General features: G+C 40.7%; 1 protein-coding gene across 1 annotated transcript; it reads left to right on the top strand.

Moving 5' to 3' along the window:
- The first annotated feature begins 33,345 nt into the window (after positions 1-33,345).
- LOC102797186 (protein crumbs homolog 1-like) lies at positions 33,346-71,059 on the top strand. The gene is made up of 13 exons (XM_087848874.1): positions 33,346-33,537; positions 43,548-44,243; positions 46,227-46,422; positions 50,133-50,272; positions 51,876-52,061; positions 52,162-52,275; positions 56,599-57,534; positions 59,714-60,255; positions 61,580-61,745; positions 64,402-65,263; positions 68,318-68,434; positions 68,577-68,703; positions 68,925-71,059. The coding sequence occupies exons 1-13, from the start codon at positions 33,468-33,470 to the stop codon at positions 69,144-69,146; spliced, it is 4,374 nt and encodes a 1,457-aa protein (XP_087705000.1). The 5' UTR covers positions 33,346-33,467; the 3' UTR covers positions 69,147-71,059.
- The last annotated feature ends 1,030 nt before the right edge of the window (positions 71,060-72,089 follow it).

Genomic DNA, 72,089 nt, shown 5'->3' with positions numbered 1-72,089 from the left:
AGATATGTCTGGCTGCTCAGTCCCACCTCACATGAAATTGTTTGCAGTCAACATTAACTTTCCTTTTTGATGTGTTCTGTATTAGATATAATGTGTTAGCTGCTAAGCTGCTAAGGAGACTTCAGAAAAACTGGATCGGCTTAAATTAAAGTGATGCAAAGGTCATATTAAAAAGTGCATACTGTCTTTGACATGTGATAAGGAAGTTGTAATGCACAATTCCTTTTTGTAATCGAATAATCAGAATACTTGCATTAGCCCTTCTTCTGTTTCGCGCTGATTTTGCACACGTGTCAGATAAAACTTAGATGGTGAACATTAGGCTGGCAGCATCTGATAGTTATATATACAATTAGGGATGCAACGATACCAATTTTTTCAAACCGATATGATACCGATACTTGGATCTGAGTACTTGCCGATACAGAGTACAAAAAACGATACTTCTACCACACACACACACACACACACACACAAATGCAATGAATTGGAAGACAGGTTTTATTTTATTCTCTGCCGATAAAAAATAAAATCTTAATAAAAATGACCACAAAAAAATTTCAAGTGAAAAATAAGCACTTCTGTTAAATTATTGCAGAGTCTCCACATTGTAATTTTACAAAATATCACTGAACTATTGGCACTGTCTCGAGCTTTCAGAATAATAAATAAACACTTCTGTTTGGAATAAAATAAATACAAATTAGGTTTGAGAATAAAATAAACTTTTAAATTATTGCAGAGTGTCCATATTGTAAACAAACAAAATAATTATTATTATATAAATAATAAAATATAAAAAATTATAAAATAAATAATAAATAAAATAATTGGCCCCCTAGTGGCCAATCTAACAAACTACAACAGAAATGACAAGCCACCCTCTGACTAATGAAATAAGTTAGTATCGGTTCATGGTATCGGTTAACTTTTACGAGTATGAGTACACACACATTTTACAGTATCGGCCCCGATACCCGATACCAGTATCGGTATCGGTGCATCCCTATATACAATCTCTACATACACAAAATGCTTAACTCTAGTCATGTTTAAACGTGCCTAGTTTTAAATATAACTATCTGCACAAATGGATACTGCTAGATCACGTCTGACACTGTGGTCAGCAGCACAGGAGCACCACAGGGAACTGTGCTGTCCCCTCTTCTCTTCACCCTGTACACCTCTGACTTCAGCTACAACTCTGAATTATGCCACATTCAGAAGTTTGCAGACGACACAGCCATCATGGGGTGTATCTGGGATGACCAGGAAGAGGAGTACAGAAGTCTGGTGAGGAACTTTGTCGCATGGAGTCACACAAACCACCTGCAACTCAACACCTCAAAGACTAAGGAACTGGTTGTGGACTTTGGGAGGTCCAGAGCAGGTCCACTGCCGGTTCAGATAGAGGGGGAGGAGGTGGAGGTGGTCAACAAGTACAAGTACCTCGGGCTGTGGGTGGACAATAAACTGGACTGGTCATGCAACACAGAGCACCTGTACAAAAAAGCCCAAAGCCGACTGTACTTCCTCAGGAGGCTGAGGTCTTTTAACATCTGCAGGAAGCTCCTGAGGATGTTTTACCAGTCGGTGGTTGCTGGAGTACTGTTCTATGCTGTGGTGTGCTGGGGGAGCAGCACAGCAAAGAAGGACTCATCCAGGCTGGAAAAACTGATCAGGAAGGCTGGCTCTGTGGTCGGCATGAAGCTGGACACTCTGGTGTCAGTGGCAGAGAAAAGGACACTAAAGAAACTGCTGGACATTATGGACAATGCTGGGCATCCTCTGCACACGGCCATAAACAACCAGAAGAGTCTGTTCAGTGACAGGTTGCTTCTCCCAAAGACAAGAACCAACAGACTTAAAAACTCCTTTGTCCCACACGCCATCAGACTGTTTAACTCCTCTCTGGAGGGGAGAGGGAGGAGAAACAGGAGGACAAAGGAGGGGGGAACAACTAAGCTGAAGTGCCTCTCCACTTCACTGTGCAATTACCTTTTGTGCAATACTTTTGTTAATAATCAGCGGTGCAATAGACCTCAATACTTTAAATGTGCAATTCACTTGTATTTTTATTTTTATTTTTATTTTTATTCCTATTTATTCTATTTATCCCCTTTGTATATTTTATCTATATATGTCTTTGTATTTATATATGTGTGTGTATATATATATATATATAATATTCTTAACTCTGTAACTTCTGTCGGTGCTGTGCTTTTTGGAAAACAAATTTCCCAGAGGAACCCACCCGAGGGATTAATAAAGTTCTATCTTATCTTATCTTATCTTAGATGTATGTGAAACAATATCCTTTTGTTTCAAGCCAAGCCACATTCTGTTTCTAAACAATCAGGTTTAGTAAGAAACAAACATTCAGTGGAACTGCAGATGACTGGGTTGGCAAACACACAACATCACAAAGCCAACAGCCTGCATGATCTTATCTGTTTCAGCACTGCAATTATGCATCTGTAAGACAGTCTTTGTACCTGGGCCAGGTATGAAAACTAAAGTGACTAAAGACAACAAATAAATTGTGAGTGTGGGAATTTGAATGCACCAAACAATTTAAGTTCTGCATTTACGGGTGGATAATCAAACAAAAATAATCAAATAAAATGAAAGGGGATTACAGATATTGCTATAAAGAAACCTGGTTTCACACACAAGATCCTTTTACACATTAACACGTGATGAAGTTCACAGTGACAGTACAGAACTGGAGGTACTCACAGTAATAATTCTCTCGCCCTGTATTCCTCTTAGCAGCACTGCAACACCCAATACTACGGCGACACATTACCATGTTTTAGATTAATATGGTGTGCGTGTTTACACAGTTGTGGGCGCAGCTTCATTGGTCTGTTTTTTATTTTTCCTTATTTGATTTTTATCAATCAAGTCAATTCTAAAATGAAATTGACTAAATAAAAGTCAGTTCTCATATATGAAGGCAACACTTGTGGTATTCTCTGTATACTGGTGATAAGAAATGTGAAGAAAAGTAAGAGAATCTAGGAACTATGAATGTTTGCACATTGATCAGCTCACCTTCATCATCTGTATGATACTGTGGGATTGAACAAAAGTATTTTATCAGTACAATATGATCTGCAGTATAATCATTGCCTTAACAATGTAACAGATGGCTTTAAGATGGCCTTAAAATGTTTATGCATACTGTTATCATATTAGCCTTTATTACAGGTGCAGTTATAACCACTTTGAACTGTTGAGTTAAATCAATAATCTTAAATGCTTTTGAATGCTTGTTATAATCTTAAATGTGTATGTGCTGAGTCTGATAAAAGGAGGCCTAACTCTGAGTACACTCTGTGCAAAGTAGACAGGAAGTGCAGGCTTTTGCAGAGCGTGCTTGTGAAAGTTACTTTGAGGAGCTGTGGGGAGGATGCTATTTGAATAACCAGGTTATTCATTGTTATCTTTTATTCATTTATATCTTTTGATTAAGTTTTTAGTAGAGGTTCTTGATTAAAACATTTATTCAATATATTACACATAGTTTCAGTGGTGTACGTGCTGGCCTTCTGATTGGTGGAAAAGGTTACAAGGTTCAGCTGGTGAGGTGAAACTGAGTGCATTTCATGTTGACACACACACACACCCGTACACACCCACACACACACAGTAGATAGACTCATTTATAGGTGAGAAGTTAATCATGTTTGCTTGCAGCTGCAAAAATTGTCTCTGCAAAAAAGAACACTTTCTTGCAGAGCATGGCCTGAGGTTTTGGAGAAGCGAGGGTCAGAAGGTTGACAGGAAGCACCTGCCGTGGAGACGGAGACAATGTTCTTTTTAAACGGTGTTAAAAGTCATTGTGGTTTTGAAACCTATGTATGAACTGTATCTGTTTCACGTTGAAGGGGCGTCATTAAAGTTAAGCCCTGATGGTATAAAACATCTGCTTATGCTTTGTTAGTCGGGGATCAGTGCTGTCTGCGTACAGCGGTGGTCCCTCCACGCGTGCATTAAAATCATCGTTTGACTTCACCTGGCCAGATCAGTGTTGTTATTTTGAAAGTTGATTACCTCCTGTACCCCTCCTCAATATTTGAACTCAACATTTTGGGGGCTCATCCGGTTATTGAGGAGGGAGAGTGAGTTGGAGGCTTGGACGGAGAAATCCGGGGTCCGAGGTGGTCAGACGGGCAGGCATGAATATCAGTGGTCAAAGTGAGTGGGCATAAGCCGGCTTATCCAAAGGTAAGGCACTACCTGTTGAATTATTTCCAAAATGTGCCAAATTGGACATGAAAAAATTAAAGTCTACTCACTGAAATTACTGGTGAATGTCTGTTTTGATTTTGGTGAAAATTTCATGAGAAGTTAAAGCGGTTGGACTGCTAAAAAGGATTTAAAGCAGTTGGACTGCTAAAAAGGATTTAATGCGGTTGGACCGCTAATGAGGATTTAAAGCAGTTGGACTGCTAAGTGAATATAGTATAATAGGTAATTGGTGAACTGTGTGTGACAATAAAGTCTCAATTGAATATAAAGCCGGGCTTGGACATCAATAGAATTGCTTGTGTGATTTTATGGGGTGTTTTCAAAGTAATTAAAGTATCTTAGGACGGGAGCGGGGCTCCTAGGACTGCACCAAGTTCAGGGGTGGGAACCCCCTCCCTTTTCCAGACGTGGGAAAGGGTCCTCCGGCGTGAGGTTATCCCAGGTGGCACCTGCCAATGACTTGGGACCTTGGTTCAAAATAGCTACTGGTATCTACCAGTTTGTCGTCCGACATTGTGCAGTGTTTGGGCAGTAGAAACCGGGTTTCGGGGTGCGACTTTAACTTAAAACTTCGGGGAAGCCTTGGCTGTGGAAGGCCAAAAATAGAGCTTCAGGCAAAGTTTGGGTTGGTTGACGCTTTTAACTTGTGTTAGGGCTGTAGAAATCAGGCCACGGTCCGGGACCAAGACTGGTGAATTGAGTGCAAAAAAGTTGGACTTTATCCACTGGCCGGTTAATTTTAAATTTGTCGAAATTCGGTAGGTGTTAAAAGGCCTAAAATCTGTGCAGTTGTAATTATAAGACGTCTGTGTAATATAAAAGAGACTGTGTGTGTGTGTGAATGTGAAAAATGAAAATTAGTAAGCCGTGAACTGTTTAAACCACAGTTGGTTTTACAAATACTGCTGCAAACATTGTTGTTGTATTTATTCCCAATAGAACATGTCTTATTCTTATTGTTTTTCATGATGGGATGTGTGGGACTGCCTGGAGACTGATTGGGCTAAGATTAGGCTAATTTGAAATTATGAAAATATTTTGTAGTAAAACTAGAATGTTCTGAAAATGGACCACTGAAAGCTTGTCTTACAGAGTGCAAGTTCTTAGAGAAACTTTCTTTAGCATTTGGAGAATTTGAACTCATCTAGTTTTCCACTCCAAGCTACAGCTATCCTTTAGAGCATTGGTCTGTTCAAGTGTGTGATATGCGGTCACAAGAAGTTGGACCAGAGGTGTCAAAGTCAGTTAATGAGGGCCACAGTGGTAAATGAAAATAAGATCAAGGGCCACACATATGCACAAAATGTAACTATCAAAATAAAAAAAATTATATTAGCCTTTATTAGTCAAACAAGAGCAACAATTTAGTTGTTAGAAGTTTTATTTAAAAAACATCTTTGATCAAGTAGTTTACATACCATACACCCTGTCTTTTGGCACTACATATAAAACTCTGCATTACAGCTTCGTCTCTTCATCAAATCCCAAGAAAGTCAAGGTATCTGTGAGTACAGTCTTCTTCACCATCAAAAGGCTCAGAAACTGGTGCAAACTCTGACAGGAAGTCAGCGTCAACTGTCAAACATGGAGCAGGAAGTGTGATGGTCTGGGGCTGTTTGCTGGATCCAGGGTCAGTGACTTGTACAGAGTGAGAGGCTCCCTGAACCAAAACAGCTACCACAGCAATCCATGCAGGACCCTCTGGTATGCAGTTGGTCAGGGGTTCATCCTACAGCAGGATAATGACCCAAACATAAGACCGAGCTCTGTCAGAACTACCTCAGGAATGAGCTTGAAAACATGGAGTGTCCAGCACAATCTGCAGACTTAAACCTCATCGAGATGGTTTGGGATGAACTGGACAGAAGAGTGAAAGCAAAGCAGCTACAAGGTCCACATTTATGGGAACTTCTGCTACAGATATGGGAGAATATTTGATTTCTGTTGTAGAAAGAATGCCACAGGTGTGCTCAGCTGCTGTTTCTGCCAAAGGTGCTACTTTTTCTTTTGGTCTATAAATTGACTCCATTATTTCTTTTTCTTTCTTTCTTTCTTTTTTTAAAACTCCAACTGGTTATTTGTACAATGCTTTCATTTCAGAGTCCAGCGAGATATTAAAATGCAAACATTTGCCTACTGTTTCCACCTATATTTATTTAAGAATCTCACTGTTACATGTTACACCATAACATGTTATTCAATGTAGAATTAAACTTTACATTTTTCTGTTTTTATGTTGTTCAATCCACTTTTGAATAAAAGTGACTTAAAAAATTTCTTATCTGCTTGAAAATCTGTCAGTTGGTGTGTTTGGCACTTTAGACTCATGGAATGTTTTGTGTCAGGTTACAGTCACACAAAACTATGTTATCTAAACATTCAGAATGACCGATTCTTTAGAAAAGTCATTGAGTCCTTTGTGTGCCTTCCACAGAAGTGCTACCCCCAGAAATGAAAGCAGATAGAAGACATACCTGCACTTGACTAACCAATAGAAAACAAGAGAGAAAAATAAACACACAAAGACAAACAACAAGAACCGAAACTTCTTGCAATTTGAATGTGCCCTTTTCGTTGGAAAGAAGCTGATGGTTATTTGTTGAGCAAGTCCAAAATGATAATGATAACGTTTGCGTGTCAAGTGGCAGCTTGAGCTGCATTGAGATCATTCCAGGATAGAACAGAAAATAAAAGAGATGGCTCCCTGCAGATTGGAAAAACACAAAAAAGTGACACAACGGGGACTAAACTCTAAAATTTCATTGATTTAAGAGATAAATTGTTAAAAAAGAAAGCAAAAACTGAAATTAATATAAAGAAATGTACAGTATTTTTTTCATGGCATTGGGGTGGATGTGACACAGATTTTCAGAGCAGGCTCTCTACCAGTCAAAATGTCTGTGAACCTGTGAACAGGATAAACCAGAACATCCTGTCCATGTGCTGAAGTATAGTCAGCCCTAAATGGGGTCCTTACACACACCACATTGCAAGTGTCTCACGAAACACAATCTTTGTGGCACGTCGGCTGGTTGTGCACCTCTCAATTTTTGTAGCTGTAGACATCACAGCTGGGTTGAAGACAGGAGTGCACGACCAAGCCGGTTTTTTATCGCTATTTTAATGATGTTCTAGTACAGAATCTCAGAGATAGTTTGTAGAAAAAGCTTTACAACAAAAGTCTTTGCTTCTGGTTTTCACTTTTTCTCCTCCTGTATCAGCACTTGTGTTGCGATATTGTCTATTTAATATTGTTACTCTTCTAGATGAAGGTGTTAATTATTAAGGAGAAAAAATCCAAACCTACTGTGTGAAAAAGCGATTGCCCCTAAACCTAATAACTGGTTGGGCCACCTTTATCAGCAACAACTGCAATCAGGTGTTTGTGATAACTGTCAGTGAGTGTTTTACAGTTCTTTGGAGGAATCTTTGCAGAATTGTTGTAATTCAGCCACACTAGAGGTTTTTCAAGCATAACTTGGTTTTTTAAGGCATCTCATTCTGATTCAGATAAGGACTATGTCACTCCAAGTTCTCCAAACTTCATTTGGTTTTTATTGAGCCATTCAGAGGTGTGCTTCAGCTTGAGGTCACAAACCAGGGAAAACAAAACAGTGGACCTACTGTATGCAAATACTAAGGATGCATATACATCATCATCCCTCCCCCCACTGGGTCACTCTGCAAACTGCATGTTGAGTTTACTTGTGCAATATTTAACGTTGTTTGATGATATGAAACATACAAAAACATACAAAAAAAATAGGAAATCAGGAAAGGGGCAAACACTTTCTGCCTTGTCTCCACCAGAGGTTTCCACACCTGCTGGGCCTGCTTCCCCTCCGCCAGAGGGCTACACCAAGTGCCCCAAGCAACCTGCTGGTCCTGCTTTTTCTGCCAGCAAGAAGAGTATCATGGGCAACCACTGCTGGCCACCTACCAGATGGACTCTGGCACTGCTGCGGGCCACGAGGCTGCCCACTAGAACTGATTCTTCTTAGCTGCTGGCCATGTGGCCGCCAACTCGAACGGATTTATTATGGACCTAGTCAAAATGACTCAGTCAGTCTTTCCCATATTTTCTGTTCATCCAGTTATCAAAATAAACACCATCCACATCCAGGGACGGACTAGGACTAAAAAACAGCCCTGGACTTTGACTGGGCCCGTCCCAAAGTAATCAACGTGCGGAAACTCGGCAACAATAATGCTTGGCTTGAGTGTTACAACACTTTAATTGTGGCTTATGCTATCAAACCATCAAAATTATAGCAACAGTGCTGATGTTGACTAGATGTTGTATTAAAAGTATATTATTCTGGATTAACTTGAATACTCACATCTCAACATACTGCAGTCCCTCTGGCTGAACCAATACAAAACATTTATCTGAAACACACAACACATGATACTGTATGAGTTATTATAAATCACAAAGTAAAGAGGTTTTAGTATGCAGGTTAACTTGAATACTCACCTTACTCAATGTTGGGGGATAAGTATTTTCTTCAACAGGTCGCTTTTTTCTGCAACTCTGTCTATGACCAAGTCATTGTCAAGGGACATGAGGATGTCTTTCTTTGTAGTCATAAGCATGAATTCTTCGAGGTGTTCTTGTGAATGTGTGCTTCTTATTCTACTTTTTATGTGTTTGAGAACTTCTCTCACATGCTCCCTGTGTCACAGGCAGAGTAAGGAGGAGGTACCTGTATCCCCAGCCAAGAATATGATCTGTGAAGAGGTTGTATTGTAAATATGTTGGTTAGATTGTGACATTTAGAGGCTTCAGCATCTAATGCCTGCAATTTTTTTTCTCTTGCCTTCTCAGCCCGACCCTTTTCTTTCCCTTTTTTACTTGCAGCTGTGTTTTGCATTGTTTCTTTCCACCGTCTTTGCCTCCTACTCCACTTCTTCTTCTCCTTGCCTGGCGGCCACAGCCAATGCAGCTGGCATCCAACTTAGAGATGCAGTGCTGCCCTCTAGAGTACTGGAGTGTGAAAGAGATTAGTGGGGGGAAAAAACAGGTGTTGAAAGCATGCGTGGAGAGTAGGGATGGGTATCGTTTAGGTTTTATCCGATACCAGTGCCAAACCGGTACTTTTGAAATGGTGCCGGGGCTTAAACAGTGCTCAAACCGGTGCTTAAAGAATGGAGAACACAAAGTTGGTCCAAAAACCTCTCATGTTCAGCTGTTTTGTTTTTGTTTTTTTTGTAAAACGATAACAATGTTAGTCTTTTCTGCAGCTATGGGGCATATATGGTATCACTCTTGGCTGGAAGCAGCTTAAACAATGGAAAAAACACAAACTTTGTCCAAAAACCTCTCATTTTAGCCTTTTTGGCCAGGGTGAAGGGAGTATCTGCCATCAAACAAGAAGACAGCCACATGTAACTACGACGGTGTTTGCTAGTTCACCTTACATGCATTAATGTAATAACGTGGTTAGCCTACTCAACGTAAATTACACACGAACAACATTAAGCTACTCACGCAGAGAAGAACGGCTGCTGCTGCATCATCATCCTCATCATTTCTGCTACACTGGCAGGGCTAGGGACCAGGACTCTGCTCTTCGGGTTTTTGGGGGATGTTGCTAACTCCGGGTCCGATAACAGGCACCACACCCGCAGTAGATGTGCTCGGTGTGAGGTCTCGCAGCAAGCTATCAAATACGGCGCATTTCTCGGCTTTTAAAAAAAACGCTATGCGTCGCCAGGTGTTTCATCGGATTTGAGGTGTTACCTCCTTTGACAGTATCACAGTATCAGCTTAAAGCACTTGTTGCAGCTGCTGAGTTTGCATCTTTTGCTGTGAAGTACAGCCAGACTTTGACCGCTTCGCCTTGGGCATTTTAATCTGTAGCTCTGCTCTAAAAGAACGTACGTACCTGGGCCCGCCTACTATCCCCGGAAACGTAAAATGATTGGCTAGAATCTAAAGTGTATCATTCCATACCAGTTGGTGGCGGTAATGCACCTTTCAGTTATTTGCCAACCGCCAATACAAATGTAAGGAAGAAGAAAGTGTATCACAGCTCAGGAAAAAATAAAGCACCGAAATGTTTGCTGCTTTTCGGTCTGGTTACTACCGTTTATGTCAGAACCGGTGCCATCATGGCACCGGATATCGGTACCCATCCCTAGTGGAGAGTGGTCGGCCGTTCTGTGATTCTCCAGAATCCACAGATGCCCAGTCCGCCCCTGTCCACATCCATCACCAGCCTGCAAGTCCTGCATTTGGGTCCACTCTTCCTTCTCTACACACACCGTGATGCCTGACATCCAGAATGTATTCTTCCACCTGGACTGCACGATTATGCTGCCCATTCAGTTTGATTGTGAACATCAACCAGATAGGAACAGCAATTTTGGGAATTCTTATTCTATTCTGAATACAGTAAGTGATTAAGCACAGGGACTCCACAGGGATGTGTGCTTAGCCCTCTCCTATAGTCCTGTTCACACACGACTATGTCCCCAAAGATAAGTCTAACACCATTATCAAGTTTGCATATGACACAACCATCATTGGCCTTATCAGATGAGACAGCCTATAGAGAGGAGGTGAGGGCGCTGTATAATTGACAGTGTTGGGAAGGTTACTTTTAAAATGTATTCCATTACAGATTACAGAATACATGCCCCAAAATGTATTCTGTAACGTATTCCATTACGTTACTCGATGAGAGTAACGTATTTTGAATACTTTGGATTACTTAATATATTATCATGCTGTTTACAACTACATGAATGTACCATTGCTGTGATTTATTACTGTTACTGAAGGTCCGCGGCTCCGAACCGTAGTAAAGGGACCTCTGGCTAATACGGTGGGTTCTGTGTCGGCTCATAGCAGAAAACTAGCTTTACTTTGTTGTCTGGGTCAACTTTGCTAGCAGAGACAGAGAGAGGCGTTGAAAGGCTGCTCCAACAGAACTTATTGTTTCAGAGGAAAACACGAACACGGTGTACAGTCGAGTCTTAATAGCTTACTTACAGCTGGGCTCGTCAGGCTCTCTTCTTGGCTGCAGTGGTTATTATTATATTTACATGCTTCCAGCTCCCGTTTCTGCTCGATGACAGCTCGTACTTTTCCTTTTTCTCCCTCCCTCGCTCACAGACACATAACGTGTACGGCAGTCCATTCTCCCTGCAGCACGGACTACACTGCCCATGATGCTACATTCTTTAGAGCTATACCTGTAGCATTCTGCCTGTTAGCTTAGCACAATAACAGCAAAAAGGCCTCTCTCACCCAGGAAACACGCAGAGAGAGAGCGTCACCCTGTAACCATGGCAACCGTAACGCTGCCGCCTGGAACAACAGAACGTAGCTGTCAAACAAAACCCAAACAGTCCTGACCCGCCACAATATGAAACAGGGAAGTACCGCCGTGTAATCCATTTATTTCAACAAAGTAACTGTATTCTAAATACCACCTTTTTAAACGGTAACTGTAACGGAATACAGTTACTCATATTTTGTATTTTAAATACGTAACGGCGGTACATGTATTCCGTTACTCCCCAACACTGATAATTGATGCCTGGATAATAACCTGCCTCTCAATGTCAGCAAAACAAAAGAAATGATAGTGGACTGCCGGAGACGACCAGTCGGGGAACACCAGCCCATCCACATCAACGGTGTCAAGGTCGAAAGGGTCAGCAACTTCAAATTCCTGGGAGTTGACATCACTGAGGATCTCTCCTGGACCCTTCACTCAGACACTGCTATCAGGAAAGCTTTCCAGCGACTCTACTTCCTGAGGAGGCTGAGGAAGTTTGGCACGAAAGCCAACATCATCTCAAAGTTTTACAGGTGTGCGATCAAGATGGAAGATGATAAACGCACATTTGCACATTATGCACATTGTGCAAGAAGGAATTTTCTTTTCACTGAAGCACTTCCAGCTTAAAATATCACATTGACGCGAAGCATACGTTAGTCGGGGATGCTGCTAGCACTTTGGCTAACGTGTCACCCAGCTTGCGACAAACCGCTCACGGAGCATCGGGGGCTCAGTAAGTCGACCTCGGACATATTGACTGACACAGTTGCCAAGTGGATTGCAACAAACTGCAGACCTGTTAATATCGTTGAGAACATGCGCTTTACATAGCTTTGGTTCCTCGTTTCAAGGGCTTGAAGTGCCAAGAGTGACACAGAGAGAGTGGATACATGTTTACAGAGTTTTTGCTAGCATGAATGTTTTAAGATGTTAAATAAAAATATTAAGTGCGTATATTTTCCCTTTTTTCTGTTTCCTCATGCAAAATGAAATGCGATTAATATAGAATAAAAATGATGATATTTAATCGTGATTAATCAAAATGAATCCACAGTAACCCTGTGATGAATCTGATTAAACATTGTAATTGTTTGACAGCACTAATATATATTATACCTATTATCCATTAGTATATTTTTAAAAAGTTGTATTTCACAGGAGAGGACCTGTGCTAAAAGATAGAAAGATAGAAAACTATTTAAATTCTCTTTGAATTTATGCACATATTCTTTGTGTTTATTCTCCATTTACTTCATTATATTGCATAAATGTCTGTTACAAGCTTAAATTTAAAGTTGAAAAAGTGTAATTGCAGCCAGGCTATTGATCAAGTAATTGTGATTAATCGCGATTAATGACAGAAAATTGTGCGATTCATTAGTTAATTTTTTAAAATCTATACATAGTCTGTAATACTGTTTTTTATACTGGTGAGAAACTTGTGTTCTGCTCGTCAAACACTTTTCATTGCAATGCTGACCCTGTGCTAACTTGCATATGGCAAATAAAGCTGAAACTGAATTGAAATTGAACTGGTTAAAGAACTGGTGGGGGAGTTTTGCATTCGTCTTTACTAGAGTATTAAGTGTGCTAGAAAAATGGAGCAGACGACAGGCTCATTGACAGTGTTGGGACTAACGCGTTATTAAATAATGCGTTACAGTAACTACGTTATTATTGTGGTAACGAGCAGTAGCGGTTTTAGATACGGGCGACACGGGCGGTTGCCCGGGGCGGCATCGTGGTGGGGGGCGGCATCACCGGCATCGGCAAAAAAAAAAAATGCTCGTACTCATGCTGCCCCGACGTCAGCCAGCGCATATTGGGAATATCGGTCTTCTATCGCCCATTTGCTGGGAGTAAGGGCGCCCTTCGTTTGCTAGGTGCGCCTGCAGCACAGGGAGGAGAGGGCGGGGCGGCGGGGGATTTTCTGACCGGCTGGAGCAGCGTCTAATAACCAACTCGCAAAGTAAAACAAAATAAAAACAAACCAACAAACACGAAAACACCAGACATTACATTAATACAGACGTATAATTTGCACCGATGTTTTTTTCGAAATTCTGTACACGAAAAGTGAGCATGAGAGCCCTCGGTGCACCTGCTCGCTGCTGAAGTCAAAGTAAACTTTATTGTCATCTCCGCTACATACAGTCCAGTAGAGAGACGAGACGACGAGGCTCCAGTTACAGCAGTGCAAGTAAACAAATAATAAATATAAGAAGAGTAAGAAAATAAATATACACTTTAGGACTCGGGGTAAAGGGATCAATAACAATTTAAAATTTACAGTTTGATGATTTAAAGTTTCACACACAACCCGTCGAAAGGGGAGGGGGCCGGCTGCTTCCAAATAAAACACATTTCATTCATAATATTGTAAATCCAAGCCCATTATATATTCATGATTTGAATCCTGGGTTGTGTGAAATCTCAGAAATAAACCCTAGACAAAGTGAATCTGTGAACTAAGGTGTTGGTCTATTAGGGTTATGTTGTGGTGATCCTCAGGTTGAGGGATGGGTGTTCATACTGGAGTGCAAAATTAAAACCAATGGAAGATGGACAAGAAAAGTTCAAAGCCATCAGGTGCTCAGTTTAGAAAAAAGAGAAAAGAAGAGGAGGAGAAACGAGCAAAAGATGCAGGTAAGCAGATGTGTGATTGGATAATGGCAGGTCATCCTGAAACAATCAGAGTCAGAATACTTTATTAATCCCTAAGGAAATTATGTGGGTTACAGTTGCTCCAAGAAGAAATGATAAAAATAGCAACAGTAACAGACTAAACTCCAAACAATACATCATGTTACAGATTTTAATATTAATTAGTCATTGTTAATTGTTGATTTGTCCTGTTCTCACTGTATGACGAATTATGATGGCTGTTTGGTAGCTGTTTGCATACTATGCATATTCTCTCTCTCTTCATATGTGTGTGTACAACAGCTTTATGTTAATGTACAATCCTTAATATGTTTTTTTTGTGTGTGTGTGGGGGGGGGGGCGCGCCAGAGGGAGTGTTCGCCCAGGGCACCAAACAGGCTAGGACCGCCACTGGTAACGAGCACGGTAACTAGTTATTATGCCAAAATCAGGAACGCGTTAGTCGTTACTGGGATTTAGATTGGGTCGTTACTCGTTACTTCGTGTGGTGGCTATCGCGGAGCTTCCACAGATTCAGTAACATTAGCAAGTGGTGGAGGCAGCAGGTGGATGAGGGAAAGGGGACGCAGAAGGAAAAGAGACCCGAGGCGGCCGCCGGTCCAAGTGTGAACTGAACTTCAGGTAAGAAGTTATGACCTGCAGTCTATCTGGATATAAACCAGGTTTAGGTGGAGTTTATTTTCGTTATTCTGACTTTTTCCGTACTGCGTACTAGCTAGCATGACGGGGTTTCTATACAGCTGGGTGGGTGCTATGTTACTGATGTTGAACTTTATTTTGTTCATAAGTTATTAGAGTTGCCAACCGTCCCGTCTGGTATTCAGAGAAATTATTACGCGTTTCTTATTGAGGTGAAAAGGAACAGTTTGTCCCGTAATTCAGCTACAATGAAAAAGACACAAAGCTGGAGTTATTCTGTGTCTTTGCTGCACAGCTGCCTCTTCTTTCATTCTCCCCCCTCTCTCTCCTGTTTCTACTTCAATCATGAAAACTGATCAATGATCAGCTGATCGGCTGTTCTCTCTTGTTTGTTTATCACTTTGCGCCAGAAAGAGGAAACCAGCCGATGTTGCCTTAAACAACAGCAGCACGTTTAAGCTTGATCAGCTGTTATTTGAATTTATTTAATATTAATTTCTAGTATCAGCTGATGTTTGCTGGAGCCACAGCTGTGAAGCTGCTGGTCATGATGGTTTGGATATGTGGTGAGAGGGAAACATGAAGATGAAACCAGGAGACGTCCTTACTGAATCATCAGAGCTGAACAGGTGATGGAGAAACAGGTTTACCTTTTAGGTGACATGGATGAGTTGAAGTTATGAACTGTTTCTGAGAGACAGATAACACCAGGATCCTTTTCTAAGCAGCTGACAGCTGGTAACTGTGCAGGAGCGGGTCTAGCTAAGTGTTGCCAGGGGGGCAGGTAGGGCATTAACAGGGAGAGGGGGGCACAAAGAAATACTTTCTTATTCTCATTTAAAATGTCTAGCTTTTAAAAAAATAATTATCTGAATCTTACAACAAACGATTGATAGATTGATACATATATACCATCAAAACAGTGTACATCACTGTCACAACAGCGTTTGTTTTCATTCAAAGGCTTTATGATTTTTCCTATAATGGCGGCCGGTCTCTAGTCAAAATGCCCGGGACTATTTTTTGTCCCCGTCCAGCTCTGTATGCAGCTCATCTGCAGTCTGCTGTTACCTACATCTTCCTATTCAGAAGGCAGAATTTCAGAGTTCTAAGTACAATCAAAGCACCACGACTGCAGTTTTCGTGTTGGATGTAAAAGGCGCACATGATGCTGTGACGTAGGCTAGAATCATGGCGGCGGTCAACGACGGTCCAGTTGTGGGATTTCTCTCGTGGAAATATGCACATTATCTTTTCCTTTCTATTGGTAGGTGGCACAGTGCACTTGTGGCAAGTAAGCAAGTTAGAAGACTGGCAAAGTTATGGAAGCAACACATTAACAAGAGAATTCTGAGTAAAACCAAAGTTACTTTCCCTGGTAACTAGTTACTTTGAAAGTAACGAGTAACTTGAAGTAACTGAGTTACTTTTGATAGAAGTAACTAGTAATGTAACTAAGTTACTATTTTAAAGTAACTTACCCAACACTGCTCATTGACAGCTCCTGGTTTTTGCTCATGCTAACCCTTGCTTCCCTAGGAAGGTTTGTGCTAAAACTAACAATCTACTCAACTAATTATTGTCTAGGTTTTGTCTAAATTTTTACAATGGGGTTGTGGTGGGGCGTGGCCTGCGGTGCCGTGCAGGGAGGGCGGACGCACCTGCACGGCACCGCAGGCCACGCCCCACCACAGGGGTGTCTCAAGATAAATGTTGACACAGTAGCCTACTGTGTACCACTTGTGCTTCGCTTTAGCTACTTAGTCACTACTTCAGCTTGTCTGACTGATGCCCTGTTATTGGGCCGAACCTATGTTGCATTTTATTTTCTAAAGAGAGCCCACTTACCACATTTGCCCTACAGCAATGACATGCAGTGACTTGCATACAAAATGTAAGCACAAATGATAACCACTCCATTCCACTGCCACGCCCTTAAGGTTAAAAAATAAATGAAATGACAAAACAAAACAAAAACTTCCTTTATTGTTTAACACACCATCAAAATATACTTCAGATAAGTTTGTTGGCAGTGTGGATGCATAATTAACTACAGGAAGCTTCTGCCCTGCCCCTCCCAGTGTCATTTTGATAATATTGCAACACTTTCTGGAGTTCAGTCAAAGGAGCTTGCAAAGAAAAGCGTCTGGACTTCTTTAAGTTGCTTGAAGACGTTTCACCTCTAATCCGAGAAGCTTCTTCAGTTCTAAGGTCAAATGGTGGAGAGTCCCAGATTTAAACCTAGTGGGAGTTTCCCCCCACAGAGGGACAAAAGGACCCCCTGATGATCCTCTAATCACATGAGCCAAGGTGTGAAACTGGGTGTGGGTCCCAATCAGCCAGAGTTTCGGGTGAGCTCATTGTGAAACCTGGCCCCACCTTATAATGCGAATTCCTGAGGTCAGATGTCCCAGGATGTGAGTGGCGTTAAGGCGTCTGGGGAGGGAACTCAAAACTGGATTATAGATGGCAGACGGTTGGTGTAAACAACCGCCTCTGTTCAAAGATGGTCGCTCACAGTGAACATAGATGGCTTCTTTCTGGAGTTCAATTTTACATTACATTACCAATAAGTCTGATGTGTCACATGACCCTCTTCCTATTGAAAAAACAAAAGTTGTATCCAAGATGGCCGACTTCTAAATGGCCACCATGGTCACCACCCATCTTGAGGAGTTTGCCCCCTCACATATACTAATGTGCCACAAACAGGACTTTAATATCACCAACCATTCCCATGTTATTACGGTGTATCCATATAAATGGCCCACCCTGTAGATCATTGGTTAAATGATCACCAAGCAATATTTGTTTATGCAGACCTGCCATAACTGTGGGGGCTAGTCCAACCGGAATAGTATGGTGGGGGGAGTTTTGTTCTTCCGGTACTGCCATTATGTTTTGTCGTGTGCTGGAGTACGCATTAAAGTGTTACAGTGGACTAACATCCACAGTGATCATTGGCTTGCCGCATCATACGAGAGTGCTACAGTTACTAACAAGAAAATGCGGTCGCGTTACTATTTTTCAACAGACAGACGGCTCACGCTGTCTTCAGCTTACCGCATCTTATATCAGTTGCACAGAAGTAGCTGTCTACATAAGTAATCTGGGCGCTACAGCTTTAAGCAGCTGCGCGCTCCCACGGATGGCAATCACTTTCTGCCCAACAATCACATTCTGGTAAAACACCTGGAGCTAAGGGGGCAAAACAATCACATGCTGCTGTTTGACTGAGGAAGAATAAAGTAGTCGTGGTAAGCCTATCACATGACCACTTCAAGATGACAAAGCAACAAGGTGATATATACCACTTTATAAATTGTGTTGATAGTCCATGTAAAACCAGAGTCATAATAAACAATATATATGCAGCGTTTTTCCTGAATAGTTTCGTCACGTTTACTGTCTAAGGACAGCACAGCGAGCACTCTCTGCTTATGAGCAAAAAAATAAAAAAACAAAACAAAAAACAGCCCGTTCCTGTTGGTGGAAAAATGCACCATGTCAACCAATCAAAAAATGACATGGCAACATGACATTTGGTTGTTTAGGAAGAGGGGGAGGTTTTAGGAGCAACGGTGAGAGAGAGAGAGACAGCAGAAAAAGAGAGAGCGAGTTTTGAGATGTGAGAGATCTGTGACGTTTAGCGTGTTTCGAGTGTGTAGTTAGTGTGTTGTCTTGTGTAGTTAGTGTGTAGTGTTGTGTAGTTAGTGTGTAGTGTTGTGGATAGTTTTGAGTTGTGTGTCAGAACAATTAGGTGACTGCAGTCTCCAGGTAGAGAGCAGGAGTGATACACCTGCTGCTGTCAGGCCTGCAGGTATCAGGCTGTGATGTTCTCCTTTATAGTGGACAGAAATATTTGGAGCAGCACAAATAATTTGTGTGGCATCTTATTGAATGCAGAACAGCTGATGGTTCTGTAAATAGTTTGAAATGGTTAAAAAAAGGGTAAAAGGTAAAAGGCTGCAAATAACTTTGTTGTTTGCAAAACTTGTACATAAGATTTTAAAACTGACAATTTATATTTGCATTTAAAGTTATGAAATATGATTCAATAAACATGTTTGTGGTTGTTACAGTAAAAAATATAACTTTTTCTACTTGGGTTTTATGTTTTTGTCTGATTTTAGATCAATTCTGTTAATACAGTATATCAAAATGGAAACATAACTGTAAATTCAGACACGTGAGGTTGTGCTGAAAAGAATGATACCAAACAAGGCAAATAAACAGTTTTTAAAGGTGAAATATAGAAGAAACATAGTGGTTAAAATCGTCAATTATACTCTGGTCCCCAGAGGGTTAAACATTTTTTAATAATAATAATTTAATAATAAGTAATGCAATAGTTACTTTTCAAGTAATTAATTACTTTTAGAATCTAGTGACTCAATTACTAACTCAGTTACTTTTTTGAAGAAGTAACAAGTAACTATAATGAATTACTTTTTCACAGTAACTTGCCCAACACTGGTGATGTCAGTTGAGAAAGAGATGTTTGAGAGAGTTGATCACCAAAAAGTGACGGACAGATTTGTCAACTTCAAGGTGAAGCGACACAGGTTAAAATAAAGGAAAAAAACCTGCAGAGCCACAGTAGCATCTGAGTAAAGATCTTTTCATACATTGTACCACAGGCAAAGTTGCCTCCATGTTTATAATTTTTTTTACATTATAAGGACTCTCCTATTTTTGGAGTGTATTTTTTATGCATCTGTATTATATTAAACATACACATTAAAAGTGAATCTCTGTCCAAAAAATGCACTCAGTTTACTTTTTACTCACTATGACCATCATTCATTATTCTCCCCAGTAATGAAGGTTAGGATATGTATCTTTTTTTTATTCCAATCCATTCTTCTTTTGCAGCATTTAAATAACCTTTATCAGATTTGATGGTTTTGTTACAGACTTTTCAAAAAAAAAGTGCTTTTCTTTCACAAATGTGGAATTAAATTGTGTTAAAATGTACAAAACAATGATGTCATGTTTTGTGATGAGGACCCAGGCACAGAGAGACTTGATGAATTTAAGAATCTTATGATTTAATAAAGAAACGTCCAGATTTGCACAGAGAGGGTAAAGTTATGATGACTGATAACAGAGACGAAGACAACAGACAACAAGGACAGGGAGGAACAGGTTTAAATGCACCAAGGAGACAGTCACAGGGAACTCGGGACAACTGGAGACATTTAGGGATGCAGGGACTGACAGAGACAGGGAAGACGTCTCATCGTGACGAGCAAAGTTTATGTTGCCTGGCTGGGCAGCTCTCAGTGCTCAGCACCCCCAAAGCTCTGGTCCTAGAATCGCCCCAGGTTTGTACCACTGTGTCTATAATTTCAATGACATCTTTTTCTACAATAATTTTTTCTATGTCCAACAAACATGGTGACAAGATGAAACAGTTTTGCTTTCTGTTTTCATAAAATTTGAGTTTAACCTATAAATAAAATGCCAGTAATTTGTTTTTAGCATTTAAAGCTATTTAACCTTTAAGAACTATTGAGCTATTGAAAAATTACTCCTAATTTCCTTTCAACTAACTGCCAAAGCACACATTTACCTCCCACCGGTCACTAAAATCACTAGAACTGCATGTAAATACTTCCTTTCTTTAGCTTTCATGAATCTATGATAAGCGGCTGATTTAATTATAATGTTTTTACTGCCATGGTACTGACCCAAATTACTGTCAATAAATGGGCCAGAACTTCTCAAGTGCGTATTTATTAAACATGGTATATTACTGTGACTGTCTTACAGTATCTCTTTGATTTGGATGATTTTTGATGGATGGAATTTTTAACACTCTTTCCTTAGATGAATCGTCGCCTGCAAAAGTGTCAAAGTGTGTGTATCTTAGGGTTGCTTTTGGAATTTTGGTCACTCCCAATAAAAATCTTGACACCTCCAGCTCAGCCTCCTGTTTTTTTTTGTAAGCACTATCATCTCATCTGTAGATCCATAATGACAACGTGCAATTCTTTCTGACCTTTTCGGTACTTCCCCCTTAACTCTCAAAGAAACATCTCATCTGTAGTAATCATACTGCTGCTCACAGTTGCCTGTTTTCGTCACATAACTTCAACAGCTCTTTTGCATAGCTTCAGTTCGGCCACACGGCTGAACAACGAAACACAACTGGGAACTGACCAGTAAAATCTCAAACATTGGTCGTATCTTTTAACAGAACAGAGGAATTCAGCGTCTTTACTCACACTATTGGTGGTGACTAGAATAAACACTCACTGCTGTTGCCGATGTTTTTGCCATCAAATTAGACTGAATTGCAGCTCTGCTGCCCCAGTTTTACTGAATCATGTCACTGAATCAACTACAGGTGAGACTGGATGACTATAAGGCTCTTACTAAAGACCTGGAGGACCATGTATTTTTCAAAAGTCAGTAATTTCTTTAATAAAATCTTTACTTTCAAATGTGTGCAGCTTCAAATCCTTCACACGTGACTCTGTGTTCTCTGTGTCCAGCTAAACATCAGTTTGTGTGAAGCAGATGTTCGGTTGCTGTAGAGAAAACCAGAGTGCATGACAGAAATGAAACCGAAGTAGAAGCAGTGCATCAGCAACACCCAGTGGTTAGCTTTAGCAGTCACAGCCAGGTGTTCCCCTGCATTCAGAGCGCCATCTAGTGGATCAGTTATAGAAAGGCCCTTATGCCAGCGTCTGCTGTATCTGGGAGTTCATGTAAGATTTTTCCCGAGTCCACCGCGGGACAGGGTGATGTCTTTGTGCTGTTTAATGCCTGCATTCTGTGAGAGGGGTAAAGAAACCTCTGTAACAGTCTTTGAACACAAAGTAGATCTTAAATGATTAATTAATGTTATGTTTTTGTGCCACATTCGTACATTTACGGTAAAATTTCTAACTTCACTTTCGTTATTACTTACTGTCTTTGTTTTTGTGTTGTGAAATCAGTATTGATATAATAAATAATACTTCATCCTTTCTTCTCCACAGTTATTTTTGCACATGCCTACCTGGCTGTATCCTCTGGACAACATCTTCAGCACAGGTTTGTTGTAGTAGACTGAGGATTTTGGAAACCATGCCACCCTTTTGAAGATCACAGTTCCCAATTTAGAGGTGGAATCTCCTGCTGTTAGGCTCTTTAATTAATTCTACCTGCAGATGTGGCGGTATATATATTTTTTCTTTTTAAATGTTGTACTCGCAGATTGTTTACATTTCATAAAATCAAACCTGGGAGTCCATGTAAGAAAACGACTAGCCTCTGGGAATATGGGGAAAACAAAATGAGGCTGCTGCCTGCCAAGAGTTGGAAAAGCCTGGGCAAGCCATCACACGGGACCTATAGTGGGAATAATGCAAGCCAGTAAGTCAGAATATAATGAATTCCCATTCTGCTGGTTAAATCTGTAATACAGATATCAAAGCTGTCTGGAACCAGGATCAGTATGAGACATGCATTGTGACAATTCTACTATTCTCTTACAAACACAACAGTCAGAAAAAGACTACAACTGTAGCATATGCCCCCACAGCATTGCAGTATTGCAGGTTTGATCTCTGCTATTTTGTTCCTTTTCCTCTCTACCTCCAACCAGTTGCAGTATGTGGCTGCCCTCCCTTTGCCTGACTCTGCTGGATGTCTTCATCTCCATCATCCTTGACTCGTTGGGGTGCTCTGTCTAATATTGTAGGGTCTTAAAGAAGGTTGTCGTTAGGACTGTTTTGAAGTTGCACTATATAAATTAAATTTAATTGCAAAACACATATTGTTTGAAGATCATTTAATGTTGAGATTACAATAGCAAGGATTCCTTGGTAGGTAGATTTCAACTTTCCATATGATTTGCTCACTAAGTGGTCAGATTATATAAAAGATGTAGCCACTGTAGGCACCAGCTGGTCAACATTGTTTCCAGTTACTTTTCTTGGGCACGGGGATCTACTGGGACTGATTTGCATTTGCTGTCAAACCCATGTGGCCATGAGAAGAACTTCAGCATTGGGCACTTGATTCACATGGATAATACTCCAAAATAAATTCTGTAGTAACAAAGCCTCCTTACTATCAATGCCAACATCACTCATAGAACATAATGGCATTCATGGTATATTGTAGTGCTTTTGTAATGTTAAACAGCTGGCTAAGTTGGGTTACTGGGTTGGTTACTCCCCCCCCGTATTCCTGGTAGTAATGTCAGAGTTAAGCTGACAGACAGACACAATCTTAAAAGCTAAAGGAATGTAATGTTTGACTCTTCTATTTACCTTCCAAATATTACAGGAGGAAGTTTGCTTTGATCTCTCCCAGCTTTATTCAGATCCCTTTCATTACTTGAGCATTTGACTGGGCATACCTCAGGCCATGGTGCTGAAAGGTTTCATAGGCTGGGGGTCCCACGGGGTTGCTGGGGTCTTATTAGCTACTCATCAAGATTCTAAAAGACAGGAGGCCAGAGTACAGGGCAACAGACTAACATGCTCCGTCAGCCATACAGGAAAGATGTCATTACAGGAGAGGATAGCTGGTTTTGTTTAGCACAGACATTCAGTGAACCCAGGACAGCTACACACACCTGCATACCTCACTGTAAACATATTACATTGCAGAATGTTGAGGCTTTCAACCTAATGACATGTTAATCAGAGCCAGAAGAGAACAAAGACCTTGCAAAGACAGGTAGAGAAAAGCTCCAGTTGGTGTGCAAATCACTTTATTCTGTTAATCAGGTATTAGAGGTCAGAGCAATTAGTGAAATCACAACAGAGATTTGTTTTGGTGAGCGAGGGAACAACATTCTCTCCCTGAATGAGAAACCTTGGAGATTTGGTCATGTATCTAGTGTTGCTGCTGTTTAAGATGCTTGAACAGACCAGAATCTTCTTACTGAGAGTCCCACTAATTCCTCCGAGTAGTAGTAGTAGTCATGGTAGTAAAAGGCAGGCTGTAGCGTTGTAGTTATCACAATCTCTCTTAACAGGTGAATTTGCACAGGAAGCCTTTGCTCACTGCCTGATTTGACAGTGCCAACGTAACGTAAAACCAGTCCACCGATTACTCATTCAAACATCTGTAGGCAATTTAATAAATGAAAATGTTCTGATATCTCACTAGTTTTCTTTTTCTTTTCTGTTTTTTAATCTGATTCAAAATTATTCACAAATTCATTTGTGTACAAACAAATGAAACAGAATGCAGGAAACGAAGGGATCAACAGTTCCTTAGAGAGAGGGATTTCACAGATTCCCACTTAATGTTTCCCCTTAAAACAAATCAACAACAATGTAGAGATGTCAAAATAAAATAATAACAAAAACAAATTTAATATAAACATAAAAACTATTGGATCATACCCCATACCCCTTACTGTGTGTATTTCAATAAGAAGATGTCAGAAGAAAGAAGAATATGACTTCTTGATGAACAGACTATACAGAGGTTAGACTCTGATGGCACTGTGATGGGATTACAGCAGGTCCCCCCAGAGCCTAGATGCTGGTGGTGGAGATAAAGGAAGCTTGAATGGAGCTTGAGTGATGAGAGGTGGAGATGGGGAGGAGGTGGGTTGCATGAAGGTGTCTGCAAAGGAGAATGACAGATGTGCAGTAGGATTTAAAGTATGTGGCTGACTGGTCTGGAGAATCCTTGGAGAAAGTTCAATTCAATTCAATTTTATTTATATAGCGCCAAATCTCAGCAAAAGCCTCCTCAAGGCGCTTCATAGGTACAGAGAAAACCCAACAATCATATGACCCCCTATGAGCAGCACTTTGGCGACAGTGGGAAGGAAAAACTCCCTTTTAACAGGAAGAAACCTCCAGCAGAACCAGGCTCAGGGAGGGGCGGGGCCATCTGCTGTGATTGGTTGGGGTGAGAGAAGGAAGACAGGATAAAGACATGCTGTGGAAGAGAGACAGAAAGAAAGTTCTCCACTTGACAAGATTCCCTGAAGCAACCACACAGCACAATACTCCTGCCGTGTTTCATTCCTGGGACTGTCCTTTGAGTTGTATGCATCTCCCTTCTTTCAGCCTCCCCGTGGCCAAAGTTAGTGTTGCCTCTTCAAAGGACATACTTTTAGTGTGCATAACCTTTCTCCAGGTTGTCCTCAGCATACTTCAGTTTGGCTTTAAGGTGTGGAGTTTTTCCTGGTTTACAACTTGGCAGTTTATTCCTGTGCAGGGTTCACAGACTAACAACCTCCTTTGTTAGATGACATTCAGTTTATCTTGACAGCCTTAGATGTTTGTGGTGTTAGTCTGCGAACATCGTCTACCTGTTGCATTCACTGACAGTTCCTCTGCATTACCATACAATGCAGGTGTAAAGGAGGTGTGAGCTGTAATTTCCCAAATGTATTATTGTCTTTGATTGTGTTGTGGTTGCGAGCATGGTTGTTTACCCACAGAGCATTTACTGCAGCTTCCATCAGATCATTGCTCCATATGGTGCTGGAGGTAAGCTGTGTGGACACATTGTCTTGTTGTAATCTGTAAAGTATTTGCTTGTAGACTTGACAGCCCCCCTGTCATGGTTTGTGTCTAGCATGGATGAAACCGGATTTATCTGTCCAATAAACAAACTGTCTTACAAACAGAGTCTCAAACATTTAAAAATATTATTGTAATGCAATATCACTTACAGAGCAGAAATATGATGCTGCAAAAAGTATTTTCCCTTCCTGATTGCTTCTTTGTTTTTATATATTATATATTACATGCTTTGTAAGTGACATCATTTGGTCAAGGAGAAAAGCTACCAATATTTTGAGCTCATGACTTTTAAGGAGTTAATGGACTGCTGATGTGCGATCTCCAGCTCTACTGTCCAGACTGTAGCCATGCGGTATCTCTTGTGGTGTTAGCTTTCCTCAGAAAATCACCTTTTCTCATATAGACTGGCCAGTTTTCCCTTTCATAAACTCTACGATAACGTAGGTCTGAAGGGTCAATCCCAAGACAAGGAAGACATATGGAAGTGTAGTGGAAGAAATCCCAGTACAAGAAGCCATCAACCCAGGGCTGGTCTTGGAATTTTGGATCCACACAACCCATTATGATTTATTGCAAACTGAAGGAATAAACTATAAGACATAAAAGTTGATTAAAGACAGAAAGTCTTGGATGGATTAACATTGAGACTTTGCTGCAAAGCCATGAAAACAGCCCTGAACACATTAGTGAAAGTGTTTTTAGGCCACATGAAATCTCATTAAGGTCCACCAAAACTCTAGCTTTATTTACAGAACTTTCACCTGTTTGGTGTTTCCATTAAAATGTCTTAGTTTGCCACAGTTTCCTCGCAAAAATACCTGCTACTGACACTAAGTATCAGATCCTATTAAAAATTCACTGACATGAAAAAAGTAACAGTTCAATGTCCATGAAAAAAAAGTGGAAAAAACTTTACAAGACTCTTTCATGAACTGCTGTGAGAGCAGGCGGTCAAAGCTACAGTTTTTCTTTGCTTGAAACAAACGGCACCATCTGCAGCACTGAGGAGCACAGACTGAGGCAAACTGAATATAATATTTTCTATAGAATCTCATTATTAGTAATTATTTGTTGGAATTATCTGACAGATATGTGGCGGTACAGACCATCTAAAGAGTTTCTCTTTCTTTTCTGAAGAATACATTTCACATATTTTATTATTATTATTATTTTTAACTAATTAGGGTGGGGGGGCTGGGAGGAGGAGTTGGCCGTCCCTGCTACTCTGGAGTCAGGAGCGGTCTGCTTGCCTCCACCCCAGGGAAAAGGGTAACACCTCCTGGGTCTGGGTGCAGTTTCCCCCTCCAGGGGCAAGGGTACCTAGACCTGGGGTATAGAGTACGCTTGGGGAGTGTGATTGTGTGTACAGCGTCTACTTATGTCTGTCTTCACGTTGGGTGAGTGTTGAGTAATTGCATATGAGAGCATGAGGGTGGGATTGGATGTTCGTATCTGTGTGTGCCTGTTTGTGTGTCTATATGTCAGGTCGGGTATCAGACGCCACCTCTCTGGGGACATCCCAGGCCCTCCAAGGTATGGAGGCCTATCTCCCCCCACCACTCTGATGCTATCAGACATCGGTGCGTTGGTGGTTCTTGGTGTCCGGGGCTGGGCGCTCATGTATGCACCGGCTCACTCCCAGTGACTGCTTGTCAGGGCCTGGCACCTGTGGCAGGCACTAACGAGAGGTCACACATTACTCCAGTTTTGGCTTCTCTTCATTGGTTGCCAGTAAATTTTAGGGTTCATTTTAAAATTTTCATTGTAATGTTTAGAGCTCTCCACGGTGAAGCGCCACAGTCTGACCTGCTGAAACCTCATGCTTCATCCCAAGCACTTAGGTCGTCAGGTCAGAGGTTACTGGTGGTCCTACGTACCAGGTTCACAACACGTGGTGATCGGGCACCGAGGCTGTGGAGCTCCTGCCGTTGTGTTCACGCTGTCTAGACTCCACTGACTCCTTTAAAAAGCAGCTGAACACATTTTTATGCAAACAAGCTTTTAATTGATTGTTTTCACTATTTTATATTAATTTATTTGTATTTCTGGTTTTATTGTGAAGCACTTTGTGATTTTTATCTGTGAAATGTGCTATATAACTAAATTTTACTTCCTTACATACTTACTCAGTCGGGCCACTTCGGAGGTGGGGTGCCCTCAGCCTCTCGGCCTGGGGCTCAGTCACTCTGGCACAGCTGGCCCCCTGGCTTCTGCTCCGTGGCTGCTGGGTGATCCCTCATTTGGGACTCTCCTCGGCTCTTTCCTGGAGAGTGGCACGGCTGCCCCTCCGTTGGTCTTCCTTGGTCTCTTGTGCTCTGAGGGTCTCTGGATGTCTGGAGCCTAGATCTCCTCCATACCTGCTTCATGCCCTGGAGGACGGGGCTGTGGCCCCCCCACACCCTCTAGCAGATCATTCCCTGAAGGAACCTTTTAAAAACAAGCGTGTTCATGCTCACAGGTGTACACACAGGTGCTCACACACACAAACTACACCCTTTTTGGCTGCTACCTCAAAGCACACTGTGTGCTGTCGATCCTACGTGCTGCACAATAATGTTTAATATTTAGTATTTACTGTTATATTCCCATATATCATCATGATGTTGTTTATTCTATTGCTCTGTTTTTGCTTGTTTCCTCTTCTTTTTTTCTCAACAGGTGATCCAGGTGATTGATATGTATTTTTTGTGCCCTGTATCACCGTTCCTCTTTCCTTTCCCTGTCACGTCTGTCCCGTGTGTAACAACTGAAAATAAAATAAAAGAAAAAATGAAAAAAACAACAACTAATTATCTAAGTTAAACTATTTAAAAATTAGTTTGAAAAGTTTAGTGTGTTACTGTTTCTGTCTGGGAGCAACTGTAACCCACATAATTTCCTAAAAAGCCTTCTGATTCTTTTTATGACTGCAAGACGAAGAAAAATCAAGCAAAAGAAAACTTTCTGCTGTCAGCCTCCTGTGCTCGCTCTCTGTGTGGCTCTATGTGAGTGTGCTGTCTGCGTCTCTATTGTGTTACCTTAAAAGAAAGCAGCATCCAGTCACAGAGGAATGTAAAACTGTGGAGCTGCCTTCACTCATTACTTTACACATTTGGGTGTTGCTTGTTGGAGATGCTAGAGCGAGCCTGTCTTCTTAACTCCTCCTTCCTCTCTCCTCCACACGCCCACCCTCCCTCCTTTGCCAAGTGTTTAATTAAAATTTTTACTTGTTGTTGAAAAGGCTGGAGTTAAGCCTGACATTAGGCTCAGGGGCCGCATGGGGTTCCAGTTGGGGGTTGGTAGTATACGTGGGAGTGGGTCATGTGTGCGGGGGTGGTGGATTTGGAAGGGGTAAGGCATTCGTCTAGCTGTCACATAGCCCTCCACCAACCAGATAGGTGCTGGATAAGCTCCCTCCACCTCCAGTGTCATGGTGGGGGTGGATGTTGAGAGGAATGGGAGCAACAATCCTCTTGATCCCAGAAATACCCTAATAATAATCTGGACTGGACTCAGGCTCTGCTCCTAGTAAAGTGTCAGTCGATGAAATGCTCATTCACACGTATTTTTCTATGCAAATATGCAGGAAACATATTAATCTGTGCAGGAAAGACATGTTTAAAGTACACTTTCAACGCAGGAGTTATAAACTCTACATCGTATGCTTGTCCATCATCAAATTCTAATATAAAGCATCCTACAGAGCAAACTTAGTGGGTTTCAGGGCATGTTGAGATAAAGGCAAAGTTCTCAGTGTCATGAATGTAGCGCTCTTTCAACATTGGCACGTCAACACAGCAGCTTTTTCTGTTTTTGCAGTGTCATACACATCAGGAATGTTTTGTGTACGCGTTGAGACAAATACTGAAAAGAATTCAGTTGTTTATGCAGAAAATCACTAATTCCATTATTGACACTAGTCTGTGCCCAAGTCTGTTTTACACTGATGGGACTGCAACTAATCTATTTTAAGGCTATTTGATTTAATAGGAGAAAGCTACCTGGCCCTATGTGAAAAATAGAGCCTAATAATTAGCTGTGTCACCCTTAACAGCAGGAAGTGCGCTCAAGCATTTGTGAAAGCTGCCAATCTATCAAGTCTTTCATATCACTGTGGAGGAATCTGGACCACTCTTCTTTGTAGAGTTGTTTTCATTGTGCTGCGTTGGAGGGTTTTTTAAGCATGAATGGTCTGTTTAAGGTCACGCCAAAGCATCTCAATCAGATTCAGTCCCCAAAAGAACAGATGAGAAACAAAGTCACTGACGTCTATCAGCCTGGAAAGCGTTACAAAGACAATATAAGGCGTTGGGACTGCGGTGAACCACAGTGATAGTCATTATCCACAAATGAAGAAAACTTGTAACAGTGGGGAATTTTCCCAGCAGCGTACCAAACGAGTCGATATTAAGAAAGAGATTAGGCAAAAATAGCTTCTAGGGGAGAGTTCAAAGGAAAACAACACTGCTGACCAAAAAGAACAAAGATATGAAACAAAGGTTGAACTTTCTGGAAGATTTGTATCCTGTTATAGTAAAACTAACACGCGATTCCATAAAAACATACCAACAGTCAGACATGATGTTGATAGTGAGATTGTCCCTTTAGGACCTGAACAACTTGCAGTATTTGTTGAAACTACGAATTCTATAGAACCAGTTAAGTTTGAATATTTTTTCCTTAATAAATGAACAGAATTTTGTATTTACTTGTTTTTATTTCAAAGATACTAAATATTACTGACATGTTAATGAAAAGTATAGACATAAAAACAAGTCAGAATGAGGCAATTTTGTTTTCACAGCACTGTGCTTCGTGCATCTTCTGTTTACCTGTTAATAATAATAACACACTGTAGTTCTTTGTTCTTCAAGCAGTTAGTTGGACGTTCTGATTGCTAACAGTTAGCAGAACACATAAATCACAAGACTTGAATGTCCACAACTGATAATCTGAGTTTGACTTATAAAAAAACAAACAATAAAAAATTATAAAATAATGTAAAAGAACAAATCTGACAAATAGTGCTCTGGATATTCTGTCCAAAAAATAATACATAAAGTGATAATCTTCACCTTGATGTGTCAGACAAGTTGTACATGTTGGCATCGTGTTCATCCGAGAAGAAAGCGAGAAGCATTACAAAATACAAACATTTTGACTGAGTTTTCAAGGTCTGCGTCTGTAATCAGCCTGTTCTTTGTTCTTTGCTACTTTGTTACTCCGCTGCTTTTACTTTTGCTATCTGTTTGCACAGAATTGCACACAGCTCCCATTATTTATGTCCTCAGTCAACAGTTACTGATGAGATGTAGGTTTCAATAACTAACTTAAAGTCACACTGAATACAAAATAACATTTTTTTTTATCTTGTTAGTTATTGTATCATTAGTCACAAAGTCATTGGATCATAAATGATGACAAAGCAGGGGAGGGCTTTGTTGTGGACGATAAATCGCAGCGAGCTTGCACTATTACTAAGTTTCTCAGAGAGAGGAATTCCCTCTTCCGTGGTTTAAAACATAAATATGACAGTAAAAATGTTCAGCTCGAGGCACTATGGGCTGTAACTAATAGTGGGTGATATCGTTGGATGGGTTGATCCATCTTTTATTTATAGTTTATGGTTAACAACCATGTGCACAATGAAAATTTAAGCTCAAATGTACCAAGAACATTAAATGTCTGAGGTCAGTCTTAGTTTTATAGAAAAGTACACCTGCATGTGATGAAACACTAGCAGCCTATTAGAAGACGGTACTGTTTGACACCTGAGAAATAAGAAACACTGCGTCAAGAGTCTGACTCACACCGGATGTGTGGATTCAGCTAATATTCCTACATTTTCACTGATCACAGTTGACCTGTGACGATCTGCTCAAAGAGAATCATCTGAGTCCACCCAGGTATTCTTCATTTATTCTTAATTATCAGAAAATCCCACAGAGAGACAGCACAGATAGAGAGGTAAGGCTGAGATGTTTCAGAAGGAGGAATGGTGGAAATATTGGACCAAGGGAATTCAATGTGGGGCTGCCAGGAAGGAGGAAAACACAGACATCACGAAGGAAGTTCATGTAGGAGGATATGAAGAGGGTGGTGTGAGGAGTGGGCTGAGACTGAGGCAGATGATCTGTGACAGATAATTGAGATAACTGTTGTTGTGATTTGGTGCTATAAGCAGAAACGTGAGCAGCCAATAGAAGAAGAATAGAAAGCTGGTAAACATCCCCACAGCGCCTATGTCAGTGCTCATGTCAGCCTAGGGCACGATGTGGTGCATCATTGTTTGATTAAAATATTGCTACAGCTGTGATTGTCATTGTTCACACAAACCTCTGACTATAGAAAAGTGACATAGCCAGTGATTTGTTGGTTTGGGAATCTGCATTTTGAATCCTCAGGATAATAAGATAAGATAAGATAATCCATCCATCCATCCATTCGCTTCCGCTTATCCTTTTCAGGGTCGCGGGGGGCGCTGGAGCCTATCCCAGCTGTCATAGGACGAGAGGCGGGGTACACCCTGGACAGGTCGCCAGTCTGTCGCAGGGCCAACACACAGGGACAGACAACCATTCACATTCACATTCACACCTAGTGGCAATTTGGATTATCCAATTAACCTATCCCCACAAGCTGCATGTCTTTGGACGGTGGGAGGAAGCCGGAGTACCCGGAGGGAACCCACGCAAACACGGGGAGAACATGCAAACTCCACACAGAAAGACCCCGGCCTGATGGTGGAATTGAACTCAGGACCTTCTTGCTGTGCGGCAACAGTGCTAACCACCGTGCCACCGTGCTGCTGAATAAATACAGTACACAACTGTTCAGAATAGAATAAAATAAAATACTATATACAGTAGAATAAAATAGAATAAAATATACAATAAGATAAAAATAGAATACAAATGCTATATACAACTGAGTAAAAATAATGAGGCTAAAATCAGTGTTAATTTATTAGATTTTAATGTGAGAGCCCTGCTAATAGTTTTCACCTGCTGATCAGTCCCCATCGTCCTCACTGTATTTATAATCCAGCTTTTCTTTTGTCTTTTCTCCAGACATCTTTTGATATTAAGATGACATTATCTCTACTTTCAAACTTTCCGTTTTGCTAAAGCATATAGTTAGAGCTGCGAATCCTCTCTTAGTTATGCTGCAGTAGGTTTCAGCTGCTGGGGGATTCCCATGATGCACTGAGTCTTTCTTCTTTACTCACTATGTGTTAATAGACCTCTCTGTATTGAATCATACTTGTTATTAATCTCTGTCTCTCTTCCACAGCATGTCTTTATCCTGTCTTCCTGCTCTCTCCCCAATCGGTCTCGTCAGATGGCCCCGCCCCTCCCTGAGCCTGGTTCTGCTGGAGGTTTCTTCCTGTTAAAAGGGAGTTTTTCCTTCCCACTGTCGCCAAAGTGCTGCTCATAGGGGGTCATATGATTGTGGTGGTCTATCTGACAATATACTGTTGTTGTGATTTGATGCTGTACAAATAAAATTGAATTGAATATTCTTCCTGATTCTTATACTTTCTGAACTATATTAATTTCTGGACTTCTCGTGCTCCAGACTTTGCATTTACCTCATAAAAGTCTTTGTTCATTTTTGGTTTTATCCTATTCAAACCCAAAATACGAGTTCTGCAATTATTCTCACCACGTTCTTCAAGTTGAAATTTTAATGGAAGAGAAACGATATATTAACCAATCAACTGATGGAAAAATAATTTTTATGCTATTTTAAAAAGCATAATAATTATTATTTGCAGCATAAAACAAGTCTGTGCTTAGACTGTCTTGTTTAAAGTGCACGTTTTAGCATTGATAGCTGTCTCGTGCAGACAGCGAGCAGGGAGTTCAGTGACCCGTTCAGTCTGATCCATGACTCCACTCCACGTTTTCCACTCTTCACTCTCTGCTGGGGTGATTACGCTCTGCTTACTCCAACTTCGACCCTGCGACACTCACACACAAACTCTCAAACACACACACGCACACACACACTTAGCGGTCCAGCATGGAGGCGCCTGCTCCGAGCAGCTAACTCTGGAGCAGCTGGAGCGCGTATCTTGCTGAATGGAGTACCTGTGGACTGACAGCATCGCACGAGACTGACATCAACAGCCTGCTCTACCATGGAGTTTGGAAAGGTTTGGTCCAGATATCAGAGGACGCTGCTTATCACCATGATGATGTTCAAACTGGGTGAGTTTTTGATTGTTTTCGTCTTGAATGTATAAAATCACAATAACCTCCACAGTTACATCAAAGCGAACCAAAGTGTAGCACAAAGAAGAAAATCTTATAAAGCTGTTTTTTCCGACAACGCAAATAGTTAATAAGGTATTTTACAACAGCACGATGGCTCTGTGCAGACATACACATGCACATATTCGTGTTAATGCATAAGTAAATAAACATGCAGACCACTGCTGACCTAACAGGACATAAAGATGGATTTAATTTATCACCAGACCGGAAAATTGTGCTATCATCAACAAAAAAATATATATTTAAAGTCTGATGAATCACAAATATGATTTACATTTAGGGTGTAGTATTGAATCCTGTTCTATCCACATGTTGTGATCTATAATTGTGGAGCTCTACATATTGTTTCCTGTTATTAAAATAACTTTGCACTCTTTAACAAGTGTATCATACACATGTCCGAGTAAGAACCTTTAGACATATAAAGTTCATCCACGGTGTGTTTGTTTTTGTGCTCACATACATCACCCAAACTCTACCCCAACCCCCCCAAGATTAGGGTTTGGGGCCATTTTATTTAAAACTTCTGAACATTTACAACATTTAAATGGAAAGTCCTTTTAACAGCAACCATTGCTGTGCAAAGATTGGTGTATGAGACTTAATTTAAAAGGTAATATCTCACATTTAATATGTGGACAGAACAGAACAATAACACTAGACTTATGCTGCAGTGTTTATGTATAAAAACTGAAACTAACAGGACACACTGTGAGAGTAGTTTGGTAAGTTTGTCATTTAAAGGTAAAGGATATTACAGATATACTACATATTGCATAACAAGGGGATGTGACATATTTTGCTATTATGATTTGAATCCACTTTTTTATTAGAGGGAAGTGTTGCTATGAAAAAGATCAAATGAACTTAATGAACATGGAAATTGCACCAAGTTACAAAGTGTCTTTTTTCTTTTGTGCTTTTTTGTGTGCTAAAAACTACAAGTGAGAAATATATCTTTTAACTGGAGGTTTAGCACAATCATTTCTTTACTTATATCATACTTTGTTCATGAGATCACAAGATTAACTCGAATGAGCATATGCTTCAACCTCCTGAATCCATACTCTATCAGAGAACCAAGAGATATAACAGGGTTTTAGTATGTGTGCTCCTTATGGCTCCAAAATGTGTGCAGGGTGTGTCTGGGTGTGTACTGGGGGTGGGGTGGGGGTTCAAAACCTTATGAAACCCTATTGACCTATTTTTCCCGCAACCTTTATTTGTGTGAAATGTCTGAAGCTCATTTAAACGGTGGTAGAACGGCGGCTTGGATTGGCTGTGGGTGGCATTGTTAAAGATCACCATGGTAACGAGCTGAGCGTCCGGCTGCACTGCTGCACAGCTTTTTTGTCTCGGCTTTGAATGGAGGGGGTGATGGGTATTAAGGAGCATGGCAAGAGGTCTGGCACGCAGCAAGTTTTAAAGAAGAAGGCAACAGACAGAGGAGACAGGGCGACGGCGAAGAGACGAACACGAGGACAGAGACTGTAACACTGGAAGAGTTCACATGAAAAGTATTTAGAAAAAGTTTTTAAAAACGAGCACATTTGAAAACCTCTCAAAAAGAGTTTGTTCACAAATATATTTACTGTTACCTTTAAAACAAATTTGGTATTTTTAGGAAATGGGAAAAATACAAAAGCAACATGTCCTGAAACTCATCCGTTGGTCTCGTGAGTGCTGTCTTCTGCAGATGATGAACACAATGGAGACAAGTGCATTGGTCAGAGCCTTTCCCGTCTATAGGACACGAGCTGTGTCTAATTCCAAAAGAATTTGTGAAATGCGGATAGAAAACTGGTGACTAACAATATGAAAAACATGGGGGCTAAGATGTTTATAGAAGCCTTGTATTATACTTTTGAAACGTCTGTGAGCAGCTAGCTGACAAATTGACTCCCCGGAAAATAATTGGAGTTGTTGTAGCTTATACGAAGAAACAAATTTCCCTCCAGACGAGACACAAATAGTGAGTTTAAAGCGACATGGCCTCTACAGTAACTCACGGAGGAGACAAAAGAATGTATGTCTGTGACTAGAGTCAGAGAAGATTTGTGCTTTTTCTGTATAAAGTAAAGCAGCCACCTGCTGTGGGGCATTAGGAGCCCAAAGCGGAGCCCGGTCTCTTGTGGTGATTCAATAAAATTCCTCTGAGCTCAACTCGTGCGTTAGCCAGGGGCTTCCCTTTATCTATGATTCACAGCGCTGCTGTTTCCTCCACCCTGCAGCAGTACTCTCTGTTGACTCTGTGGTGCTGTTGCCGTGACTCGGGGTAAACACTTGTCGACTGCCTTTTACATCTGAAAGAGTGAATTGAATTTTTTAGCAACACACCTCTATCTGCGTCCTTTGTAATCTGTGCACAAATGTGTAGTCACCTATTTGTGAGACCTATTTGAGTCACTTAGTTTTGCTGTTTTTAGTAAGTTAGTGAAATAACTCCAGAAATCTGTTTTTAATGCCAACATTTCATTCGGTTAGAACTGGCAAATTTCTAACATTACCAACTCTCTCCTTGATTACTGGTTGACCATCATCACTCTGGACGTCCTCAGGAGCAGGTGTTGTGAGGAGGAAAGCCAAGTCACTAATATTTATTCTCCAGCTACCCACTAGACCATTATGTCCACTCCTCCAATAAACGTCCTCGTTAGGGTGTGGGGGTTGTTTCCACCTGGGAAGTATCCACTGTGTTAAGATATGTATGTGAGTCATATACAGTAACACTAAAAATTGTTCTAATGAACAGAAAACAATAATAACATTTATTTGGGTGATGCTGACCCACTCAAAATCACCATGGCTACTCTTAATGAGGATCATCCGGAACCAACCCTCGTGTCCAAGGTTGTTACGGATACAGTTTCTTAGCTCCAGGATTTCCCAATTTCCCCTTATTATTCTCTCTGTTTTATAATAATGCATAACTTTATTTATCTGTTCCCTTTTTTATATATTTGTACTAGTACTGTTCTTGGTATTATTATTTTTTCTCCCCCTCTTCATCTTTTTCTTCATCTTATCATTAATAGTGGTGGGATTATATCATTATTATTATCATTTATTTATTTAATGTAATTTTTATATTAAATTATTTTATATTATTATATTAAATTGTAAAATGTATTTAATTATTATCATTATTATTACTAATAATATCATTATTAGTTATATTCATTCAACTTTGGGTGAAAAAAGTTGATTTTTGAAGCTGGATTTCTATTCGATTCAATGTAATTAAACTGAATTTTATTCATTTATCACCAAATTGCAGCAGTCACCTCAAGACCAATAATGCAGTAATACAGGGAAATCCCCAACAATCACACAAAGCGCTCGGAGCAGGCACTTGGTGACAATGGGAAGGAAAAATGCCTTTTTGAGGGGAAGAAACGTCCGGCAGTTTATTTTAAATAAACCAGATGGTTCAAGCTAATTGAAACAATTCACCAGTTCCTGGTGACAAATTGAGCATTTGTCTAAAAGACATCCAAAAAGTAGATAAAACGATAAAATAAAAAACACCTACCATTGTTTTTGTTTTAAACTAAATGTATTGTATTTTTTGGCTGTGAATCGGTTGTGGTCAAACGTCTTGACTGTTACATTTATTCCCCACTGTGATAGTGGGCATGTTGGTGCACTGGATGGCACTAGTGCCTCATAGAAATAAGGTTCTTAAATCAGATCCTCTTTCCAGGACTGTTGCAGAAAAAAAGATATTCTTTTACTTTTTCTGCACATTTTCAGCTTCTTTTGACAACTTTTTGTTATGTGGGACAAAGTTGGAAAAATCGATTCTAATTAGCATTTGAGACATCAGGATGCTTTTTGTTTTCTTTATAATATTTGAACAGATGATGGCACAATTATTACCCTGCTGTGTATGTCTGAAACAACACACAGGCAGAGCAGAGCTACAAACATATTACATCTAATGGGTAAACTATGCCTGTACATGAACGTTACTGACTGCTCACAGTACATCACACTCGAACTGAAGTTTCTGTCTTTAAGGTTATCTTGAATTATGCACATTTAGAATAGCCCCAGATTAGCTTCAGGTAATTAATAACTCTCTATTTCAGGCAACAACTACATGCTTTATAATGCAAAACATCCTTTTTCATGTCGTTCAGGCTGGATTTGTCCATACCACAGCATAGTGATGAGACATAATCTTCTGTTTTGGTATTACATGATCTCAGGTGATAATATGATACTGCTGGATCGAGCGGAAAAGATGGTTCAGGTCATGTTTACATGATAGACACTACTTCATGTCACTTGATAACGATGAATTTGAGAAAAGCCAACATGTGGAATTCCTCATTGGACCTCTTGTGTTGAACATGTACCTGCTTTGCTCAAATTCTACTTGTGCCTTACAGCAGTGGTCCCCAACCCCCGGGCCTCGGACCGGTACCGGTCCGTGAGTCGTTTGGTACCAGGCCGCGAGAGTTGAGGCTCAGGTGTGAAATGTATAGTTTTCAGGGTTTTTATCGGTTTTCAGCGTTATTTTGTTATCGTTTTTATTGTTTACTCGGTTTTCACATGTGTTATGAATAAATCTTCTTTTTTTCGGTACCGGTACTAGTTTTATTTTGTTGTATTTATCCGCGACACCTTAAAGGCCGGTCCATGAAAATATTGTCGGGCATAAACCGGTCCGTGGCGCAAAAAAGGTTGGAGACCACTGCCTTACAAAACCTCCCGGTGAACAGGAGGAGAGCTTCTATGAATTCCTAGAATTAGAAACAAAACAAAGTGACTTACCTGTGGAACAAAGTGTGCAACAACCATGCATGAGTATTAGGCTGTTAAGGTCTATGTACCCCTATTCCCTGATTCTCTGATATAAAAATATAATAATGGTTTACAAAGTCTTAACAACAAAGTAGAGACATTGTGACTGACACACACTATTATTATTTTGTATTTTACTAGTAAAAAAGTATTTTTTGAGCTCATTGGCCAATGTTTTAGAGCTCAGAGTTAAAGTATGGATTAGGTTCAGTGTTAGGAAATCTGCGAATACAAATCAAATGAAAACCTGACTATTATCCAAAAGAGGGATTTAAAAAAAGAGATTACACTGAGTTAGTGTCCTTCTTCTCATCAGAGGGAATGGTCATGGTCTATGTTAAAGTGAAGACTCCCCAAAGAGACACGCTGAGGTCTCTGGAGAGCGTCGGCAGTTTGACATCACTCTACCTGCTAACAGTCCACGTCTCTGCTTAGTGTTATTGTTGGATGGAGAGGCTGGTACCAGTCAGTGTCAGGGACCGACCCTGTGCAGTGATCTATGATGTGTTCTGTAACGGCACGGGGGCTGATGGGCTGTGTGTGGGAGGAGCTGTTATCATCTCCCTGGAATGTGTGAGGGGTTGAGTTTGGATGAAGGAGTGAGGACAGCAGTTGTCCCTGTTTGCCCACTTCTACAGTGCTGATTAGAGGCAGTGCAGGTTAAAGTTCTGATGGAGTTCAGCTTTCCATAGTCTGGGGTGGCAGGTTGGAGGGGTGAGAAGGAGGGAGGTTAAAAAAAGAAAGCTAGAAAAATGTTGATGCAAGAGAGACTCGCTGCATTTCTGTCATGGTCCTGGATCTGCTGACCCAGTGTTCATTTTGAGTTTTTGTTAATATTTCTGGGTTTTGTTCAGTTAGTTTTTGTGCTTATGTTAGCGTTTAATCTTCAGGTTTTGGACTGTTTAATTGGGTTTAAAAGGATTAGATTAGATTCTCTGAGTGGTTTATGTTTTTATTGTACGGTTGGTGTTCTTGTTACATCGTTTAGTTTCTTGCTCTTCATAATCATACTTCTCCTCCTGTGGTTAGTCTGTTTGTTGTCACGATCTCCGAATTAGCTGTCAGTTCTGGTCTGGTCATGTACACCAATGCATGGTTGTAGTTCTAGCTCACCTTTTGTTTACTTCATGTATTTTACTTTTAGCTTGTTTTCAGCAGTGAAGCTGCTGCTTTAAGTCAAGTTTTCCATCTCAGAGTTGTGCGTCCTAATCTAGCCTGCCACACAGCTCATCATGACACAACAAAACCAATATAGTCCATGTTTTATCAAATACATATCACACTTTCTTATTCAACTTTAGTACTGTAATTTTCATAATGCGTTTTGCATCACAGTTGCAGCCATTATCAGTTGTAATCGATTAGATCTACTTCATAGACAGCCTCCTGTCCACATTAAACAGGAGGCTGTCTAACTAATCAGAATTAGAGATGAAATATTAAAGCATCTGTAGTTTAATAGCTGCTGTGGCGGCTCCTCAGGACCTCTGTGTATTACTGCCCCGACTATCATACTGGTAAATATAGTTACATTTGTTCCGTAACACCTGTAATAATAAGAATGACAATACTACTAATAATAATCTATAGTAGATGATTCTCTGCTAGACTAATATATTATAGACACTTATTGGATGTGGTGGATTTCCTTTATCTGATTTCCTTAATAAATCAATAAATAAATTATGTCTTAGGTGCTGCTGAAATGTGTTGTGCTTTGCATTATGCATACAGCTTACATACTGTGGTTAGGACCAACAATTAACTCGTTTTATCTCCTTTAACCAGGTATTTGTGTTGCTAAAGAGCGCACAAACATTTAACTGATCTAGTTGGCTAGTAGTGCACATTGCTGCTTCTAATGAACACTGAACAGTAAACAGTCCAGATTAAGTACCTCAACTCAAGTGTTTCCTGACTAATATGTCTTTGGACTGTGGGGTGAAGCCAGAGTACCCAGAGAGGACTCACGGGGAGAACAAACGCCACACAGACAGGCTTCAGTCGGATGGCAGATTTGAACCCTCTTGCTGTGAGGGACTATAGTGCTCACCACTTTGCTGTAAACAGTATAAGAAATAGGGGTGGGGGAAAAATTGGTACTGTGTAGCATGGTGATATTTTGTTTGCTAATAATGTATGGATACAGGGACAGCAGAAATCGATACTTTGTTACAAAAAGGTTTTTGTGCTCTGACTTCAGAGCATGTTGATCCTTTTTCTGAGCAAGAATCCTGACATTCCTTCACTGTCCAAATGTGTTTAACTTGTTTTTGGCAGCAATAAACATGACAGTTTACTTATTTTAATTTAAGACATGTTTTATTTGAATTAAGTTTAAAACTTTTTTATTTAATGTAAAATTATATTTTGTTTTCATTTACTTTCAAATTCTTCAGTTGCTGAAGGGGCTGCATAGTTTTCATAAACTGCATAGTTCAGAATAGCTATAATTGTACCAGATGGTTGATTCAGTTAAGTTGGACTAGACTGTAATACAAACCGTTCAGTTTGTCAACAATAAAACTGAAATGAGAGAAAGACTGAGTGTGAGACTTTGATATTAGAGAAAATGAATATTAATAAAGTTTACCTTTATGTACAGAATCTGAATATCGCAAAATATTTTTAAAAATCGCAATAATATCGTATCGTGCGTTAAGTATTGTGATAATATCGTATCGTGGGATGTATGGTGATTCCCACCTCTAATAAGAAATATATAAATATTTAGTAACTTTCAGATATTTAAGTTTTATTCTTTTCTTAGATTGACATTTTTTTAAAAGATGTAATTATATCAGGGCCCACTTTAGACACTCAAATATGAAGACTACTATTCTTTGTTTTTTAAGAGTCTCCACGTTGGATTATCGGCCTCCTTTTAACCTCAGCGTGGTATTCGGTCTACTCCTTCACTGCAGCCATTAATCTTCAGTCTCCTTCTCTTTCCTCCTGTTTCCAGTCATCATAAGTGTGATTATTGGTCATAAGTGAGCATGCTGGGGCTTATCATCAACTATGAAATTAAAACAGAGGAAACAAACAACGCAGCACTTCTCAGGTACGGAAAGCAGAAAGGAGATGTGAGACACTCATGTGAGGAGGAAGTAAGAGCAGATAAAGAAGGTGATAGCAAATGCATGTGAGAGGAAGTGGGGGTGTTAAAGTGGATACAGTGGGAAATGAGGACCGTAGGTGTTGCAGGGAAGATATAAACAGATTGTTACTGGGAGGTGTAGATGTCAGTAGTGAAAATCCAACACTTTGTTAGGAGAGGAAGGAGAGGGAGGTGTCACAGTGGGCTTTCTTGACATACAGGTGTTTCTTCTGCTTTACGGCTGATAAAGAGTCATTTTACAGCTAGACCGAAACTTTGGACGAGCCGATTATAATGCAAGGTTCAACATATAAAATGACTTCTCGGGTATTTTGTTGCAGTGCCCACATTTGTTCTGGTCATTGCGTATACAGGCTGAGGTTAAATAAACATCTCTGCAGACGGGGTGACATCTCCCAGTCTCATTTGCACCTCAAAGGTGAATCCTTCCTGCAGCTACACCTACGGCAAATGTAGAACGATCAGTTAACCTGACAAACATGTCCACGCTCCAGTAAATAATCCATGTGAAATTTATCATAATTATCTATAATTTTATCAGATAAATTCAAATAAATGAAATTACACACAAAAAATACATAAATAATAAACTACGATTAATTTTTACTAATTGTTAGAAATTTATGTTAACAATATAGTTTTTGTAAAGTTTCAAAGTGGTTGCTAAATACTGTGCACTGTGGACAGTGTTGGGAAGTAACGGAATACATGTACCGCTGTTACGTATTTAAAATACAAAATATGAGTAACTGTATTCCGTTACAGTTACCGTTTAAAAAGGTGGTATTTAGAATACAGTTACTTTGTTGAAATAAATGGATTACACGGCGGTACTTCCCTGTTTCATATTGTGGCGGGTCAGGACTGTTTGGGTTTTGTTTGACAGCTACGTTCTGTTGTTCCAGGTGGCAGCGTTACGGTTGCCATGGTTACAGGGTGACGCTCTCTCTCTGCGTGTTTCCTGGGTGAGAGAGGCCTTGTTGTTGTGCTAAGCTAATAGGCAGAATGCTACAGGTTTAGCTCTGAAGAATGTAGCATCATGGGCAGTGTAGTCCGTGCTGCAGGGAGAATGGACTGCCATACACGTTATGTGTCTGTGAGCGAGGGAGGGAGAAAAAGGAAAAGTACGAGCTGTCATCGAGCAGAAACGGGAGCTGGAAGCATGTAAATATAATAATAACCACTGCAGCCAAGAAGAGAGCCTGACGAGCCCAGTTGTAAGTAAGCTATTAAGACTCGACTGTACACCGTGTTCGTGTTTTCCTCTGAAACAATAAGTTCTGTTGGAGCAGCCTTTCAACGCCTCTCTCTGTCTCTGCTAGCAAAGTTGACCCAGACAACAAAGTAAAGCTAGTTTTCGGCTACGAGCCCGACACGAACCCACCGTATTAGCCAGAGGTCCCTTTACTACGGTTCGGAGCCGCGGACCTTCAGTAACAGTAATAAATCACAGCAATAGTACATTCATGTAGTTGTAAACAGCATGATAATATATTAAGTAATCCAAAGTATTCAGAATACGTTACTCTCATTGAGTAACGTAACGGAATACGTTACAGAATACATTTTGGGGCATGTATTCTGTAATCTGTAATGGAATACATTTTAAAAGTAACCTTCCCAACACTGACTGTGGACATCCATTATGTTGACTAGTGTTTATAATACGTGCTTTAAAGACTGTGTTAATATAACAGGGGCCTCAATAAACCACAACACTGTGAAACGAGCTGCTTCACTCATCGCTTGGCTTCGTTTTTCTCACTTTGGTTTAGTTACTAAAACTACTGAGGAGGGTAAATGTTGCAGTTTGGGTTAAAGTGATGAGCTGGGACAAACACTGGTCACATGACGTGCAACGCTAACAGAGACTTTATATGTTTGCAAATTGGACTAAACAGCCCTTCTAAGAGTCACTCTAAGCTGAGTTAGTGCAGAAACCTCTATCACAAAGTGACAGTAAAGAAATATGATTTCATGTGTTCTTAACAGGAAGTTTGTCTTTCATTTCCAGGCCTGCTGTGCACAGCAGCAGAAGATGCGTGCTTATCGTCTCCTTGCAACAACGGCGGCTCTTGTCTCGACCACTTTGGCGACTACGTGTGCCTTTGCCCCAAAGAACCAGTGTGGTATACAGGTAAAACCTGTGAGGACCTGTATGATGCCTGCATCGATGCAACTTGCAGCAACTGCACAAGCAAACCTGGAACTGGCAAGTACACCTGCCTCTGCCCGGATGGTTTCGCAGGGCTCAACTGCACCCAGGGTGTTGATGAATGTCAGAGTAACCCCTGCCAGGGTAATAAGTCCTACTGTGTCGATGGAGTCAACGGCTATTCGTGCCACTGTCCGATTGGTTTTGGTGGTGAGCACTGCCAGGATAATGTGACCAAATGTTCAGAGGAAACATGCCAGAATGGTGGCACCTGTACGGACATCCCCGACACTGGGCCCCTGTGCCAGTGTGCTGCAGGATACCAGGGGACAAACTGTGAGGAGAACGTAGACGAGTGCCAGTCGGAGCCCTGCCAGAATGGAGCCATCTGTAAAGATGGAGTGAATGCATACCAGTGCTTCTGCGTGCCAGGATTTCAAGGCTCCCGCTGTGATTTGGACATCAACGAGTGTGCCTCCCGACCCTGTCAGAATAATGGCACGTGTTGGGATGAGGTGGATCACTACAGGTGTGACTGTGCTCCAGGCTATAAAGGTGAGCAGGTATTTGAAGCAGGTCGGGTTTACAACAGGCAGAGCTTTGGAAAGGAGAAGCATAGTCCAGGAAGTCTAAGGTATCGAGCTTCATATGAACAAATTTTAAATTTACAGCTTTAACTGGCTGTTCTAGGTTTATAATACTTTCCCAAATAAGTCCAATAAAATGTAATTACACTTATATCGGCTCATTTAACCCTTTAAAGCCGGTCAGAGCGGACACGCTCCATTTTGCATAACTGTTTTTAAATCCCGGTAGCTCTGCAACCACGTAAGCTAGTGCAATAATTTTTTTGCATATGAAACCGGAGGAGTTGTACTTACATCTTATGCCATCAGCTTGTCCTCGGTCACGGTTTCCTTCCACATATAGCTTTGCAAAAACTGCATAAAAAGCACTTGCAGCAACAAAAACATAATATTCCAGAAACACGCTTTGCCGATCCGATCAGCTGTTCATAACACTTCCTACGTTCATCAGCGCGAACTATCGCATGTCCGCCATGACCTGCCCGAAACCGGAAGTGACATCATTTGTGCGGAAATGTAGTTTTTTTTTTTTTTTTTTTTACCATCAGGGCCTCATGAGCCTATACTGGTGTTTTTAAAAGTTATGTTTGACTTTATGACTTTCTGTGTGGTTTCTGGGATGCTTAGGACTCATATTGCACTGCTGGAAATAGTTTATTTTGATGCATATGCTGCTTTTTTGCAAATTTGCACTATAATATTTATTTTCGTTTTTCCTGCAGTGTATAAAAATTGGCGTATTTCAAAAATAAAACTATGAAGACACTCAAAATAAATTTCCTGTGGTGGGAAACTAGTTTGTGCAACTTTTTTGTATTTACAGTTTTGAGGGATAAGCCTCTTAAATTTCTCTAACTAGAAATATATGTTAAAAAACAAAAACGATTTTCAATTTTTTTGTAGTTTATTGCACTTTTTGGCAATTTATGTAATTACTATGCACTTAATGCAGACATGTCATTAAAATCTAGGCTATAATGGTTGTATTGATGTATATCAACTTGAAATGCTCCCAAAAATGGCTCCACAGCATGTAAAAATATAATATAAGCTCTGGCGGACTTGGTTCTATGGTAGGTCTTAAAGGGTTAACAGTAGCAGTGTATAGTCTGTAAAGTTATATATATTTCTGTGCCAGCTGTAACTCTTGTCTTATTACAATCATACCTCTTTAAATAACTTTTGTCACTCCCAGCAAACATGTAGGTGTAACATAGACCAGCTACTGTTTAATCATTGTGTCACATGGGACCCAAAGTCTGGTCTTCTTTTTGAAAGTCATGCAGTTATACCTCCTACCACTGGCAAAATAGCACGATGGAGCACTGCCTGTATGTCAGAAAATTGCACTAAATGAGTTCCTGATATGTTGAAATGTAACTGAACATAAAAGGTTGGGAATGAGAACAAGTTGCTGTGGACAACAGGAAACTCTCAGATTTCAGATTATTGATTTATTCCAGCAGGATTTGCTCCAAGCTTATCGCTCAACAAAAATGAGCTATATTTAAAATTGGTAAATCATGCGTAAACATTCCTCAATAACCTACAAAAGGATGCTGGGCTGGTAGAAATACGAGGCAGCTGCAGTCTTGAGACTGCAGAGCTAAAAAGAGTTTAATTGGGAGGGTATATTTTGGAATATGATGGAAAGAGAACAAGACATCTCATTGTGTGTATCACAGTGTGACACAGTGTGTTTGGCTGAATCAGGTAGCAGTTATTGTTTAGTTTAATGTAGTTTGTACCACATGACAGTGGCAGCTAAAGATGATCTCTTGAAACTCTGCAAAATAATTTAACCCCGAGATAGCTGTCTGTCCTCAACCTGCTAATCCTACATCTGATTAGTGGTTTCAAATGTGAAATGTGATCGTCGTGGACATGTATGACAATGCATCGCCAAATCTCATGCGCTGGCCTTCTGCCATCCCGGCTGTGTCCTCTGCAGGGATTAACTGTGAGGTGGAGATCGATGAGTGCGAGGTTCGTCCCTGTCAAAATGGCGCCACCTGCCGAGATCACGTTGCCATGTACTCGTGTGAGTGCGTGGCTGGGTTCCAGGGGCGAGACTGCGAAGTCGACATTGATGAATGTGCCAGCTGGCCCTGTCGAAATACAGGAACATGCATAGATGGTGTGAACAGGTAGTATTTCTTTCAATATACTGAATATACCCTGGATGTCATTAATGTGCCCCATATGGAAAAGAAATAGAAAAAACTTATAAAAGACTTGCATCAGATGTGGCCTTCGTCATATAGTGACTCATATAAGGCTGATATGAGTCACTCATGAAAGTTTCTCATTACTTTCATATATTGTTTTATTAAATATCCAAAACATACAAGTTTCATTTATATAATTTTTCAAGGCATTGAAACACTCTTGTGTGCTTTTCATACAAGTTTCACACAAGACAGAAACAAACTTCAGAAGACTTATAAATATATTTTCCATATGGGGCTGTTTCCCTAAACTTCAACTTGAACCATATCTCCACACTAGGGCTACGTCCACACGTACACGGGTATTTTTGAAAACGGAGATTTTCCGTTTTCGTTTTAAAAAATAATCCCGTCCACGCGTAAAGGCAGAAATGAAGGAAAACGCTGCTAGGAACATGCCAAAGCAGCAGGTGGCGCTATATTCCTAACCGTGCAGAAATGTTGGCCAATCAGAAGTCTAGAAGCCTCGGTGGGAAATAGTAAACAAAGCTGGGGCATAGAAGCAGAACCGATAGTGATGTGCGATACCACTGATTTCCTTTCCGATCCAATACCAAGTAATATTCAAGGTGGTATCGACGATACTGATCTGATACCGATACTTTGTACAAAAACTTATTTTATTTATTGTATCTCAAATTATAGCATCATAATGATTACAGGGCATCAGATTACTTGTTTCCAACAATGACGGCAGCTGCTTAGTTTTAATATTACTCTTATTTCTCTTTCTGGGTCGCAAAAACACTTTTTTATTTTCAGGTGAGAATGTAGCTGTGTGAACTTCAAATATCTGAGCCGACCGACACATTGTCTTCAAACCCCCGCGGTCTTTCGCTACTCGGGTTAAACATGATGTATAAGTCACTTTGATAACTTAAAAATGTTATTGTTATTTTCAGTGTTTTATTTGTTCCTGAGTAAATCTGTTTGGCTGAGATTAAAGTTATTAGATTAGATTAAATTAAATGTAACTTTATTAATCCATCGGGAGGGTTCCTCAGGGTTTTCACACAGCTGAATAAACGTCAAACAGAAGATGATTAAACAGAGTTTACGTCAGCGCCCGGTTATATTTTAGATAGCAAGGAGCAGACGGCAGAGTTTCACTCCACCGAGGGAGCTCGTGACGTACTACCCGGCTTTCTTTAGACCGCGAAGGCCGGGTCCTCAGGTGGAAGCAGCCTCTGAATTTGGACACCCCCGCTGTTTCCGGGCCGGCCAATAATAACGGTGACATTTAACGTATTTTATCCGATAAATAAACACTGTAAAATGTATTTACCCCCCCAACAGCCTTTTTGAATGTCTCCCTAGTGTGGCCACAACACCTCACGTTTTTGCCACATGTATCGCAAACCACGTCTCAGTTTTTGTGGAGATAAAATAGGTTCGCACATGACTCCATTTACGCTCAGCCATTGTTGTGAGTGCGCGCGCCAAGGGGCTGTGAGACAGACAGCCTATTTCGCAAATGACTATGAAAGGCGGTAGAGGAAGTAGTTCCTTTGAATGTAGACAATCCGAATGTTATAGTTTCTTTCCACTGTGTTCCTGTTAATTATAAACTACAAATTTACTCTAAATTACTAAAATATCAATATTTTAATGTGAGAATCGATTCTAGAACATAAATGATTGGTATCGGAGGAATCGATATTTCAGGATCGATCCGCACATCACTAAGAACCGAGTCGTATGTGTGGAGGGACAGTAACTGTGTGTGTATATGTAAGCATTTAAACACTGCAGAGAGAACAATTAACAGTATTGTAGAAATTTATTTCACCGAAACAATAACGTGGCGCACAGTGTGACGTCAAAAAAAGGCGCACACCTATGACGCTGCGTTTTCTGCGTTTCCTCCGTTTTTCTCGTCCACACCAAAAACGGAGTTTTCAAAAATATCCACCCTGGCCGGAGTTTTTAAAACCGACCGAAAACGCCGTTTACGTGTGGACGAACGCATAGAAAAATCTGCGTTTTCAAAAACACCCGGGTACGTGTGGACGTAGCCCTAATTGAATGATTAGAGTCGGGGGTGGGGGGTGTCCTTGACATGCCTAATTGTTCTACATGTAAAAAATGTAACCCTCATAGTTTACTGTGCAAATGAGCTGTTTGAAGAAGGAAATAAAACAGATTCAAAGCATCAAAAGATAAAAACCGAAGTAAAACTTTAGCAAATCAAACTGTTGTAGTGATATTTACTGTAGTGAAATAATTATTCGTTGTTTTTCAAACTGACAGCATTTTGTACTGTTGAATGGCACAGCTGTGATTTCATCATGATTGCATCACCTGTGTCTGAAGATAAAAACATGTGTAGTACAATCATGTAGTACATATAAGTATTAGTACATCAAATAGAAGGAATTCATCAGTGCAACAACACGACTCATAATCCTCATAATCACTGTAATCAAACCTGATAATTTAGCAGGATAAAGGTAACGAGCAGAATATTTAACAGTCAGGTGACTGAAAAACAGAAGATAATTGGTGTTAGGAAGAGACTAGTGTACACTAACACACAGGTGCTTGGTAAGGCCACTGTGTCAGTCTGTGTTGTGTCTGCACGGCAGACATTAAAGTTGATCAAGGACAGGAATTAATCCTCTTACTGTCTGTCACAGTCACAGTCATCACACAGCTGCAGGTGCTGTGATGCCTGGGACAGTAAAATGTAGTTTAACAGCATCGAGTGAAGAAGATAAAGGATGTAGCAGTTTCACATTATAATCAAACGAGTAAACATCATTTAGAAACAAAATCGTAGAAAAATCATTATTTAAATTAATAGATTTTTTGATGAGAAGCTGCTTTACTGGCCTGTACTTAAGTTGCATTTAGCATCACAGGGACATGTTTATTATTTTATGAGGGTTTACAGCTGCAACTATTATTTTGTCAGAGTAATAAAAAGAGGAATTTTCTTACAGCTGAATAAAGATTTATAAGAAATCAAGTCAGTGGTTTTGATACTAAAACTCTTTGATCTGCATTTGTAGTATTATTCAAATATAATTATTATAAATTACACAACAAAACATTGTTTCCATTTGTATATTTTTGTAAAAAATAAATAAATAAAAATAAATCAAAACATAACATTTCATTGTTTCAGCTTGTCACATGTGAGGATGCACTTTAAAAAATTTAAATCTTTTACAGTTTCACTGATATTTGTGTTTTGTGTACCATGTTGAGGTCAAGCGGAGACAACAAGATACTTGGAGCCCAGCGGGAAGTTTTCATCTTAACCTCCTCAGACCCGAACTCTTCCATGGCAGCATTTTTAATTTCTCTTTGTTTTTTGGGTTGATTGGAACCTGATGAATGTAAAAACAAAGAATTACAACATTTTTTAACCTGTTTTTTGTTTCTGAGAAAAATCAGATCCACATTTGAGGACATTGGTTTTAAACTTGGATCGAACAGTGGCAGTGTAATGTATATATCTTGTAGAGCAAAACACCCCAAAATGTGATGTCCACACACAGTCAGCAGGTCCTCGGAGGTTAAAATGCACGCTCTCTCAAGCAGCTACAACAGTGCAACAGTAATCTAATGTGTAGCATGATAGACATGCTCAATCAGTCTAAGACTGCCTATCTCGTCTCTTCTAGCTATGTCTGTGACTGTGAGGGGACAGGCTTTGTAGGCGACTACTGTGAAGAGGATATTCCTGAATGTGCTTCTGACCCCTGCCAGAACGGAGCCACGTGTTTGGAGGGGACCAATCAGTACGAGTGCCTGTGTTGGCCAGGTACGCTGTGGTTCAACTTTAAGTCTAAACCACCTCTCACCATGGTTTAGGGCTTGTGTTATATAACTACTCACCAAAAATGCTAAAAAGTGAAAAAAAGAGAAGCTGCAGGGTTTCCCAGGCATAAATCACACTGAACAAAGGAGTTAAGGACTCTTGAGTCTGAGGGCACAAAGAGCAGAGCCACCATTCAAAAGCAGGGACATTCTTTAATGTAGGAGGACGAACCAAGATGCAGACGCAGGCTGAAGATGAGAAAAGCTGTACTTGTTCAGCAGGTGTCCCTGAGTCTGATTATTTACACTAATTTAAAGCCTTTTAAAAATCACATGAATTTTTTTTTTTTTTTTTGCTCATATCCTTTTTAGTTAAAACATTAAAACAGACCTACTATACTCATTTCAACCTCCATGTTTCGATTCTTGGAGTATCCTACAGTAGTTTTGCATGATGCCCACTTCAAAAATATTCCTTTTTTTTTTTTTTTTTAGCTTTTCTCGATCTATTTTAGCCAATTTTCTTCTGATTAGCAGGCTGGTAGGGCTTTTCTTCACAGCCACAGCTGTGTGCCTGACCATGTTAGGAAGATCCCTTTTCTTTGACGTCATACAAAGAGAACTGAGTGTTTACAGCAGACTTTTGGATCACAGAGATTATTAATCTTACATTTTGTGTTTTCTTAGGTTAGAATAAGGGGTACAGTAATTTGCAGTTATTTTCATTTCAATACATTTTGAAGTGGGTCTTCTCTGTAACAATAATGCAGCTTAAAAAAAACTTTCACTTTGAACAAGCGTAGATTTCCTAACAGATGTTTGTTTGTTTTAAACACTTAAATTAAAATATATTAAATACATGTCTTTTGTTCCTACTGAGTCACACCTAATAAAACATGAATGTGCAGTCATGTTTGCTGCTTTGAGTCTGTATTATCTCAATTTTAGCAGTTAACAAGCCCAACATGACAAAATGTGCCACATCTAGTTTAACCCCTACTAACATTTGTTAATGCTGTTAATCACAGGTGAGCAGATCATCCTGAGTGGGCCAAAAAAAAAATCACCAAGATAGACTGTTTATAAAAGATGGTTTGCTTCTTGGATTCTGTATATTCAGATGTTAGCGTATTGCAGTTTGCAGTAAACATGCTTTTTAATGCTGTTGTGTTGGACGCATCACATCAGCTTCTGAACAACAAATTCAGAGATTATTTCTAACTTTGCGTTGCTCACTTAAAACACTGACATGCTGGCACTGTGTTCTGCTTTGATTGCTCAGAAACAATCAATCTCATATCTAATGGAAGGAGGTTAAAGTGGAAACAATGTCCTGCTAAAGAAAGAAACAGTAGTAACTAAAGAAACAGCTTTAGAAAAGTCTTGGGGGGCCTGAATATTTTAGTAAAATGTTTATTTTGGTTACATTTGATCCTCCTCAGAAAGTATTTTTTAATATATTTAATATTTGAATATTTCCGATTTTGTAGTTATTGTAGGACTAAGACAATATAGCATAATGTTCTCACGACCATGTAAGTATGTCGACAGACTGAATATTATTAAAATAATAAGTATATAATGTATTTGTGTTTATGTGCAACCAGGGTACGAGGGAGACAACTGCCAGCTGGATATAGATGAGTGTGAGCAGCATCCCTGTCACAATGGTGGCAAGTGTTTTCAGCGCTCAGATGTCGTGAACTACAGAAAGCTCCCTGAACTCAGCACTGCTGACTTCAGTTATGATGTGGCCGCCGGCTTCATCTGTCACTGTCTGCCAGGATTCGTTGGTAAACCAGACTTACAAAAACCACTTGAGCTCCTCTGCATGTGCCTCGTTGATGCGAAGGTGACGTGGATATAAATATCACTGATATAATCCTCTCGCAGGAGACGACTGCTCTGTTAATGTGGACGAGTGCGAGTCTGCTCCATGTCAGCGTGGAGGAAGCTGCCAGGACCTCGTCAACTCTTATCAGTGTGTCTGTGCAGATGGCTTCACAGGTAGGAGACGCCTCTTATCAGCTATTTAGTTTTACCCCCTAACAAGTTGTGTTTTCTGCTCTCTTCCTTCAGTGTCACAAAGTAGAGGCTGTTATATAATCTACCAGGACAGATGATATAGAATCAGTGATATCTGGTGTCACAGTGGTGAAGTGTGTGCTGAGCCTTCACTAAAAAATCACTGTCAGCTGGAGCAGAAACGACAGTATCTCTTTAAAAAACTCTTTATTTCCTTTTAAATATTTCTGTTTTTTTACCTCAAGGTCCTCGTTTGTGTGACAATTTGAATAATAATAATGGATTGGATTTATAAAGCGCTTTTCAAGGCACCCAAAGCGCTTTACAATGCCACTATTCATTCACTCTCACATTCACACACTGGTGGAGGCAGCTACAGTTGTAGCCACAGCTGCCCTGGGGCAGACTGACAGAAGCGAGGCTGCCATATCGCGCCATCGGCCCCTCTGGCCAACACCAGTAGGCGGTAGGTGAAGTGCCTTGCCCAAGGACACAACGACCAGGACAGAGAGGCCGGGGATCGAACCTTCCGGTTACAGATACGCTTCCCAACCCCCTGAGCCACGGTCGCCCCCTAATGTTCAATTTGAACTAAAGAGTTCAAATTGAACATTTTCATTAGGAGTCAGTGTGGATGGATTACCTAAGAATCCGCTATGCCAAACAAGAGTGCTTTCAAACTACTGAAAACAAACTGACCCACATCACTAATCTGGAAGCCCAGAAATCTGGCCTGGAAGTGCTGATCTCAGCAGAAGGCTCTCATCAAGAAAATCAGAGCGTATTTGCTAACAAAATAATGACAGTAGAGGAAAGGAGTGGATGAGAGGGCACATGATATGGAGAAGCATAGCTGAGAACAACAGAGCCAATAGAAGGTGCCATATGTCAGGCTCTCATCAAGAAAATCAGAGCGTATTTGCTAACAAAATAATGACAGTAGAGGAAAGGAGTGGATGAGAGGGCACATGATATGGAGAAGCATAGCTGAGAACAACAGAGCCAATAGAAGGTGCCATATGTCAGGCATATGTCAGGCAAGTTTCTTAGGAGACCCAAATGTGGGTCTCCTAAGAAACTTGTCAGGAGGGAGGGGGGATTACAGCAAAGCTGCTTAGTAGCCTAATTAAAGTCCAATGAATAAAAGACAATAAACAAGGACCTTATCCAAATGATACATATGTCACGTGTCTTCCATCCTGCACTATTTCCAGGGAGCAGGTGTACTTAGAACAGCACAATGATGCACAAGGAAACTCTTATTTTGTAGAATCTGAAGATTATATCAAACATGTGTGTATACTTTGACTGTGAGCACTCGTTTCCTTGGTGTTTTCATGCTTCTTGCAACACTTAATGTTCTTTTGGTTCTTCTGTGAATTTAGACTCTTCCTTCTTTTGAACTGGGATGCTACATCATCTGTTGAATAGGGAAAAAATGGATACTGTGTAGCATGGTGATATTTTGTTTGCTAATAATGTATCGATACAGGGACAGCAGAAATCGATATTTTGTTACAAAAAAAGTTTTTGTGGAATGGAACATGTTCTGACTTCAGAGCATGTTCCATTCCACTGCTGCATAGTTGCATAGTTTTCATAAACTGCATAGTTCAGAATAGCTATAATTGTACCAGATGGTTGATTCAGTTAAGTTGGACTAGACTGTAATACAAACCGTTCAGTTTGTCAACAATCAAACTGAAATGAGAGAAAGACTGAGTGTGAGACTTTGATATTAGAGAAAATGAATATTGATAAAGTTTACCTTTATGTACAGAATCTGAATATCGCAAAATATTTTAAAAAATTGCAATAATATCGTATCGTGCGTTAAGTATTGTGATAATATCGTATCGTGGGATGTATGGTGATTCCCACCTCTACTGTTGAAGGACGTCTTATTTTTGTAGTGGTTGAAAATGACTGTGGCTGAAATAATGGTCCATCCTATACTTGTTCCCAGCATGTCAAGTACTGCTATTGTCAAAGCCCCTGGTATCTCAGACAGTATCCTGGCTGGCTGTGGTTCAGGAGGTAGAGCAGGGCGTCTACTAATTGGATCTCCTTGGGCAAGATACTGAACTCCAAGTTGCTCCTGATGTGTTCGTTGGAGTGTGAATGTTGGCTAGAAAGCACTTACACGGATGAATAGGACATGTATAAAGCTCTTTGAGTGCTTAGGTAGAAAAGTGCTATATGCATATGTTCTTTGTTGCAAGTTAAGAGGTGCAAGACTGGAATGTCTCACTGTGAGTGAGTGATGTTTTATTGATTAGCATTCAAATATCTCAGTGAAGACAGAACAAAGATCTACCACAAAGCAAGAAAGCACGAGACAAGGCTAATCAAAAGGTATTGGCTGAAGCATTTGCTTATTACGCCAACCCTTTTAACAAAAGATCTTTTTGCATGCAGCTCCTGTACACAGGGCTCGAAGCAAAGAATAAAACAAAGCAAAAACAAAACAAACAAACAAACAAACAAGAAAAAAAAAAACTTTCCACCTTAGATAAGTAACTACATCAAAGCAAAAGAATCAAGAGATGTTGTTTTTTTTTCTCTCTTTTTTGCTCTTTTCATTCTTGATTTATATATTTTTCTAATACTCTATTTTTAAACATATCTTTAAACAAGGAAAATGAACTCCACCTTTTTAAATCACTGTCATAACTATTCCACAGGTTAACTCCTCTAACAGAAACACATCTCTGCTTTATATTTGTCCTTATCTTGTTTTTTTAAAGAAATCTGTTCCCCTTAAGTCATATTGACTCTCTCTGACTTTGAACAGCTTCTGAGCACTGGGGCAAAGCAAGTTATTTTGTGCTTTATACATTATCTGTGCCATTTTATATTCAACTAAATCATAAAATTTCAGGGTATTCAGATTAATAAACAAACAGACTAACTGATGAATCATTTTTTCCAAATCTTTAGTAATTATAGGAGAAAATGTTGGCATAGAGACATTTTTATAGATTTAAAAAGCTTAGGAAAATCAAATATCTGTTACATGACAAAAATTTACGTTTAAATAATTTTTACATATCACATTAATTTGACCACCGCTCCTGTTTTTACTGGTGCAGTGTTCGAAACTATAGTGACTGCAGCGGGTGATTATTCGATCAGCTCTTCATTAAGCTTTCAGGAAGAAGCACGTGCAGTTCATTGCTGTGGATTTAATTCATACGAGAGCAGAGGGTCTAAACTAACTGAAATATAGATATATATTGTATATATTATTATTATATAGTCCAGTGCTTTTCAAACCTGGCCCACACACCTCAAACACTGAACATGCAGCACCTCCTGCTGGCTCTTTCCAGGAAGTACTTGGCACTGGTGAGTAACTAGAAACCAGCTCCTGGAGCAAGGAGGGGACTGCAGCACAGCATTCCTGTTGTCAGACTCTGACAGGAGCCAGCTGGAGGCTGGGAGCTAATCGCTTTGATAGGATTGAGCTGCAGATAGGAGTAGGAGTATAGGGTGTGAGTGAGGAAGGAGGAGGAGGAGGAAGAAGGGAGGGAGGGAGGAATTCACAGACTGATGGAGGAGGGAGAAAAAAGGCAGAAGAAAAGGTGGGCAGGGCTGGTGTAATCACTCCTGCCTGTCTGCCTGGTACAGAGTAGAGAAGAGGAGGCACCTCTGGGTTATGTTAGAGAGAGAGGGGACTCGGTTATGTCACTTCACTCGTCCAGTGTGAGCTGTGTGTTGTCCATTGCCTCAGTGGGTCATGGAAGAAAAGAGGTTGGTGCTGCTGCTGTGCTGCTGCTGTGGGGCCTGGTGGGTAACAGGTATGATGCAGCACTCTTTGATTGCATAGAAGAGATTTGCATAGAGTTGCAAGGTTTTTATGAGAGTGGCGCATTGGCAGCCTGAAGGAGCAGCTTTAGGACACCTCGGGTTTAGTGTTTCAGAGGACTAGGTTAATGCAAGCTGACTGCTGCTGCTGAGAGTTAATGTTGAACAGAGTTCAGAGGCGCACAGAGGGTGTGTCATACACAGCTAACAAATGCAATATTTAAAGGTTCAGTTGGTGCAGTCAACAAGACAGACACTAAGTTAATTGTGTTAGGGAGACTGAAGATCCTTGTTGTCTAATTGTGAAATTAACGGCTATTTCCTCAGGTCATTTCCTCATCTGTTAATCGCAGAAAGCTCATCCCTCGTCTTCATCTACACGTGTGCTTCACTGACTTGATATCTAAGAGATGTTGTAGTGAAAATTTGATCCATGTGAATGTATTTTTAGCACGGCGAAGTTGGACACACACTAAATGTCAGTGTTTCCTCGTGCAGGTGTACACTGTGAGGTCGACATCAACGAGTGTGACAGTAATCCTTGCAAGAACGGCGCCACCTGCGAAGATGCTGCCAATTCCTACAGGTGTCTCTGCCCTGCGCCGGAGCCCGTCCACGAGCCCTGGGGGGGGCGAGACTGCGACGTCAGGCTGGTCGGCTGCCGGCAGCACCAGTGCCAGCACGGAGCGGGCTGCGTCCCTGTTTTGATCAAGAACGGTGAACACGGCTACACCTGTGTGTGTCCTGCTGGCTGGACGGGAGCTCACTGCAATACCTCCACCACCTTCTCCTTCAACTCAGAGGGTTACGTCCACATGCAGTTGCCTGTTTTCAAGAACAAGACGAAGCCAAATGTTCTACACATGCAGCTTCGATTCAGGAGTACTCTTCCTGACATGGTGCTCTACTACCGGGGCACCGTGGAGAACTTTGTCTCTCTCGAGCTTGTCAAAGGCTCCCTCCAAGCAAAGGTAAAATCAGGGAAGCTACTGTGGGCCAGTTACCCAGGCCCAGTCAATGATGGAGAATGGCACACGGTAACCGTGACCATGGATGAGAGATTGGTCGTGGCTGTAAAAGGACCCGGCTGTGAGGAAGGATGCCAAGTAAAGAATGAGGGTCGAAACCATCTGATCTTCCTCCAACCCAGCTCCTTCCAACAGCTGTATATAGGAGGGGCACCACAGAAATATGTGGGCAACTTGTCCAGTGGAAAGGCATTCATTGGCTGCATGGAAGACTTTCAAGTTGACAATAAGCTGCTGCTGCCTCAAGATCTCAGCAGGGAGGAGAATTCGGGCTTAACACTGGGATGCACCAAACCAGACTGGTGTGGTGATGACCCGTGCATGCAGCGTGGACGGTGTGTGGATATGTGGGTCGGTGCCAGCTGTCAGTGCCATCGACCGTACTATGGAGAAAAGTGTGAAAAAGGTAGGAGTAAACATCTCACCTCTGCTTTGACTGAAAAAATGGTTTTCAGGACAAATGAACAGAACAGGGAAGAACTTCTTAGGTTTAGTAACTCAACACACAAAATCCCCGGTGTCCTAGTTATGGTTAGAGTCACAGCTCTCCCTTTATGTGGAAATTTTACCTGTTGAGTAGAACTACGAACTGCGAGGTCACAAAAAGAGATTCAAATGTTACATCTTCTTAAAATGCAACCGTAACACAACACCGTCTGTAAACATGGTTTGATGTAGTGGATGTTAAGAGGTTACAAGTAACAGCTTTAATGCTGCATCTGCGTCAACAGACGTGTTATAAGAGGCAGATATTCCAGTCAAACCAGAAGCACTGAAAAGTGACTCCAGGGTTATATTCAGAGATGGGCAGTAAGTTACTGTAATCCGATTACTTTTTTCAAGTAACGAGTAAAGTAAGGGATTACTATTGCAAAAACGGTAATTAGATTACCGTTACTTTCCCGTAGGAACGCTGCGTTACTGCGTTACTAAAACCGTGATTTTTTTGCGAGAATGTCTCATGACAGTGACGTAAGCGAGTGCGACGTTCGTGACAACAGCTGTGTGCAGATCAACAATGGATCATATATGGAGTGCAGAGAGAGTATGAGCGTGCAGCGTTTAAAGCGTGGAAGTACTGACCTTACTTTGAGTTTGATTCCATAAAAAGTGACAAAAACATTAGTGTCCGTTGTGCGTGGGAAGAAAACTTCTTTTTACAGTGAAAAAAACCCTAAACTTCCAAACAAGCACCGAGTAGCTACGACGTAATGGGAAACTCACAGAGAAACTCGCGGATTCTTCCACTGACCGCTGCACACCTGCACCAGGGTAAACCTCCGCCTACCCCACTCCTGCTTTACAGGTGAAAATAGAGCAACAGGACCGCTAGTCTTTGACTTTATTTATTTTCTGCTGTGTTTTACTTGCATCTATTTGAAAGACTGAGTGTAAACACAAAAAATATTTTATTTTATGTGCTGGAATGTGCAGAAAATAGGTTTAAATATTAAACTAATTTCTTCCAGTCAGAGAATGTTGCAGATAATTAAATTTTTGCTTGATGCATAAAGTTAAAAGATTAAAACTAATAAAAGAAGTTTTAAAAAGAGACTTTTCCATTTGATTACATTTTGTATGATGATTATGTAGAAAAAGTAGAATTGGGCTGAAAGATCTATCACTTTATCACCTATTCAGGTTGTAAATCGTGTTTTTAAAAAGCAACTAAGTAATTAATTACTTTTGAAAATAAGTAATCAGTAAAGTAACGGGATTACTTTTTTGGGGAAGTAATCAGTAATTAGTTACTGATTACTTTTTTCAAGTAACTTGACCAACACTGGTTATATTAAGCAAAATCACCTCTTACCAGCTAAGAGTAATTGCCACCAAAACTAGAATTGCAAGAGGGAAAATACAAACTAATGATTGATAAAGGCAAAGCACCTTTCAACAGCTCAGTGAAACTAAGCAAACATGTTTTATCAGACTTTGGCTTCCTTTTAAATAACAACATCGGTCAAAATCTGTTCATAATGTTCAAGCCCAGGCCAAGTCTTCAGCAGTGGAATCATGAAGCTGGGTATCGTTCAAAGTCGGTTCTGTTTGAGGGGATTGTTGTTGTTGTGAAATTAAACTATAGAAATAAAAGAAAATTGAATGAAATTGTTTCAAAAATACTGAGAACAGAATGTAAAGTAATGAAATATGAAATTTATTCACAAAGAAATTGACCCAAAATGCATTAGTTAAAAACTGAGTAACACCTTTTTATTTTACCTTAGTGTGCAGTTGTGGTTTCTGCACAACTTAATTTAAACTAATTTAGCCAATTACCTTTAGTTTTTGAATTCAAGAAATTACTGTTTGCTCTAGGATCTTATATGATATATCACACAAATAATCATAATGAAATTATAATATCATAAAGAAAGAATGTAATAGTAAATGCTACTGATGCTACTGAAGAGCTCACTAACCAACCTCTGCAGCCTGATTCATACATGTCACAGTGCTCGTCATTTGGTTAGTACTTAAAATCTGAATATGAAAAAAAACGAACACATTTGCATAAATATAATAAAATCTAATAGTTCATGAGATAAAACACTAAAACTCCTTCCTTCTTCCCTCTACTTCAGAGTACCCTTCCTGGACCTTTGGACATGAAAACAGCACCAGCTACTCTATGTTCAACATATCAGAAACTCACGGTGACAACTTTACCGTTTCGTTTTTCATGCGCTCTCTCAAACACAGCGGCATGCTCCTGCAGTTTCATCGAGAAGGAGACGCCTACCTGACTATCTACCTGAAAGAAGGCACTGTTGCTCTCTACAGTCCTCACACCACGCTTCTCTCAGAAGCGAGTTCAGTTACTGACGGGAAAAATAATTTGGTGATTGTAAAGGTACATTGTGGCCATGTGGTTTTTCCCAAAGCGGGCAATAATCGTGCCTTAGGAAATGTGAGTGTAGAAGCCGGGGATGTGGCATATGTTGGAGGGCTCCCTGCAGGCAAGAGCACGAACGCCTGGGGTGGAAACTTCAAGGGCTGTCTGCAGGACATTCGACTGGATCACAAGCATCTGGTTGCTGAAGGTTATCCGGAGGGGATGGAGGTTTACCAGGCAAGCACCGAGGATAACCTGCTGCCAGGATGCCAAAGTGATGATACGTGCAAGGTAAAGGATGTGGTGCATCCCTGTTTAATTTCTCATGATTTATAGTTTTATTTATAATCATTTATTATGGTGATGGATTGGTAAGTACAGTCCTCTCACAGTGAGGTTTCCTGTTTGGAAACATTTCTATTTAACCACAGACGAAATGAAAATGAAATGAGAGATATTAACCCTTTAAAGCCGGTCGGAGCAGCACGCTCTGTTTTGCGTAACTATTTTTAAATCCCGGTAGCTCTGCAACCACGTAAGCTAGAGCAATAATTTTTTTTGCATATGAAACCGGAGGAGTTGTACTTACATCTTATGCCATCAGCTTGTCCTCGGTCACAGTTTCCTTCCACATATAGCTTTGCAAAAACTGCATAAAAAGCACTTGCAGCAACAAAAACATAATATTCCAGAAACACGCTTTGCCGATCCGATCAGCTGTTCATAACACTTCCTACATTGGATTCGACGTCAGCATGAACTATTGCATGTCCACCATGACCTGCCCGAAACCGGAAGTGACATCATTTTCGCGGAAATGTAGTTTTTTACCATCAGGGCCTCATGAGCCTATACTGGTGTTTTTAAAAGTTATCTTTGACTTTATGACTTTCTGTGTGGTTTCTGGGATGCTTAGGACTCATATTGCACTGCTGGAAATAGTTTATTTTGATGCATATGCTGCTTTTTTGCAAATTTGCATTATAATATTTATTTTTGTTTTTCCTGCAGTGTATAAAAATTGGTGTATTTCAAAAATAAAACTATGAAGACACTCAAAATAAATTTCCTGTGGTGGGAAACTATTTTGTGCAACTTTTTTGTATTTACAGTTTTGAGGGATAAGCCTCTTAAATTTCTCTAACTAGAAATATATGTTAAAAAAACAAAAACGATTTTCAATTTTTTTGTAGTTTATTGCACTTTTTTGCAATTTATATAATTACTATGCACTTAATGCAGACATATTATTAAAATGTAGGCTGTAATGGTTGTATTGATGTATAGCAACTTGAAATGCTCCCAAAAATGGCTCCACAGCATGTAAACATATAATATAAGCTCTGGCAGACTTGGTTCTATGGTAGGTCTTAAAGGGTTAATATACGCTGCAAAGTTGATTTATGGGAAAATATATGGCTCTTGTATCTCATGGCAATTGCAGGACTGTCTAATAGCTTGGTTGTGATAACCCTATTATCATTCATCTGGTTGAGAATCTGATCTGTAAGTTAGCGCTCAATCCTCTTAGTAGCCTTAACCAATGCGGTCGCATCAGGCGAGAGATTTTACAAGCGATGGTCTAATCCATCCATCTGTGTTTGTCTGTGCACAGGATGAACCGTGTTTCAATGGTGGACAGTGTCAGGTAACCTGGAATGACTTCAGATGCAACTGCTCCACCAAGTACCGGGGTCAACTATGCGAGACTCGCTTGTGGTGCGTCGAAAAGCCCTGCCCTGAGGGAGTGCGCTGCATGGAGCTGCAGGATGGTTACGAGTGTGAGTAATCCCTGAGCAGTGATTGGCACTGTGTTTCAAACCAGAGAGATTCAGGTTTATTTGTTTCTGCTCTTTTTCTTTTAAATCAGGAATCTTTTATTAAGATTAGATTTTTAGGAGGACCTCTCATGAGATCGACAGAGACTTTAACAGACCTTAACAGCTCTGTAGCAGGTGCATAAACATTATGTTGCATCATATTGAAGTAGATTATATGGCTTTGTTACGTTCCCCCCGAAGGGGTCTAGGCATGCGAGTGAGGGGACCAGTAACAAATGAGTCCAGAACAGAATGAAAGGAAAACAGACAGGTTTTTATAGTAAATAAAATAGTCTTTATTTTAGATAATCTTAACATAAAGAGCCGGCAACGCCGTTTTACCAATAACACTTGGAAAAAGGAAAAAAGGTTGCAACAACAAAGAACACAACAACCAAACAAAAACTCCACACCACGAGGAGGCACTTCCAGGGGCCCACCAGCTCACCCTGTCACTAGCAGCAGCTAGCTTTACTGCTGCCGAGGCCCACAAGCCCACACTATAGGATCTCTCCCGACAACTTCGACACCCAATGTGAGAACACCAGAGAAAAAACCACGCTGCTCACAGCTCATCCCCAGCTTAAATAGCCTCAGAGGTGATTGCTGACTGGATTCAGGTGGCAAACGAGGCTAACTAAGAGCAGCTGTGTCCTGGGGAGAGAGGAGAGTGAGAGAAACAGAGGGGGTAGTAGGGGTGGGGGAGAAAATCGATACTGTGTAGCATCGTGATATTTTGTTTGCTACTAATGTATCGATACAGGGACAGCAGAAATGGATATTTTGTTACAAAAAAAGTTTTTGTGGAATGGAACATGCTCTGACTTCAGAGCATGTTGATCAGCTGAGCAAGAATCCTGACATTCCTTCACTGTCCAAATGTGTTTAACTTTTTTTTGGCAGCAATAAACATGTTTTATTTTAATTAAGTTTAAAACTTTTTTATTTAATGTAAAATTATATTTTGTTTTAATTTACTTTCAAATTCTTCAGTTGCTGAAGGGGCTGCATAGTTTTCATAAACTGCATAGTTCAGAATAGCTATAATTGTACCAGATGGTTGATTCAGTTAAGTTGGACTAGACTGTAATACAAACCGTTCAGTTTGTCAACAATAAAACTGAAATGAGAGAAAGACTGAGTGTGAGACTTTGATATTAGAGAAAATGAATATTGATAAAGTTTACCTTTATGTACAGAATCTGAATATCGCAAAATATTTTTAAAAATTGCAATAATATCGTATCGTGCGTTAAGTATTGTGATAATATCGTATCGTGGGATGTTCCCACCTCTAGGGGGTGGGCGTGGCAAGAGAGGAGGAGGCGGAGAAAAACACCACGCCCACACAAGGGCAGTTTCAGGAGGCCCAGCTAGGGCCGTAACACCCCCTCCCATAAATACAAACCAGTGGTTTGTCACAGAATGTCCTACCCAACTTTTAAACATATCACTTACCATGCACCATAATAACGGTTATAACGAGCCTGCCAAATCTGCCAAGACCTTTTCGATGGGTCCAAAACACTGAATGGGCTCAATTCCCTCAAAATAGTGTCTCGAGTGCCAGCCAGATGTTTTTCGAGTCATTACACAAGGAGAGCCCAGCGGATAGCTAGAAGGCCTTACTGAAACACTTTTCAGGCGCTTCTTTGCTAGGTCATGGCGACAGGCATGCTGGTTAGCCAGAGGTGCAGGTTGGAGTGGTTGTATCACGCCCAATCTGTCACTGTAGGTCGTCTGGACCTGAAAGACGGCTTTTACTGTGTCGCAGCATTGAAGTGGCTCAGAGAGCAACATGAAAATGGTTCTACTGAACTATATTGTTTAGTTATCAAGTGTTACTCTTTACTTTGTTGGTGCTACCGCTAATCATTTAGCTCTTTAAATAATCAAAATAATCTGGATATGAATTTATATAATCTTTGATATTTCTGGTTCTTTTTTGCAATTTTGTGCTTAAAAATGAATTTTGCAATTTATTTAGGTTTTTTGGAGGAATTGCAAGAAATCCCACTGCTGATGTAGAAGACTTACGTACTAAAAATCTGATGTATCAAATATGATAGACTAGGCATTGGTAGAGCAGATGGTATATCAGTCAGAAGGTCAGTGGATTGATCCCCGGATCCTGCAGTCCATGTGTCAAATTGATTGATTGAGACTTAATCACTCAGCAGGAATCATTTTTAGTGCTCATCTAATTCTAAAAGTAATTCTTTCCTCCCATTTTTACAAAGTGTTTGCCACAGAAGACTTGCTGCATAAAGCAGGTCCCTGATCCAGAAGGATATCTGGGCCTGGATTAGTTATTTTCTTAGCATGATGCCAATGTCTTCCAAGTTTTCTTATTTCAGTCTTACAGTGTTATTCAAAACTTCCTGAGTCAAGATTCGACTCTAAAAGACGTCTAAGGTGGGCGAAGTCTCAACTCTGATCAAATCTTCATCCATATCCTTCAGGAAAGACCAGCAGACAAATCAAACAATGACCTCCTTGGTGGAGGTGAAACTTAACGTGATGTCTCTGAACCAGCAGCATTTATTTTTTCAAACATTGTTTCCTAACATACCTGTTTGTTAGTGCCAGTAACTCTCATGACGTTTTCCCCTCACAGGTTTAACTGAAGCCATTTTCCAGGACAATTCTCTCCAGTACTTTGCCCAAAGCTCCCTGCTGAGCTCCATAACCAACATCACCATGAACGTACGAACACGGGACGAGAACGGGATCTTGCTGCGTTCTGTCAACACAACCGAGGTCTTCTGCCTGGGCCTGCTCAACTCCAGCCTGCTGGTCAAACTGGACAGCGGGGATGGTGCAGAGCTGCAGGCCTTCACGAGCGACAGGACAATCGCCGATGGGGCATGGCATCACATTCAGCTCACCATGGTTGACCCAACACAGGCAGAATCGCGCTGGCGCCTCACCGTAGATGGACAGAGAGCTGGTGTCAGCTTTGGAACGACTGGCAACCTCAACTTTCTCAATGACACCAAAATCTGGCTGGCAGAAAAATACACAGGATGTTTAGGAGAGGTGAGGCTGGGTGGGGTCTACCTACCACTCGTAAAGGTAGCAGATCCACCTCAGATGAGCCGATTCACCAGAGTGGGTGGCCACGAGCCAAGCATCGGGTGCCGAGGTGCACCTATTTGTGATTCGCAGCCCTGTCTCAACCAGGGTGTGTGTCAGGACCAGTTTAATGAGTTTAACTGCAGCTGCACACCTGGATGGGAGGGGGAGCTGTGTGAAACTGAGATAAATGAGTGTTCTTCAACTCCTTGTGTCTACGGTACATGTAAAGACCTCCTGGCAGACTTCCAGTGTGAATGTGAGCCTGGATACAAAGGGAAGGACTGTGGGGAAGAGGTGGATAACTGTCTGGAGTTCAAGTGTGAGAATGGAGGAGACTGTGTGGAAACACAGGAAACTCACACCTGTTCGTGTCCTCCTGGCTACATTGGAAAGCGTTGCCAGTGAGTATAGCCTTCAGCTTCTCTACAGCGCATGTTTTTAACCTACCAATACCTACATTCTTCCACGAGTGGGGTCAAAAATGACCCCAAATAAAAACAAAGTGTTTTTGCAATAAACTGGGTTGTTTTTCTTCAAAATCTTTAAAATGAAGACTTGTAATATTTTCTTATTCCAGGTATTCCTCATAAAACTGCATTTTTAATTATTTTTTCATTAATTTTTTCATCATTCAAGCGCTTTTGCAATAAATTAAAGACGTTTCTCTCATTTTGATTAAGATTATATATTTTGTTCAAACAAAAGAGAAATTTCATTTTTGACATGTACATTGTTTACTTTTCATTTACATTTTAGCACTGAACAATCAGTCAATCAATCAGGTGTCAAACATGTCTGTCCCTATGTCTGGAGGACAAGAAGAGGTCCGGAGACCATAACACAGCAAAAACATCTGATCTCCTCTCACTGTGTGCAGCTGTCACAAACTACTTGCTTCTGGCTGTGATCATTGCACACAGGGGTATTGCATTTCAAACAGCAATCAGTGGCTTTGCGATCTTTGTTTCTTGGACACAACTGGCACCTCTTCTTCTTCTGCTGGCCCTGTGTGCTTCTTTCCTGCAGCCGTTCTTTTTTCACTCCACACCTTCCCGTTGCATCAGGGATGCAGGTTGTGGACATCTCTGGACCTGGAAGCCTTCATGACTGGAAGAATGTCTGGCTTGTTCTGTCGCAAAGTTTCCACAATAGTCAGAACCTTCTCAAGGAGATGCTCTGCAAGATGGTGAAGAAGTTGTCAGTGGTGATGTTGTGGCCTGTGTGTCTGAATCCATTGCACAACTGACTGTCAGTGTTTTCCCCCAGATTCTTCTGGGTGTCGTCCCCTGGTTGTCTGCCTAAGTACACGATCCCATCAGTTGCATATGGGATGCGTGCATCACAAACCCAGAAGATTTTTATGCCATACTTGGCGGGCTTACTCGGTATACTGTAGAAGCTGGGTCATACCTCTGAAAGGCACAAGTTGTTCATCCACTCTAACACAATCACTGGGGATGAATTCCTACCTGCAGTTGATCAGGAACAGGCCCCATGTGTAGCAGGAAGCTGCCATGTGGTCTGTTTCAGTCGGTAGGCAAATATCTTCGTATTGACATAGTTTCCTTTTACAAGGGGTTATGCAGAGGACTCCCAAAAACACATGGACGGTACAATGAAAAACAAGTTCATAAATGGAGATAATACTTACATATATGTTGCTGTGTAAAAATGACCTGGGTGGTGAGACTGCTGACATCAGAAGTGTAAGTGGGCGATTGTGGCTCAAAGAGTTGGGTGTTCGTCTTGTAATTGGAAGGTTGCCGGTTCGAGCCCTGGCTTGGACAGTCTCGGTCGTTGTGTCCTTGGGCAAGACACTTCACCTACCGCCTACTGGTGTTGGCCAGAGGGGCCGATGGCGCGATATGGCAGCCTCGCTTCTGTCAGTCTGCCCCAGGGCAGCTGTGGCTACAACTGTAGCTGCCTCCACCAGTGTGTGAATGTGAGAGTGAATGAATAGTGGCATTGTAAAGCGCTTTGAGGGGTCCCGAAAAGCGCTATATAAATGCAATCCATTATTATTATTATTATTAAAAATTAAAGGCTCATAGAAGATTTCATAGGAACTGCTTGGGCTCATTTTTGACGCCACTTGTGGAAGAGTGGGGTAGTGATACAAGAACTGCAATTTTTAAAAAATAATGAAAAAATAAATAAAAATGCAAATGGCCTCATGTCCCAAACATGTTTTATGAAGAATACCTGGAATATGAATATATTACAAGAAGAATCAAATCACGTGGGGTCAAAAATGACCCCACGTGTGCATCTCAGGGTTAAATGTGCAAAACTGCACCAGGCAAAACTTTGCCTGGTTCTACATTCAAATTTCTCCTGCAGTTGTTACTTTTTATTTACATTCTTAAAGAATTTAAAATGATTCTTTCAAAGGATGATTACAGGCTGCCTGAACGTTATGCAGAGATTTATCTCAGATCGATTTGTCTGTTGGCTGCTTATTTCTAGCAGCTTGTTGTAGCATTTATTGTGTAATGCAACTTTTTTTGCTAGCCCCCCCACTTTGTTTTACAAGAAAATCTTGTGTTTGTGTGGGAGCCCCGTCAATAACGTGTCCATTATGCTAGCATTGTCCAAGCAGTCTTTTTTTTTAGTCATACTTTGCCCCCCCTACAAATGCTCTGCGCCCCCCACTTTGGGAACCGCTGGTCTAATGTATGAACCAATATTTCATGTCTGAAAATAAGCTAGTAAAGCAGCTAGCTCGCTGTACTTTAAATAGCACAAAACGGGCATAGTTTCTTTTTTTAGAAACTTACTGTCTAAAGCACCTGTCAAGTAAAGGCAAGCAAGATAAACCCAACATGTTTTGATGAATCAGCTTTCATTAGCCATTCAGTACATTACTACATCTGTTATCTACCAGTTTGCATTAGCACACAAGCTAGAATTAGCTACCATCAGTGTCAGTGCTCGGCCCTGCTGACCATCGTTTACACTCCTTGTTGCGCCTGGACTTTCTCTGTCAACTGTCAAGAAGTTGCTTCTCTTTACAGCTATTCTTCATTTTCACCCACAGCTGTGTGATTTTTTTCTCTTTGCTGCATAAATTTGGCCTCATGTTATAACTGAAGCTTGCTTCAGGTAACACTTACCATTTAACGTTGTGTTTTATCCTTTTTTCAATATACATGTGCCCTGAAAACTATTATTTTTTACTAGAATAGCACTTAAACACTCTATAAAAATTAGTAAACTAGGTGATCAACATGAATAATCTGCCAGTGTCATCTGAAACAAACAGAAATGCCAAACATTTGATGGTTCCAGCTTCTGAAAGACGTGTTTTTCCAGTCTGTTTTTCCAGTCCTGTGTTTTACGGAACAAAATATCCAATAACCGGAAGAGCTGATGAGCTTCAGCTACTAAAAATAATCATTAGCTGAAGCTCTGCTGTCGAAAGCCTCCTTGAGAAAATGTGTTTGTGTGTCTAATAGATGGCGTTTTCCTCCTGTGGCATGCAATGCGAACACTGAGTGTCTAAACGGAGGAGTTTGTATTGGAGGTGACTCTGGGGGCAACTGTACCTGCAAGCCAGGATATGCTGGAGACAGGTAAGAGCACGACACTGCACACACTCCTCCTCCACTTTTAAAAGTACATGTGAACCACATCTAAGTAGAAAGGTCAGAAGTGCACATGTGAGCTGCTGCTCTGTCAGTCAGTATTGTGCTAAAACCTGCTGATGTGTTTCAGGTGTGAGACAGAAATAGATGAGTGTGAGTCCAGCCCTTGTCTCAACGGTGCCACCTGTCTGGACAGACTCAACCACTTCCAGTGTGTGTGTGTGTCAGGATACACCGGCACGCTTTGCGATAGCGATGTAAGTGACACACAGCTCCATTCACCAAAACTAGTTGTAAGTTAATGTGCTTAGTTCTGCTCAATGGGTAAAAATGCCTTTATTTGAGTCGGGTTTCCTTTAGCTACAAGAGAAAATGTGATTAAACCTCCAGAGCAGTGCTTGAAATTGTGCTTCAGCTTCTGTCAGTCTGAGTCTTCATCCACACTTCAAACTAAGCTGGTCTGTCTGTTCTCTTGCAGAAAGAGGAACAAACAGAGCGAGTTCCATGGTTGGCAGTGGCCATCCCTTTGACCACTCTATGTGTCTTACTGGCCATCCTGGTGGTGTTTTTTCTCATCATGACAGCACGAAAGAAGCGTCAATCAGAGGGCACATACAGCCCCAGCTCACAGGAAGTAGCTGGGGCCAGACTGGAAATGGGCAGCGTCCTCAAAGTGCCCCCAGAAGAGAGGCTTATCTAAGGCTTGAAGCCTTTCCTCACAGACTTACATCCAAAGGATGCATATTAAGGGCGAGAGATCAAATAGTGCTCAGTGTTATCCTTTGCACAAGGAAAGAGGTAACGAAATAATCAGTATCACATTTTCTCTCTAGAAAAACTTGTGACATTCACAACTTGTAGGTGACGACTGCTGACAGAGGCAAACTCAGACTGTGCTGGTAGGAAGAGTTTGGTCATTCGATGTTTAGCTCTCTGAGAAGTTTTCACACTAAATCTGTTTTGCATAAATAAAAAGGAAAGAAGAAAAAAACTGCACCACATCAAGGGCTCAGGAGTAGAGCGAGAGCACCGCAGAGCCCGACACGTGGAGCTGAACTCCAAAGTGCTCAGGTCTGAATCTGAGCTTTTATGGGATGTGATCAGAAGCTAAACGGACCAAAATGTCTGCAGCTCGTCCCAGTGACAGACCCGAGGTTTTAACTGGGAGAGCCAACGTTAGGTTTTCACGCTGTGGCTGATCCGTGCATGTTGCGCACTACTCTGTTCCCCACTCTTTGTGGTAGTTGTAGTTACACACTGAAGTTTGCGTCATTTTTATATCCGTCATCTTTTTGCCATATTGGGTTTTGCCATCTGACTTTCCTTTCTTCCCTTCCACAGTGAAGCTTTTTGTCTGAAAGAATGCATTTTGAATTAAATTACCTTGATGTTAAATTTCTAATTCAAGAATGCTGCCGGGGATTCCACTTGCCTGATATAAACGATGTCCCAGTGGAAAAGAGCATTGTTAACGTTTTAAAATCAGGTTACGAGCGACTCAACTACAGTTAGGCGTTGGGTATTGGCTAAGTTGATATATATACTCACCTTTTTATGCAATTTTTCCAATTTAAAAATATTGAAAATGCTATTAACAAACAAACAAACAAAAACTGCAATGCCAAAGGATTTGATGAGACTTCGTCGTAGTCTTTTAGAAAACAAAACCCAAACCCAACTCTAACCCTCAGCTTAGTTGTGTTGCTGGTGACCTGCTGGATGTTAAGAGGGGATGATCTGATATCCTTGTGTTGGTGTTATTCCCAGATCATCATGAAAATGTTGTTCCAGGTTCAACATTGCAAGTGACCAATCACATTATTGTGACGTTATTCTTTTGCGCACCAACCCATTCGTGCATTTATGAAATTCCAATGTTGCAAGGACAATATCAATTCTGCTTAGCGTTTATTAAAGGGTTAGGGTCAGGGTCCGTTGATCGGCGGACAAAGGCGGTTTCTCGCAGCTTAAGTACAGTTTTTTGTTTTATGCCGGTTTTTCCCAAAGTCGCAAAAGTATGACATCACAACATTCTGATTGGTCACTTGCAATGTTGATCCTGGAACAACCTTTAGTATGATGATCTGGGAACAACACCAACACGAGGATATCAGATCGTGCGTTAAGAGGTTAAAGTACAATGCAGTATTACTCACGGAGCACATCTGGCTCGGGTTTGTGTGAATAAAACAGCACAGAAAGTTCCAACACGTAACATACCGACGCTACGTGACAAATCCTCGGCATGTTCAGAGGCATGAGAGCCGTTTGGAATGAATCTCTACATGTCAATGCATTCTGACCATGAATCACTTTAGAAAACACCGTCTGATAGGGTTAGGCTTAGAGCAGGGGTGGGCAATCCCAGTCCACGAGGGCCGGTGTCCTGCAGGTTTTAGATCTCACCCTGGGTCAACACACCTGAATCACATGATTAGTTCGTTACCAGGCCTCTGGAGAACTTCAGGACATGTTGAGGAGCTAATTTAGCCATTTAAATCAGCTGTGTTGGTTCGAGGACACATCTAAAACCTGCAGGACACCGGCCCTCGTGGACTGAGATTGCCCACCACTGGGTTAGAGCCTCTGCTCTAAGCGTGTGTTAGCGCCGCGAGCGTCATTCTGTTGGATTCAATGGAGAATCCGGAGCGTCTCATTTCACGCTACACGACAGATCGTCGGTCCGTGACACGTTGGGAATGAGAATTCTCTGGAAAGTTTGTGTGGTGGAAAATGAGATCAGAACTCTAAACAGAGCGTGTGGCGAGACATCGCTGTGGCGAGACATCGCTGTGGCGAGACATCGCTGTGGCCTAAGTAGGAGTAAAAAAACGAACTGCTGTATTAAATTGTCAATGTGCACTGTATGACTCCACACAGTCAACCACACCATCCACTCTTTATTATTGAGTGATTCTAATGTCATTGTTGTTTGCTTGTCTCTATGCTGTGTTTACTTTGCTGCAAAAGTTGAAACCACTGAATTTGTTTTTATGTTTGTTTATTTTGATGTATTTTACGTGTTTTGTTGTAGAAATGTTACTGCTGTAGTCTGAGGAGGTCACACCTGTGTTTGTGGACGTGAATACACAAAGAAACACACATACCATTATTACATGTTTATACATTCCAGTGTTTATCCACTGCAACCAATCATTTCGCTTAATTTAAGCCTGTTGTTTTATATCGTTTCATAAATACTGATCAGACTGAATTTGACCTTGAGAGTAAAGAATTTGTCATTCAAGTTAACAATTACAGGAATATTTGAAAGTTTGTAGTCCTGTTCACCTGCTCACTTGCCTTTTACTCTGTATTCACCGGTGCTGCTGACCTTTACAGTTCATGGATGGTGCAGAGGTCATACACTCATGTAAAACTTTAAAAATCATGGAAAAACACACACAAGTGACAGCTGAATATTGTGAATGTTTCATGTTTGAAGTTTACATTGATTTTGTTTCATCCAGCCAATCACATCTGCCCTAATACAGATCGGTGGCCAAAAGTATTCATCTCCGTTTCTGTTTTATTGGGTTCGTGAGGTGCCGGATTTCCACTGAGGAGCAAAGCTGCTGTTCTACTCGAGACAGATCTTAAGGAAGGTTATTCCGATTGTGAGGTTACAATAAACGTGATCGTT

This window comes from Neolamprologus brichardi, chromosome 12 (genome assembly GCF_056152115.1).
Source record: "Neolamprologus brichardi isolate AB-2024 chromosome 12, ASM5615211v1, whole genome shotgun sequence".
In the NCBI taxonomy this organism is placed as follows: Eukaryota; Metazoa; Chordata; class Actinopteri; order Cichliformes; family Cichlidae; genus Neolamprologus; species Neolamprologus brichardi.
The sequence above is the reverse complement of the archived record's forward strand: the minus strand, read 5'-3'. Positions and strand labels throughout refer to the sequence as shown.

Bases quoted from the DNA above. Each gene is read 5' to 3' on its own strand.
- LOC102797186 (XM_087848874.1), top strand. From the start codon at position 33,468: ATGGAGTTTGGAAAGGTTTGGTCCAGATATCAGAGGACGCTGCTTATC. The intron at 52,062-52,161 runs GTAAACCAGACT...ATCCTCTCGCAG, and splicing joins CTGTCTGCCAGGATTCGTTG to GAGACGACTGCTCTGTTAAT. The intron at 60,256-61,579 runs GTAAAGGATGTG...GTCTGTGCACAG, and splicing joins AAAGTGATGATACGTGCAAG to GATGAACCGTGTTTCAATGG.